The following is a 72,089-nucleotide window of genomic DNA, read 5'->3' as shown; positions in this document are numbered from 1 at the left end:
TCAGACTGAATATTTTAACAGTATGTCTTCATGACTTTATACCTTTGTCATAAAATTATGAAGGCACATATTTAGTTGAAAGCCTCATGGCATCCTAACAAGCAAACAGTTTTAAACCAGCTGTGTGGAAATTAAAACAGCTGAATTTGATTCTATCAAACTTGGCCCTTAGATGGGGAATGCTTTTCATGCCAGCATGTATGCCAGAGCTAAATCTCCTAGTTCTGCACTTCTCTATCTCAGAAATAGTTGAAAACTGGGCCCTTTGTTTGAAACTCTAGAGTCATCTTTGCTATTGAATAATGATGGTGTATTTCTTTCTGAATATCTGTGTAGGTATTCCACAGTTAACAAAAAATAGACGCAGTCTTTCAGCTTCTGAATGATTAATAATCTATATATTTCTAATATTTATTGATTCCACCATGTCTTGTGTTTCCTAACTGCTGTGGTTTTAGTTTTTTGTTGGCTTGCATATATTTTTTTGCATTATTATCTATGTCATTTAGCACACCAACCATTGTTTTATGTTATTTTCAAGCAAAATTAGGTTTTTAGTTTATCATTCCCAAAAACTCATCTCCCCCATATCTCTGCCTAATCTGGTGTCTTTATTTCATACTCTGTTCCCACACTCAAACCTACTTGTACGCACACACTTCAACGTGAAAAGCTAGGATTTGTATATGAGAAATATACAGTAATTTTTTTCTGAATTTGGATTACTTTGATTAGTATGATATTGTCCAGAACCATCTGTTTTCCTTCAATTATCATGATTTCACTTTCCTTATCATTTAATGTCTGTTATGTATACATTAATCTGTAGATATACACCTAGCAACCCTAGGTCCATTTCTTTGTTATTGTGAATAATACAACAATAAACATGGATAAGCAAGTATGTAATATTATGTAAAATTGAGTGTGTTGGATATATGCTCAGGAGCGATATAGCCAAATCAATAGGAAACTGAAATATACAGTTGCCTAGATATGCAAGTTTTACTTATACCATATAAGAAACCTGCACATTCATTTCCAGTGACTGTATAAGCTTATATTTCCAACAGAAGTGAACAGGAGTTCATCTTTTCCCGACATTCTTCAGTATTTCCTAGTGTTTATTTTCATGATGATGGGTATTCTGATTGAAGAGAAATGGAATCTCAAAGTTGTTTTAATTTGCATAGAAAATACACATTTAATAGGATAATTTTATCATCAAGAGATGAGCTAATTATCAATAGGCATGTCATTCATATAATACTACAATTCCTCAGTAGCATTCAAAGCAAGGACAAAACACAACCTCCAGGTAAAAAGGGACTGCTAGACCACAGCTCTGGCCAGGCCATGGTTTGGATCTGTAAACTTCTGATATTCGTAGAGAAGAGACCTAGCTAGTACATTATTCCAAAAATATTTTAACTTATTATTTTATTACAACATGCAATATGTATACAAGATAAAAATTAATATTTATAGACCTAACAATAATAAACACTAAAGCATTATCAATTTCTATGAAGTTCCATCAAGTTGGAAATTTATGTTTCCCTTTCTGACCAGAAAGAAATCTAATATATTGAATTATGTATTCACTATGTTAATGCTATTTCATATTTTACAATATGCAAATGTAGTCATTAAAATTTATTACTCTATACTTTATATCATATAATTTTGTAATGAGATTTATCCTTCATATTTCCTTCTATTATTACTATTTTAAATATATTTCTGTTTTAATTTTACACATCAGCCATGGGTTCCCCTGTCCTCAGCCCATCCCTCCCACACCCCCACCTTCCCCCATCACCTCTCCTCCATTCCCATCTCCTCCAGGGACAAAACTCCCCTGGGGATTCATTTAAACCTGGTGGATTCAGTACAGGCAGGTCCAGTCCCCTCCTTCCAGGATGAGCAAAGTGTCTCTGTGTAAGCCCAAGGTTCCAAACAGACAGCTCATGCACTAAGGATAGGTCCTGTTCCCACAGCCTTGATGCCTCCCAAACAGTTCAAGCTATTCAATTGTCTTACTTATCCAGAGGGCCTGATCCAGCTGGGAGCTCTCATGTGCTTCCAATCATTTGGCTATTTGTCCCTGTGCCTCTCCAATCTTGGTCTCAACAATTCATGCTCTTACAGTTCCTCCTCTTTCTCAACAATCAGACTCCTGGAGCTCAACCTGGGGCCTGGCTGAGCATTTCTGCATCCACTTCCATCAGTTATTGGATGAGAGTTCCAGCACGACAGTTAGGGTGTTTGGACATCTGTTCACCAGACTAGGTAAGATCAGGCGTTCTCTCGACCATTGCCAGCAGTCTACAGAGGATGTATCATTGTGGATTTCTGGGGACCTCTCCGTCACTCTGCCTATTCCTGTTCTCATGTGGTCTTCATTTATCATGGTCTGTTATTACTTGTTCTCCCTTTCTGTTCTTGATCCAGCTGGGATCTCCTGCTCCCCTAAGCTTTCTTTCCCTCAAACCTTGCCCTTCATTACTCCCACCGTGGTCCAGGTTGTTCATGTAGATCTCATCCATTTCTCTGTCATTGGGTGATCCCTGTGTTTTTCTTAGGGCCCATTTTCTACGTAGCCTCCCTGGAGTTGTGTAGCAGTCTAGTCATCTTTGTTTTACATCCAGTATCCTCCTATGAGTGAGTACATACTATGTTTTTCCTTCTGAGTCTTGGTTACCTCACTCAGGATGATTTTTTCTAGATCCATCCATTTGCCTGCAAACCTCATGATGTCATTGTTTTTCTCTGCTCAGTAGTACTCCATTGTGTATATGTACCCTATTTTCTTTATCCATTCTTCAGTTGAAGGGCATCTAGGTTGTTTTCAGGTTCTGACTATTACAAACAATGCTGATGTGAACATAGCTGAGCAAATGCCCTTGTGGTATGATTGAGCATTCCTTGGGTATATGCCCAAGAGTGGTATAGCTGGGTCTTGGGGGAGATGGATTCCCAATTTTCTAAGGAAGTGCCATATTGATTTCCAAAGTAGCTGTACAAGCTTGGATTCCCACCAGCAGTGGAGGAAAGTTCCCCTTGCTCCACATCCTCTCCAGCATAAGCTATCTTTTGTGTTTTTGATCTTAGCCATTCTGACAGGTGTAAGGTGGTACCTCAGAGTCATTTTGATTTGCATTTCCTGGGTAATTAGGGATGTTGAGCAATTCCTTAAATGTCTTTCAGCCATTTGAACTTCCTCTGTAGAGAATTCTATGTTTAGTTCTATAGCCCATTTCATAATTGGACTGTTGGGCATTTTGATGTCTAAATTCTTGAGTTCTTTATATATTCTGGATATTAGCCCTCTGTCAGATGTGGGGTTGGTGAAGACCTTTTCCCATTCTGTAGGCTGTAGTAGCTTTGTCTTGTTGACCGTGTCCTTTGCCCTTCAAAATCTTCTCAGTTTCAAAAGGTCCAATTGATTGATTGTTTCTCTCAGTGTCTGAGCAACTGGTGTTATATTTAGAAAGTGATCTGCAGTGCCAATGCATTCAAGACTACTTCCTACTTTCTCTTCTATCAGGTTCAGAGTAACTGGATTTATGTTGAAGTCTTTGAGCATCTTGGACTTAAGTTTTGTGCACAGTGACAGATATGGATCAATTTGCAGCCTTCTACACATTGACATCCAGTTATGCCAGCACCATTTGTTGAAGATGCTTTCTTTTTTCCATTGTACATTTTTGGCTTCTTTGTCAAAAATTATATGTTCATAGTTGTGCAGGTTAATGTCAGGGTCTTTAATTCAATACCATTGGTCCACATGTCGGTTTTAATGCCAGTACCAAGCTGTTTTTATTATGGTATCTCTATAGCAGAACTTGAGGTCGGGGATTGCGATGCCTCCAGAGGTTGTTTTATTGTACAGAATTCTTTTGGCTATCCTGGGTTTTTTGTTTTTCCATATGAAGTTGAGTATTATTCTTTCCAGATCTGTGAAGAATTGTGTTGGAAATTTGATGGGGATTGCATTGAATCTGTAGATTGCTTTTGGTAAGATCGCCATTTTTACTATGTTAATCCTGCCTATCCATGAGCATGGGAGATCTTTCCATTTTCTGGCATCTTCAATTTCTTTTTTCAGGGACTTAAAGTTCTTGTCATATAGGTCCTTCCCATGCTTATTTAGAGTAACCCCAAGGTATTTTATATCATTTGTGGCTATTGTAAAGGGTGATGTGTCTATGCTTTCCTTCTCAGACTGTTTGTCTATTGTATATAGGAGGGCTAATGATTTTTTTTTTTGAGTTGATCTTATATCCTGCTATGTTGCTGAAGGTCTTTATAAGCTGCATCAGTTCCTTGGTTGAATTTTTGGGGTCAGTCATGTATAATATCTTGTCATCTGCAAATAGGGAAAGCTTGCCTTCTTCCTTTCCAATTTGTATCCCCTAATCTCCTTATGTTGTCTTATAGCTCTGGCTAGAATTTCAAGTACTATATTGAATAAGTATGGGGAGAGAGGACAGCCTTGCCTTGTTCCTGATTTTAGTGGTATTGAGTTTCTCTCCATTTAATTTGATGTTGGCTGTTGGCTTGTTGTAGATTGCCTTTATTATGTTTAGGTATGTTCTCTGTATTCCTGATCTCTCCAAGACCTTTATCATGAAGGTGTGTTGGGTTTTGTCAAATGCCTTTTCTGAATCTAGTGAGATGATCATGTGTTTTTTTTTCCTTGAGTTTGTTTATATGGTATATTACATTGATGGACTTTTGTATGTTGAACCACCCTTGCATCCCTGTGAAGAAGCCTACTTGATCATGGTGGATAATTGTTTTGATGTGTTCTTGGAGTCTGTTTGCTAGTATTTTATTGAGTATTTTTGCATCAAAGTTCATGAGGGAGATCGGTCTGTAGTTCTCTTTCTTTGTTGCATCTTTGTTTGGTTTAGGAATCAGGGTAATTGTAGCCTCATAGAAGGAGTTTGGTAATATTCCTTCTGCTTCTATTGTGTGGAACAATTTAAAGAGTATTGGTATTAAGTCTTCTTTGAAGATCTGGTAGAATTCTGCAGTGAAACCATCTAGTCCTGGTCTTTTTTTGGTTGGGAGACTTTTAATGACTGATTCTATTTCCTTTCCCAGCCTTTTATTCCTAGAAGGTGTCTACCTTTGAATTTGAAGTGTGTTTCTTGTATGTAGCAGAAAGATGGGTCCTGTTTTTATATCCATTCTGTTAGTCTGTGTCTTTCTATAGGTGAAATAAGTCCATTGTTATTAAGAGATATTAATGACCAGTGATTATTCACTCCTGTTTTTATTTTTATTTTTTGGTGGTAGTGTGTGTGTACTTCTCTTCTTTCAGGTTTACTGCTGTGTTGTTAGCTATTGCCTGTGTTTTCATGGGTGTATCTGACATTCCTTAGGTGGGAATTTTCCTTCTAGTGCTTTCTGTAGGGCTGGGTTTGTGGATAAGTATTGTTTAAATCTGGTTTTGTCTTGGAAGTTCTTGTTCACTCCATCCATGATGATTGAAAGTTTTGCTGGGTATATTAGTCTAGGCTGTCATCCATGGTCTCTTAGTGTCTGCATTATATCTGACCAGGTCCTTCTTGCTTTCAAAGTCTCCATTGAGAAATCGGGTTTTATTCTGATGGGTTTGCCTTTATAAATCACTTGGCATTTTTCCTTTGATGACCTTAATATTCTTTCTTTATTGTGTATGTTTAGTTGTTTAATTATTATGTGGCGAGGGGACTTTTTTGTGGGGTCTAGTCTGTTTGGTATTCTATAGGCTTCTTGTATCTTCATAGGCATTTCCTTCTTTAAGTTGGGAAAGTTTTCTTCTATGATCTTGATAAATATATTTTCTGTGCCTTTGAGTTGGTATTCTTCTCCTTCCTCTATCCCTATTATTTGTAGGTTTGGTCTTTTCATGGTGTCCCAAATTTCTTGGACATTTTGGGTCATGACTTTCTTTGACTGATGAATCTATTTCTTCTATCATATCTTCAACACCAGAGATCCTCTCTTCCATCTCTTGCATTCTGTTGGTTATTCTTTCATCTGACGTCCTGTTCATTTACTCAGATTTTCTATTTCCAGCATTCCTTCTGCTAGCATTTTCTTCATTTTTTCTATTTCCCTCTTCAGGTCTTGGACTGTATCCCTCATCTGTCTCATTGCTTTTTCATGACTTTCTTTTAGGGATTTATTGTTTTCTTTTGCTTTAATTGTCCTTTCCTCTAGTTTTTTATAGCGTTCTTTCCATTTTTTGTTTGTCTGTTCCTCCACTTTATTTTTGATTTTTTTTTAATATAAGGCTCTAGTCTCCTCATGATGTTACTTATAAGGTTGTTTTCTTCTGCTTCTTCCATTCCATGATGTTCATGTCTAGCTGTTGGAGAAGTGCTAGGTTCTGGTGATGGTGTATTGCTCTTTGTTATATGTACTTCTGCCTTGATGTCTGCCCATCTCATTGTGGATTTGTTCTTGGTCTTATCAGTGTACTTGGTCCAGTCAGAGCTGACAGATTTAGGGAGCCTCTTTCTGGTCCAGATGGGAGCTCTGGTCCAGATGAGAGTGCTGGCCGGATAGGAGCTGGAGGCTAGACTCTGAGTCTCAGGAAGTCCCTGAGGTGTCCTTATCTTGTCCAGATGGGAGCTCCTCTTGTACAGATGGGAGTTCCGTGGCAGGATGGAATGCTGGACACTGGTCTCTAAGTCTCCAGAAGTGGCTGGGGTCTTTGGCATATGGTTGTGGGGTCGAGGCATTGAGCTCAGAGTGTCCACTGGAGGGTCTCTCTGGTCCAGATGGGATTTCCGGGGCAGATGGGAGCTCCAGCTGGTCTCTGAGTCTCAGGAAGTATCTGGGGTCTCTGGCAAATGGGTGTGGGGGCAGGGTGTGGAGATTGCAGGGTCTGCCTGCAGTCTTGGAAAAGTGGAGCTTTCTTTCAGGGCCCGATGAATGGCCAGAAACTGGGGCCAAGTTGGGCAGGTACTCCAGGGTTGCCTGGTGCCCAGGGGTCCCTTCTATTATTTTTTATTTTTGAGATTATAATATAATTATATCATTCCACTTTCCCTTTCTTTCCTCCAAAATCTACCATGTAGCCTTATTGATTCCTTCAAATTCATTGCCTCTTTTTCTTTAGTTGTTATTACATGCATGTAGATATATTCCTAAATACATATATACTAGCTCTATTCTATTTATCCTTGTATCTGCAATTTTTGTAGTTTAAGTTTACTTATTTTTTTTGTTTTATAGTATTCCATTACATGATATTATGGTTTAAATGTTTTTTTTTTCTATATTATAAATGCTTTACTTTACTATGTTGCATAATCTCCCCAATATTCCTAGACTTTCTAGGACTTTTATCATGAAGAGAATGTTGGATTTAGTCAAAGCTCTTTCTGCATCTAATGGTGTGATTATATATCTTCTGTTCTTGATATATGTGGTAGATTACATTTACATGTTGAACTATACCTGAGTCTCTGGGATGAAGCCAACTTCATCAGAATGGATAATCTTTATAATAATTCTTATATTCAGTTTGCAAATATTTTATTGAGAGCACACATGTTGATTGGAGATATTGTCCTTTAATTTTCTTTTCTTGTTGTTAGATTTTTGTCTTATTTAATATCATGTTAATACTGATTTTATAAAACTAATTAGGAAAAGTTCCTTCCTTTCCTGATTGTGGAATAATTTGAAGTGTATTAGAGTTATGTTTTTTCTTCAAGGTTTAATAGAATTCTGACCTGGAACTTTTTAAGTTGAACACATTTTTTCATAATTAAAAGAACAAACAAAATACTTGGTCATCAGCATAGTAATGTTGAGAGGTTTGACCTACAGAAATTTAAGCCATGAAGGTAAAGCCCTCATGGAGGAATGATATGATTTTTAAAAGGGCTTTACACAGGAAGTTTGTCATTTTTTCCTTCCACCTTCTGTTACATGAGAAAACAACATTGCTCACCCTGGGCATACACAACAAGGTACCATCTTAGAAGCAGATGGCACCTGTTAACAGACAACCAGACTTGCTGGCACCTTGATCACATATCCTCTGGTCTCCAGAGTTGCTAGAATATAAATTGATGTTTCTGTTTCAGCATATAATTATGTATCAGTTCATTCTTTTTGAGTGACTTTGGACTACATTTCCATGCCATTGTACCAATTAGCATCACATTATGATAGAAAGCAAAAAGTTCCAAAAGTGTCCTTTTGAGAAAGAAAATCAACCAGTTTTTATTATGTTATGTGGACCAATTGAATCAAATTGAAAACCATGACATTTATCCACATACCTACAAACATATAATTTCTGACAAAGAAGCCAAAACTGTGCAATGGAAAAAAGAAAGCATCTTCAAGAAATGGTGCTGGCATAACTGGAAATCAATGTGTAGAAGGCTGCAAATACACCCATATCTGTCACCGTGCACAAAACTTAAGTCCAAGAAGCTCAAAGACCTCAACATAAATCCAGTTACTCTGAACCTGATAGAAGAGAAAGTAGGAAGTAGTCTTGAATGCATTGGCATAGGAGATCACTTCATAAATATAACACCAGTAGTACAGACACTGAGAGATACAATCAATCAATGGGACCTTTTGAAACTGAGAAGCTTTTGAAAAGCAAAGGACATGGTCAACAAGACAAAACTACAGCCTACAGAATGGGAAAAGGTCTTCACCAACCCCACATCTGACAGAAGGCTGATATCCAGAATATATAAAGAACTTAAGAAATTAGACATCAAAATGCCCAACAGTCCAATTAAGAAATGGGTTATAGAACTAAACATAGAATTCTCAGCAGAGGAAGCTCAAATGGCTGAAAGACATTTAAGGAATTGCTCATTTTCCCTAATTATCCAGGAAATGCAAATCAAAATGACTCTGAGATACCACCTTACACCTGTCAGAATGGCTAAGATCAAAAACACAGAAGACAGCTTATGCTGGAGAGGATGTGGAGCAAGGGGGGAACTCTCCTCCACTGCTGGTGGGAATGCAAGCTTGTATAGTCACTTTGGAAATCAATATGGCATTTTCTTAGAAAATTGGGAATCCATCTCCCCCAAGACCCAGCTGTAGCATTCTTGGGCATATACCCAAGGAATGCTCAATCATACCACCAGGGCATTTGCTCAGCTATGTTCACATCAGCATTGTTTGTAATAGCCAGAACCTGAAAACATCCTAGATGCCCTTCAACTGAAGAATGGATAAAGAAAATAGGGTACATATACACAATGGAGTACTACTCAGCAGAGAAAAACAATGACATCATGAGGTTTGCAGGCAAATGGATGGACCTAGAAAAATCATCCTGAGTGAGGTAACCCAGACTCAGATGACAAACATGGTATGTACTCACTCATAGGAGGATACTAGATGTAAAACAAAGATGACTAGACTGCTACACAACTCCAGGGAGGCTACCTAGAAAATGGGCCCCTAAGAAAGTCACAGGGATCACCCAATGACAGAGAAATGGATAAGATCTACATGAATAACCTGGACATGCATGGGTGTACTGAAGGGCAAGGTTTGAGGGAAAGAAAGCTTAGGGGAGCAGGAGATCCCAACTGCATCAAGAACAGAGAGGGGCTGGGCAGTGGTGTCGCATGCCTTTAATCCAAGCACTTGGGAGGCAGAGCCAGGCAGATCTCTGAGTTCAAAGGCAGCCTGGGCTACAAAGTGAGATCCAGGCAAGGTTCAAAGCTACACAGAGAAACTATGTCTCAAAAAACAAACTAAGAAACAAAAAAAAAAAAAAAAAAAAAAAAAAAACAAAAACAAAACCCAAGAACTGAGAGGGAGAACAGGGAATAACAGACCATGATAAATGAAGACTACATGAGAATAGGAAGAAACAAAGTGCTAGAGAGGGCCCCAGAAATCCACAATGATACATCCTCTGTAGACTGCTGGCAATGGTCAAGATAAAGCCTTAACTGACCTAGTCTGGTGATCAGATGGCCAAACACCCTAACTGTTGTGCTAGAACTCTTATCCAATAACTGATGTAAGTGGATGCAGAAATGCTCAGCCAGGCCCCAGGTTGAGCTCCAGGAGTCCGATTGTCGAGAAAGAGGAGGACCAGGACCTGTCTTTAGTGCATGAGCTGGCTGTTTGGAACCTTGGGCTAATGCAGGGACACATGCTCAGCCTGGAAGGAGGGGACTGGACCTGCCTGTGTTGAATCCACCAGGTTTAAATGAATCCCCAAGGGAGTCTTTGCCATGGAGGAGATGGGAATGAGGGGTGGGCGGGGGGAAGGGCGTGGGGGCTGGAGAGGGGAGGACAGGGGAACCCATGGCCAATATGTAAAATTAAATTAAATTTTAAAAAAGTCATATGTTGAAACAGCCACCAGTGTATAGTGCTAAGAGTGGGAATGTTCAGGGAATGATTAATCATGAGAATACAGTCCTTATGAAGAAGATTAGGAGCATTCTGTAAATTCTGGGTGAAACTGACATTAGTCCCTTCTTTTGCCAATGTGTTCCTTTTGCAACTCAAGGCCATAATGTTCATCTCTTTCAGTGAATGTGACAAGAAGGCATCATCATGTAAGCAGGGATCAGGTCTTTATCAGGTACCAAACCTGAAAGAACCTTGATCATGGATTTTCAGCCATCAGACCTGTGAGAAATATAGTTCCATTGTTTATATTAATAAATTATTCAAAATTATTAAATCTGGTAGCAAATATTGCAATTTTTCATTAACAACTCTCATTTCCTAATTTAAGATTTTGTCAGGAAAAAATGCACAATGAAAACCTGCATATCATACATGTGAAGTGTTGGCATAACTATATATTAATAATACCAGTAAAAATGAAACCCTTTTGTCATTTCCACTGATCTAATTTTCCTCTCTAAATGAAAGATCTTTCCTAAATGTGTGTCAATCTTTCCTTTGTATGTATTCACATGTATTTATGTGTTCATATATAATATGCAATGTTTTCATTGATTTTAAAGTTTTACATATGACATCACATTCTAGTTTGCATTTAGTGATGTATTAGTTTATCTTTTGCAAAGTATTTATTAGTTGACAATTTCATATAACAAATTTTGGTCATATTCACTCCAACTCTTCCCAGAGCTATCCACTCTTTCTTTTATTATTATTATTATTTTTAATATATTTTACATACCAATCCCAGTTTCCCCTCCCTCCTCTTTTCCCATTCCCTCCCCTCTTTCCCTTCTATCCCCTCCCATCCACTCCTCAGAAGTGGTAAGACCTCCCATGGGAGTCAACAATGCATGGCATATCAAGTTGAGGCAGGACTAAGCTCCTCCCCACTACATCAAGGGTGAGAATGGCATCTCACCACAGGGAATAGGTTCCAAAAAGCTGGCTCATGTGTCATGGACAGATCCTGGTCCCACAGCTAGGGGCCCCACATGCAGAGGATCTAGTCCCATGCAGGTTCCCTAGCTCTCAGTCTAGAGTCCTTGAGCTCTCACTAGCTCGGATCAGCTGTTTCTGTGGCTTTTCCCATCATGATCTCAACCCCCCACCTTGCTGAGAATCATCCATCCTCCCTCTCTTCAACTGGACTCCAGCCCAGTGCTTGGCTGTGGATCTCTGCATCTTCTTCCATTAGTTACTGGATGAAAGTTCTATGATGACAATTAGGGTAGTCACCAATCTGATTACAGAAGGCCAGTTCAGGCACCCTCTCAACTCTTGCTAGGGTCATGCTTGTAGATTTGTGGGATTTTCCCTTGTGTGCATGCCTTTTAATCCCAGCACTTGGGATGCAGAAGCCGGTGGATCTCTCTGAGTTCGAGGCCAGCCAGCTCTACAGGTTGAGTTCCGGGACAGCCAGGACTGTTTCACAGAAAAACCCTTTTTCAAAAAATAAAAGAAAGCAAAATTATCCACTTTTTCTTAACCACCTTATATTGTGTGCTTTAAAAAATCATCAAACAGGTCTCCAGTAGTTTTCTTTGCTGTGTAGTGCGAGTTTTGCTGCAGTGATCTCAACAGAGAGCATGGCCAAGCTGGAAACCCACAATATGAATGCAGTGACCTATAATGATGTGCATGTCGACATCACTCAAGAAGAGTGGGCATTGATGGATCCTTCACAGAAGAATCTCTACAAAGATGTGATGCTGGAGACCTATATGAACCTCATTGCTATAGGCCTAAAAGAAGTCATACTACAGAGAAATCAAATGAATATACTGAGTGTGGTAAGGTCTTTTAATGTCATAGTCATCCTCAAAGGCATGAAAAAACACATACTGGGTGAAATCCTATGAATATAATCAATGTGGTAAAACCTTTACACAACACAGTCATCTTCACAGGCATGAAACTACACATATATTTAAAAAACCTTATGGATGTAATCAATGTGGCAAAGCCTTTACTCATTGGAAAATTCTACAATTAGATAGAAAAACACATTCTGGAGAGAAACTTTATGAATGCAATCAATGTGGTAAAGCCTTTACAAAGCCCAGTCATCTTCAAGTACATAAAAGAAGACATACTGGAGAGAAACCCTATGAATGTAATCATTGTGTTAAAGCCTTTGCTCAACACAATGCTCTTTGATTACATGAAAGAACACATACAGAAGAGAAACTCTATGAATGTAAACAATGTGGTAAAACATGTGCACATCCTGGTCATGTTCAAGTACATAAAAGCACACATACTGGAGTGAAACCCTATGAATGTAATCAGTGTGGTAATGTCTTTCCTCAAAACAGTACTCTTCAAATGCATGAAAGAACACATACTGGAGAGAAACCCTATGAATGTAATCATTGTGGTAAAGCCTTTGCTCAACACAATGCTCTTCGATAACATGAAAGAACACATACTGGAGAGAAACCCTATGAATTTAATCAGTGTGGTAAAACCTTTGCTCAAAACGGTACTCTTCAAATTCATGAAAGAACACATACAGGAGAGAAACCCTATGAATGTATACAATGTGGGAAAGCATTTGCACAGCCCAGTCATCTTCAAGCACATGAGAGCACATACTAGAGAGAAACCCTGTGTGCCCCGGCCAGCGGGAATTCAACGGAGGTGACTCACCTGTAGGAGCAAATGAAAGGAGCAGGGAACACAAGAGATGACTGCAAGATAGGATTCTGATCAAGTTGCAAATTTTATTTTCCTCTGCAAGGCTTATATAGCAAAGAAGGGTAGGTGGCAGGGAGGAGGAAAGGGGAAGGTACGTGGAAGGGGAAGGTATGTGGGTGACTTGGAGATCGTGCAACTGCAAGATGTCGGTTAAGGTCACTGGTAAGGGTCCATTCATTCTGTTGCTACACTACCTGTCCACGGAATGCTCTTTACGTTTGTTTGTCATGGCACCTGACTGTGGAATGTCTTCTTATCTTAGGTATCCTTTGTTTTGTCAACAGATGTTACTGCTCAGGGTAAGGGCAGTGGTCTTATAACTTGTTCTCTGGCCTAGCTTGTACTTTTCTATGGTTCATGTTTGGTTGTTGACATCTTGGTACTTGACACCTATGAATGTAAACAATGTGGTAAAGCCTTTGCTCATCACAATTCTCTTCAGTTGCATGAAAGAACACATACTGGAGAGACACCCTATGAATATATACAATGTGGGAAAGCGTTTGCACAGCCCAGTCATCTTCAAGTATTTAAGGGAACACATACTGGAGAGAAACCCTGTGAATATAATCAGTGTGTTACAGGCCTTTGTTCCTCTCATCTTGAAAGGCATAAACAAACACATACTGGATTGAAACTGTACAATTCTAATCAGTGTGGTAAAGGATTTGCACATCATAACGCTCTTCTACTTCATGAAATAACACATAATTGAGAAGAACGCTGTGTTTTTAAACAGTGTGGTAAAGCCTTTGCACAGCCCTATATAAAAACACATACTGGAGAGAACCCCTATGAATATAATCAATGTGGTATTACATAGTCAAAACACAAAGTAACCCTGTAAATGTAAGACTTTTAGAGTGTAATTGGTCTCTTAAATCCTTTCAGTATAACATTATGCTTTGAAGATCTGAAAGAAACTCATACCAAAGGAAATCTGAATATATATAAATTGTTATGATCTTGAGCCCGGCCACATTCAATTGCAAAAAATTATTTCGGAAAAAATCTAAAATGTGTCAATTATCTGTTCAATCATTATAATATCTCTTTATTTTGTTTACATATTTCAACTAATATAGACAAAAGGCCTATGAATTTCAATGATCAGTAACACTTTTAGATTTTATACTTCTGTTCAAATACATGAGATAATGAATTCTGTTCTAAAATTTCATAGATATGCCTTTTCTGTTGCTTTGATAATAGATCATATCTATGTGAACTTAGAAAAGGGTTTAATTTGGCCCTGGCTTCCACAGCGATACATGAACCTCTTAAAAGTGGCATAGAAACAAGTGTCAGATATGGCAGCTAAAACAGGCAGCTAAAAATTTACCTTCTTGTCCTGCAGAATAAAGCAAAAAATGTAAATTGGAAATGGTGTGCAGATGTAAATGCTCAAGCCAACATTCATGACTGATTTCTTCCTGCAGGGTACCATTTGCTAAATTTTCTCAAATGATATCACAGACTGAAAATGATAGATTACTCAGACTTCAAGACTACATGTTTGCTTTCTGTTACATGTACCAATTCATGATGGAGAAAATCTCTGTAATCATTTACATGCCTCAAAACCCATGTTGCCAGAATGATAACAGAAAAACATTCATGATTGAAAATTAGTTTAAAGATTTGTTTTTATTTTAATTATGCTGTGTGTGTGTGTGTGTGTGTGTGTGTGTGTGTGTGTGTCTTCCTCTGGGTATATGAATGTGCATTCTGGTTCCCAAGAAGGTTAAACCCTTGGAGTTTCTTGTTGCAAGAATTAGTGGTAGTCATCCAAAACCTGATCTTGTTCCAGGGAATGAACTTTGGTTAACTGTTCAGATATCACAATTGTTTTAGGTTTCAAAGAAAAAAAAACTTTGTTTTAAGTCTTTTCATTGTTCATTTGAAGTAAAAAAATTATTAACGGGTTTCACTAAAAACTGATGTGAAGATCCCATTGTGGCTTCTATTTGGCAGCATGTGAGAAAGATATTGAAGTGTGGGATATATGTGGCAAATTCAATTAGTAAAGTTTATCTTGTCATCCTTATAAAAAATCAATCAAACAAAAGCATTAAGTTCAGTTCATGTATGGCTTTTCACTGAAATGTGGTCAACACACCCAAGGCCACACACTTAGGCAAACCTCCCTCTCTTAGCAGTTATCAATTGCCATGAACTCCTCAGCTGGGGTGGGACATTGTGCCCTCTCCTTCTGTATGTATTGGGGTTTGGGCTGGCTTGAGCTTGCTCAGGTCCAGCACAACTTCTATAAATTCATATGCACAAATGCCCTACTGTGTCTGTGTTTTAGTTAGAGTTTTATTGCTGTGAAGAGACACCATGACCACAGCTACTCTTATAAAAAAAAACACAAACATTTAATTGGAACTTGCCTACAGGTTCAGAGGCTGTTGTCATCATGGCAGAAAGCATAACATCATGCAGGCAGGCATGGGCTAGAGAAGGAGCTGAGAGTTCCATATCTGAATCAGCAAGCAGCAGGAAGAAAGAGACCCACTGAGCCAGGCTTGAGTTTCTGAAACCTCAAAGCTCATCCCCAGTGGCACACTTCCTCCAACAAGGCCACAACTCCTAATAGTGCCATTCTCTATAGGTCTATGGGGGGCATTTTCATTCAAACCTCCCCAGTCTGAAAGCACTGGTTCCTTGTTATCTGCAGATCCTGGCTCTTATAGTCTTTCTACATTCTTTTCTGCAATGTTCCCTGAGCTTGAGAGGAGAGGAAATCTAATATACATGTGCCATTTAAAGCTTAATGTTCTTGAGTCTTTCATTTTCTGCACTTGACCAGCTGTGAATCTCTGTGTTAATTTCCATCTAGTTTAAAAATAAGCTTCTCTAATATATTCATATTTCAACATTTTTGTTTGTGTATTTGTCCATGTAGTATATCATAACTCTTGATCATTCCCTGTTTTTTCATTATATGGATAAACCATAATTTATTTTCAAACCCTGTTGCAGTTGAAGGACTTCTTGGTTTTGCCCTAATTTTCACTGTTGTAACACAATAAAAATACTAGGATGTACTTCTCTAGATGCATGTATGTGAACATTTTCAACAGAATACCCAGACATGGATAAGAGAGTTATAGGTTCTAAATATTGTCTACTTTGCTACCTATTGCCATATTACTCTCAAATTTGATTGACAACTCTCTAGAAGCATGAGAACATTCCTCATTCATTCTCCTTCTTGAATCTTAATTTCTTTATAACAATATAGACTACCAGAGGATTGATAAAGAAGTTTAGGAATTAAGGAAGCTCTGATAATAATATGACTCATAGAATGTAGTAGAAACTTAAAATAATGTATCAAAATGTTTCCATCAAGAGAATATTGTAGTTAGAGTTTTCCTGCCTGGCCCAGTCAGGACAAATCTCTCTTACCCGCCAATCCCACAGTCACTCAGACCCAACCAAGAAAGCACATAGAAACTTACATTGTTTAGAAACTGTATGGCTGTGGCAGGCTTCTTGTTATCTACTTTTTCTATCTTAAATTAACCCATTTCTGTTAGTCTATACTTTGCCACATGGCTTGTGGCTTACCGGTGTCTTTACATGTTGCTTTTCATGGCGGCAGCTGGCGGTGTCTCCCCAGCCTTCTACTTCCCAGAATTCTCTTCTCTCGTCCCACCTATACTTCCTGCCTGGCCACTGGCCAATCAGAACTTTATTTACACAGAGCGATATCCACAGCAGAATATCTCAACTACATTTATGCTTGGAAAGATTGTAAGTTTCAGTGTGAAAGATGGATTATGTGAAGTAAAGCCCTTATAAAATGTAGTAATTGCCACTCTAATTTTACTCACTTCTTTAAAACTAAGTCTCTCTCTTTCTCTCCTGCCTAAATTAGTTGATTTTCTCCCAGTGGCACTTCAAGGTCATGTAGCTCTGTTCTAAAGAGAGAGAACCGGCTTTGCATCCATTGTTTGGCAGTTTTCTAAAGAACAGCATACTGTGCAGAAGAGACATACAGCTTCTGTCAATCACACAAACCAATAAACACACCTTTACTGCTAATTACCATTTTCTTTTTTTGCTACTGTTTGCCAAATGGCATTGAAAGCTGAAGCACAGATGCTCATTAACATCATTCTTGATTTACTGATAATTCAGCACTGAAGGTTTAATAAGCTTAGGATACAACCCAAAGATCATTTGTCAATACATTTTGGGGAATATGTTTTTCTTGCCTCTTTAATGGAATAGTTTGTTCATTTTGTGATAATTGTACCAAGAATATGAATACTTTAAATTTACATTTAATATTTTCATGAGGAGTTCAAAATGTGTCTCACCCATTCTTGATGATTCATAGCACAGAGCCCTATGGTAGTAAGGAGGAACTGCAAGGTGATGCTTAAATTAATCTGATCTGTCTGTAATGGCATGTAGAGACTGAAATTCATTGATTTCCTTCTCTGAGGAATAACATAGTTGTTAAATATGATTTGGAATGTCTGTAGATATTTTCAGTGGAGAAATACTAAATGTACTATAAAGAATGCTCCTTAGGTTCATCTTCAATGGCTGGTATTTTGTGAAATTTTTACATTTATTCATTAGAGGCACTATCCCAGAGAAAAATAAAGTTTCATAATCATGAAGTGTCATTAGGAGAAACATGAACAAGGTATTTCAGACATAAATAGAAATCTGCCAGCTCAAACTACACCTTGTTATGTTCTCTGTGTTAGAGATTGGTGGTAGTTTCATATAGATCATGATATAAATATTCTGACATTTGAAATTACTCCAAAGAGGCAGATATTAAGTCTTTGTTTCCATTAAATGTCTCTCTCACACACATTACTCAACATATGGTTAATCCCCTGTGGATTAGTCAAACTGAGATGGTTTAAAAGATTTATCTAGGGCAAGGTATTCTAATGAATGCTAATAATTCCTAGTTGGTGGTGTTATCTAAGACTTAAAAATACTAAATATAAACTCAAATCATATAAGCACTTATGTGTATCAGGATAGGATGGTGGTAATATTAAGGGTGGACATCTTCCAACACATTATTTTCTAGTTAAATCCTGTGGCTATGCCTCTGATTTAGACAATAACTTTTAACAAATTTAGCTGAGGGAAATGGTAAACAATAGATAGCTTTACTCTGATCATCACTGGACATCCATGCAGAAATTTTTAAGAAAGCAAGGCTATGAGTTTCTTGGTGATAGTGATTGGATTGTCCTTCAATATTGTTTACACTTAACCTGAGGAAATAGGGAAGAGAAAGAATTGTTCGGACCCCTGAAAATTAATCTCTCAGAAGGTAGTACTAAGCAAATTTTGCTCAATAAAGAACCTTAAAACAGTATGAATCAATCTGAAAAGAAATATTCGGAGCCAGATTTGAATTTATCATTGCTCATACTGTGTAAGTTGATTCATCAAAACAAAACCAAATAAAACCTTTAAAACATCCAATATAGACTGAGTAGGTATTATATCACAATTTTTAAATTAAAACAAAGCTAAAATACAATTACATTTTCTCATTTCCTCCTTTTCTTTTCAGCCTCAACTCCTTACATATGACCCCTCAACCCCAAACTATTCCTCCCTTTTATTTTTCAAACATGATCATTTGGCATTGGAATTATGGAACTCACTCCCAGGGAAGACTATTTCTCCCACTTTCAACATTACTTGGCAGCCTGTAGTTCTTTGTCTAGGGTTGAGGCCTGGTAGTTGAACTTCTTCACGTCTTATTTAGGTAGCTATATTGTCTTGGTATCATGGTTGAAGCTTCCTTGTCTTACAGCAAAATTCACCCTGGTCCTCTGGCTCTTACAACCATTTCACCTCCTCTTTTGGGGTGTTCTCTGAGCCTTGGGTACAGAAGTAGCGTTGAAGATGTATAGAAGTTGATATTGGAAATGTAGTCACTTACCCAAGGTTAATGAGGTCATTGGTCTTAGAGGAGAACCATCAAAAGGCAGTTTTTTGAAAGATATATTTGTTGTGTACATGGGAGTTTTGTTTGCATGTGTGACTGTATATTATATAAGTGCATGAAGATACCCTGAAACTGTAGTTGCATGATGGTTGTAAGCCACTATTGGGTGCTGGGAACTGAACTTGGGTCCACTGCAAAAGCAGTAAGTGCTCTTTCTCATTGAGACGCCTCTCCAGTCTCCATCACAGGTATTTTTATCATTGCCTTATAAACATTATTTTATTTATTTAATCATATTAAGAACTGGTGGATTCAGTACAGACAGGTCCAGTCTCCTCCTTCCAGGCTGAGCAAAGTGTCCCTGTGTAAGCCCCAGGTTCCAAACAGCCAGCTCATGCACCAAGGACAGGTCCAGGTCCCACAGACTGGGTGCCTCCCAAACAGTTCAAGCTATTCAAATGTCTCACTTATCCAGAGGGCCTGATCCAGTTAGGGGCTCCACAGCTTTTGGTTCATAAGTCATGTGTTTCCTTTAGTTATTGAATCCCCAGGGTAGTCTTGGCCCTGGAGGAGATGGGAATGGAGGGGAGGGGCTGGAGGAAGGTGGGGATAGGGGCAGGAGGGGGAGGACAGGGGAACCCATGGCTGATGTGTAAAATTAAAACACAAATATAATAAATAAAAAAGGAGAAAAAAAAGAACTGTCAGGTATACACTAAAATTAATGACTTACTTAAACTCATATACCAGTAAATAATAGAACTGAAACTTGTGGTATTTTATTTGTGCTGAAATGTGTTGATATTTTGTTTGTGCTTTAATAAAGTTTGCCTAGAGATTGGAAGAAATAGTCAGCCATTTTAAGTAAACAAAGAAGTCAAGCACCACATGCCCTTAATCTGATCACTCAGCAGGCAAGATCTCTGTGTATTCAGGGCCACACTAGGGAACAGAGACAAGTGTGGTGACACAGGCCCTTAATCCCAGTACCAAACATAGAGTTCTGGAGGCCTGCACAGACAGGAACTGACAGAGCTGGCCAGGAAGAGGAAGTGATGTAGCTAGACAGAGAGCAAATCAGATGGTAGAACAGCAAGGTATATAAGCCTGGGTAGACAGGAAGTCACTCTCTTTGGAAGCTGCAGAGTTGGTGAGGTGAGGTTAGTTGTGATTTGTTCTATTCCTCTGATCTTTCTCTTAGGCTTTCACCCAAATTTCTGGCTCCGTGTTTTTTATTTATTGAGACCATTTAGAAATTCATCTACAGAAATTAGAACCCTGGTTTGCTAGACTTTAGAGCTATTTACATATTTGAAATCCTAGGAATAAAATTCTTGAGACAATGATAGTAAAACAACAGCTCAACTATAAAGGATAACCAGTACAAATGATACACAATTTCTAATGACAAATTTGAGAGGCTCCAATATTTTTCAAGTAGTAAAAGAACAAACATAGAATGGTTATAACTAGGGAAAAATATACTAGAAATGAAGAAATACAAATATTTCCAAATAATAGAAATTATTGTCAATAGTAGAAATATGGATAAACAAAATAGATGGCTTCTCCTTGAAGTCTCTAAATTGTATTTCATGGCTGAAGTGAAGCAAGGGTTATACTTGACCTATTTCTCTACATTGCTGAAGACTTAAAGGCTATTATACATGGAGGTAGGCAAGAGCATGCTAAGGAATAGTATGGTGTCTATATATCACTCAAAATTGTATGATATCACTGCCATACATAAAGATATATTTGAGCTGGGCAATAGTGGCACACCCCTTTAATCCTAGTACTTGGGAGGCCGAGGCAGTGCATCTCAGTGAGTTCAAAGCCAGCCTGGTCTACAAAATGAGTTCCAGAACAGCTAGGGCTATTACACAGAGAAACCCTGTCTCAAAAAAAATCAAATATCTGTGTGTATGTATATGTATATATTTATATGTATATATATTTAAAAGCTGTAGTCAAGATTTTATATATATATATATATATATATATATATATATATATATATATATATAAATGCACATATCCTGTAGTACCCAGTAAACATACTCCTGAACATTTATCCAATGAAGATGAATGTATATGTACACATAAAAACTTGAATACAGACATCTTTAGGGACTTGGTTGATAATAACTTAAATTGGACTGAATAAAATCTCTTCTGAAAAGGTTTTCTAGTTAGTTTTTGTTGTTTTGATTTTCAAAGGGAAAATCAACTTAAGAGATAAAGGCTTTATTTTGGACCAAGGTTTTAGAAGTTTCACTCCATGGTCTGGCTCCATTGCCCTGGCAGGAGGTAAAATGGTATGTGGAAATGGTATGATGGAGACGAGCACTTACCTAATGCTATCTCAGAAGCAGAGTGGGAGGTCAGGACAAGATATACCTCATAATGGCATGCCAAACTCCAGCACTTGGGAGGAGGCTGAGGCAGGTGGATCTCTGAGGTTGAGGCTAGCCTGGTTTAGGGCAAGTTCCAGAATAGGCAGGGATAGCTACACAGAGAAACACTGTCTCAAACCCCCATCCTCCCCCAAATTACAAAACCAGTGGATATCCATACCCCCAAACACATAAGGTGTTCTTGTGATAGTTGAAAAATTCTGTATCTGGACCTTGATGATACTTACGTGTGAAAAAAATTGAATAATGCCAGTATTAATTTTGGATTTGGCATTATAATATGCTCATCTAAAATGTAATTATTGTTAGAGCTACAAGAAGCATGGATGAGATTTCTGTCTGCTGTCTTTGCAACTTTTTGTAAATATGATTTTTAGTGGGAATATAATTAGTTTTTAATGGGGATATTTGCAAATGCCACACAAAAATTAAAATGAAATAAATAGATTTGAAAAGGCTGGAGAAGTAGCAAAGGCGATGTGTCAATTACTGCAGCCTTAAAACAAAGCCAGTATCACTTTGGACTTTAAAATTGTTCCTATGCAGCTTATTTTATTTTTGTTTAATCAAATAAACAGAGGGTCTTACTGTGAAAAAAATAAAATAAAAAATATAAAACATTTTCTGAAACATAGTTAATTAAACTTCTGTTTTAATTGAATACATGGAAATCTGTTACACCATAAAAAGGCCAAACCTAAATATAATAAGGATAGAAGAAGGAGAAGAATACCAACTCCAAGGCACAGAAAATGTATTCAACAAAACCATGGAAGAAAATTTTCCCAACTTAAAGAAGGAAATACTTATGAAGATACAAGAAGGTTATAGAACACTAAATAGACTAGACCCTCCCCCAAAAAAGTCCCCTCGCCACATAATAATTAAACCACTAAACACACAGAATAAAGAAACTATATTAAGAGCAGCAAAGGAAAAATGCCAAGTGACTTATAAAGGCAGATCCATCACAATAATACCCAACTTCTCAGTGGAGACACTGAAAGCCAGAAGGTCTTGTGAGATGTAATGCAGACACTAAGGGACTACAGAAACCAGCCTAGACTAATAATACCCAGCAAAACTTTCAATCACCATAGATGGAGTGAGCAATAAATTCCAAGACAAAACCAGATTTAAACAATACCTATCCACAAATCTGGCCCTACAGAAAGCACTAGAAGGAAAACTCCAACCTAAGGAAGTCAGATGCACCCATGAAAACACAGGCAATAGATAACACCACACCCAAAGAAGAGAAGTACACACACACACACACACACACACACACACACACACTACCACCAAAGATAACAGGAATTAACAATCACTGGTCACTAATATCCCTTAATATAAATGTCATCATAGAGCATTTCTCCAGTAACAGATGGAAGCAGATGCAGAGATCCACAGCCAAGCACCGAGCTGAACTCAAGGAGTCCAGTCTAAGAGAGAGAAGAGGAATTCTATGAGCAAGAGGCATCAAGATTGTGATGGGAAAACCAACAGAGACAACCAAACCAAACTAGTGGGAAGTCATGAAATTTAGACCAACACCTGTGGAGACTGCACGGGACTGGATTAGGCCCTTTGCATAAGGGAGAGAGTCGTAGAGTTTGATCTGCTTAAGGGGCCCTCTGGCAGTAGGATCAGAATCCATTTCTGGTGCATGAGCAGGCTTTTTGGAATCCACTACCTGTAAAGGGGCAACTCGCACAACCTTGAGGCTAGGGGAGGGGCTTGGACCTGCCTTTATTAAATGTACCTCCCCATGGGAAGCCTTACCTTCTTGTAGGAGGCAATGGGTGTGGGTAGGGAGGGGGAGGCTCGAGGGGCAGGTGGAGGGAAGTGGGGGACCTTTGGTATGTAAAATGAGTGAAAAAACTTTTCAAAAAAATCTTATATTTACTCTGAGTAGTCAATATAATGTCACCAGGTGGCAGTAGAGTATTATAACCACCAATGTAATAACTATATTAGACCTACAATACTCACCGGAAAAATTAAAACTCATCTGTAGTCCTCATGTGTTTAATATCATTGTATCACATTATATCACATCACTAATTGTAGTTGAAAGCATAGCTGGAGAATACAGAGTTAACTTACAATATATATGAGCATGGGAGTTGGCTTTGGTCACTTGTAAGGTAATTGATGCAATTTTATATGCTAACCCTGCAGAGTATGTATGCCTCACAGAAACCTCATACCTAAATAACATCATTGATTCTTATTTGCCACTAACACTTGTGTCTTCAGTGGAAAATTGAAATATAAAACATTACATATTTAAACATCATAGATTATGACTAAATTTGTATACAAGCAGCTGATTAAGCAGTAAGTTTTTCTTATGCTTCAAATATGTAAAATGCAATTCTATGTTAACAGCTAAATGATTTTTAACTGTGTGTTTTTAGAACAATTACTTAACAATGAATCAGTAAGTGTACCTAATTTTTAAAATGCACACAAAATAATAAATTGCATTAAATGTAACTAAGAAAAAATTATTCCATTAGCCAGATAATATTATTTTTTCATATCTAAAGTGTACTTTAAGACATATTTTTTCCCCTGGCACAACTTACATTTTTCTTCTTTTTCTATAAAGAATTTTTTTATTCATTTTACATACCAACCACAGATCCCCCTCTCTTCCCTCCTCCCGTCCCCAGCCTCCCTTCCCCCAAACTCCCCATTCCCTCCTCAGACAAGTCAATGTCTCCCATGTGGAGTCAGCAGAGCCTGATGTATTCAGTAGAGACAGGTCGCCAGATACTGACCCTATTGCCAGGGAGCCCTCAAACAGACTAAGCTACACTGTTAAGACATATTTCTAAATGATGGCAAGAAGTCATAGAATGTTGATAAAGAAAATGAGGCCTTTGTTTTCTAAATAAAATAAACACATATGTACATAGAGAAGATTTTAACATTGCAAGAAAGGACCTGATACCTAATTTTCAAAAAAGTTGAAAGAATTAGATAGTTCCCTAGGAAAATTAAAACTTAAATGAATGGAAGAGTTTCAAATGATTACTAATAGAAAGCCTTTGATATAATTCCAGTGCAGTCTGACTGAGAAGTGGTAAAGTCCCTCTTTTGTGGGAAGTTTCACAAAGAGACTCAAACTGAAGCTTCCTGTCAGTGATACCATAATACTAAAATATTCAAATTTAATTGTATGTTTTTATTACACACACACACACATACACACACACACATATCATAATGAAAAATGATAAAATGTCCTTTTAGAGCTTATTATCTATTTAACACTTTTCTGAGTTTTTTTCATATTTAGAATTATTAAATATGTACTGAGCCTGTAAGGTACTAGGAACAATTTCAGTATAGGAGACAAAGCAACACAAAAAGCAAATGAAATTTCTCTTATGAGCTTATGTTCTACTAGGGAAAATAGAGTTGATAAATAATATGTCAGAGGTTGAAAGAGGTGTGAGGAAAAATGAAGAAAACAAGGGGCTAGAGAGCAGTGGGGAGAGATATGAGGTACATTGGACAGTTAAGGAAAGAATATCTGATAAATGATAATTAAGGCTACAAGGAAGGGAGCTAGGGAGAGGGAGAGACAGAAACAGAGAGAGAGAGAGAGAGAGAGAGAGAGAGAGAGAGAGAGAGAGAGAGAGAGAGATGGGATTTTAGAAGAGGAAATGCATTTAGTAGAGGGAATAACAAATACCAGGGTCCTGAAGTGAGAGCTTGGATTTTTTTCCACGCCCCTCCTTCCCTCACTTCCTCCCTCCCTTGCCCTCTCTTACATTTTTGAGCAAGGTATGGAAAAGTACTTTTTATTCTTGCTTAAGAGAGTACCTTACCACAGACACTTTCTCACATTTGATAACCCTTCATCCATCCTTAGAGAGGGATGACAATTGTGAAGTGAAACTAGAAGGTCTGATGAAGTCACCACTGTGCTTGGGAGGCTCTGCTAATACCTTTGTGTTGTAGTGAGTCCCTGTCTGATAAAACTCTCCCTCAAAAGAAAGACACCATGGAAATCCAAGGTCTCAAAATCATGTCCATTTATATGAGTGATCCTACATTTGATGCTGGAAATTACAACCTATGATTTTCAGCCATTTCCTGAAAGAAGATGTGAGTTTGGACATTATTGGCTAGGTATCATTTTTCTCAAACACATCTGAGATTTTCAGAGACTAAGTAGTTAGTTGATCTGTGTCTTCTCTCTTTTCTCCTTGAGTCATCATGTGCACCCCTTCCATGTATCAGATGTCTCCAAATCACTTTAGTCACAATGTTTTCCCTCTACTTCAACTCATGTGGATATTTTCCACCATCTGGTTTTGAGATCATAAATGTGTATCTGGAGGCTAATATTTCCACATTCTAGTAAGAAATGGCAATTAAAAATATGTTTCTTTTATTACCCTGTGGTGACTGAAAGGAAACATAGGCAAATGGCACCACATTTTTTTCTCACTTCAAGGCAGCTGCCTATCAGTTTGATTCTCAGCTACTTGTGTATTTCTTATTTGGCTAATTCCATGCATAGGTTGTATTTTTATCACTAAGTTTAAGTCAAAATGCCAGTGTGAACTATTTACCTCTAATGCTGTCTTGCATTGGGTATATTATTAAGAGAAGCTATTCTTTATTAGGATACCAAGGAGAAAAGGTATGATTTATTCTCATCCGTTTCATAGATCTGACAAAATAAATGTTATATAGCCTGGTTTAGTGGGACTCACATCAAAGACTAAACAAGAGGATCATTGGAGTCCAGGACTTTGAGAGATATAGCAAGACCCTAGCTCAAATATTACTACACATATATTAATATGTATCTCATATATGTAAGATAAAATGGCATTCCCTCTCTGTATATGTATACCCATAACTATGGACATAATTTATATACTCTTAACAATAACTTCAACAATAATTACTACTCAAGGCAACTATTCAATACAAAAAATGTATTTCATTATGTGGGAACAGAGACTATATAATTCAAGTCACACTAAGTTCTTCAATAAATTAGCAAAATTGATATTTAGCCAAGCAACAGTAGAAAGTATATTGAGCTCTTATAAATTACTGAAAGTCAAGTTAATTTTACACCATGAACAACAAATATTTTTCACAATAAGTACAGGAAGGGCTATCTTTTGGTAGATGTTCTTATTCAGAGCCATCCTGAATTTACAGAATTTACTGAAGAAATGTATAAAAGAACCCTTTTCCTTTAAATCTAAAATTTAATGTTTTTATAATGCATGCCCAGCTGTGAGAAGAAACCTCCTAAAGTTTACCAGCCTGTCATTCCAAAGTTGGAATGAGCTTATTACATCATTTCTTAATATTTCAATATTAGAACTACTTAGGTATATAAAAAAAGAGTTTGGGTATCCCTAAAATAGAGTCTCCTGGAAGAAGAACATTTTGTCATTTTGTGTGTGTGTGTGTGTGTGTGTGTGTGTGTGTGTGTGTGTGAGAGAGAGAGAGAGAGAGAGAGAGAGAGAGAGAGAGAGAGAGAGAGAGAGAGAGAGAGAGATTCAGGGTTGGCTTAAAGTTACTTTCAAACAAGATAGAAAAAAATGTGGAACAAGTAGTTGAATATCCTGCTTTTGATTAAAGATGTCTGGGATGAATATTGTTCCATTCACTTGAGGATATGTACTAATTGAAGCCATGGGGAAGATTATAGAAAGAGGAAGCCAATGGAGTTTATGAACAAACCTTGATTAAGTCTGACATATAATAGCTGGGAAGAAGAAGATGAGCCTCGAGGGAAGAGAGATTGAAGAAAAAATGATTGTGTTGTGGAAGCTAAAGGAAAATAATGTTTCTAGTTTGGTTTTTCTGTGGAGTTTAGCAATGAATCTCACAGGCAAGAAGTCAAATAGTGAATTCAATGTCTATTTTATTTGATGACAGTAGTGATGTTATCTAGATCTGTATTACTGGGAGAATGGAACATAAAGCTGAAATGAAGTGGGTAAGTGGGGAAACAGAGACATAGAGACTATGCATATGGATAATATGGCAGGATTAGCCTGAGGGTTTTTTTTTTTTTTTTAGTTGGAGAGGATAATTCAGTCCTTGGGGATTGAACCAAACATATAGCCTTTGTGCTAAGAATACCACTTTCTTTTGAATGTTTCTTTCTGTCTTCTAATCACAGATCTCTCACCATTACCAATTTCTGCATGGCCATTTGTTCATAAACCTCACGGTCATCTAATTCTATAGTCATTATCATGGATTGAATTAATATATACTCAAGTGAATAACATATTTTATATTCATCTATAATCTAAAGTAGGACATTCAACTACTTGTTCAGCATCTTGTCTCAATTGTTTTCAATGTATTTAAAATTGAGAAAGGAATGCAGAAATTTAAGTATTAAGAGGGAAGCTTTAAAATTGTGACTTGAACCAAAATATAGTAAGGATACTGGGTTGATTATACTGGAAATAATTAGTTTCAGGATATTGAAATGATCAGTCATAGAATCTATTCTGGATAAGGAGACAAGTGACAAAATGAACAGCCAAATGAATGGGGGGAGATTGCAGAGACCAGCTGATGAAAATCTTCATGTTACTAAGGTAGCAGGAGGCAAATGGTTCAACTATCAAGCTGAATGAATTTGAGGCTGAAGTCAGAAGAAAACATGAATTGGGGGTGTACTAGGATTCTTAGAAATGATATGGAAGTGCTGATAATAATTCTGGAAATGATTGACCCATAAAGACAGGAAAAAATATTAGTGTTAGTCAGACTATTAGTGTTATTAAATGCATGGTCACACATTTTTTGAATCATGTAAGCGTAAGAATCAGCCAGTATTAAAACAGAGCTTCTAACACTAAAACAGAAAACTACAAACCTAGAGATGAGGATGTAGGTCAGTCAGTAATGTGCTATGTGTACTTGAAACCTTTGATTCGGTCCTCAGCACCACATATGCCCTTGTGTAGATAGAAATGTGCTTTAGTCTTGATAGCACAAGTCTATAATCTCAGGGAGAAGAAAAAAGAATATCTGAAGTTCCTGGTCATCTTCAGCTATATAAAAAATTGAGGCATACCTGGGGTAATTAGGCTTTGTCTCAAAAACTGAAAACTATAAACCCAATGGCTGTGTTCACAAACTGAAGGATCTTGGCACTGATAGAATCTTTTGGTGATATAGATGGCATTGACTAGAAAGGAAAAGTTCTGCAGTGGATTGATATAACAGACAATAAAAGGGGACTTTTTGTAAAGGTTTTTGGTTATTTTTTGAAAAATGTTTAAAGTCACAATTGAAAGCAGAATTGAGTACAAAGATAATGTACCTGTCTGCCATGTTTTATGGGGTGTGAGTAAGCAGCAGCAGCACTTTAGAGAGCTAAAATTATGATTTCAAATGAGAGCCATGATTCATTTGAGATACAAAAGTGTTTGTAATGCTCACACTTATTCTGAATATTCTCTCTAGGTTTGATAAATACAGCCCAAGAATATTTATAGAGTGCTTTGCAAACAGTTCTTAGAAGGGCAACTAGCTCCATCAGTTATGAGAAAAGAAGTATATATACCTTATCTTGACATTTTGGGTGATGAGCTGTGAAGATGGGGCTATGACTGGATGCCTGGCATTATAATTTTGACACTAGTAGCTTTTGACTTTCGATAGGTTTATATGAGAAACATTTGAGAAATACTGCATGTATTAGTCCTGAATATATTGTTTCTCATTATTGTTATCTGTAAGAATTCATTCGAAAATGAGAGAATGAACATCAATCTCTACATTATATGAAGATTTCTTTGGGAAATAATTCATGAACCAAGAGTCTGCCCTTATTATTTATTTATTTATTTATTTATTTATTTATTTATTTATTTGTTGTTTTAATTCTTTGGTTTATGGAGATAGGGCTTCTCTGTAATGTCCTGGCTGTCCTCCACATGAGCCCTGACACATAGCTGGAGTCCTTCCCTATCAAACATCCTGAAGATCTGTGAAACAGCATGTAACTTGACACCAAAGCTGAGATATGAATTTGATTCCTTGAACCCACATAGCAGAAGGAGAGAACTGACTCCCAGAAGTGCAAGTTGTCCTCTGACCTCTATACACTCACCACAACTTATATAATATATCCACATAGACTCATAAGTAACTAAATAAGTAAATATAATTAAAATGTACTTTAAAACTAATGTACCTCAGAAAGATTTTTCACTTCTTTCACCACATGTGGACAAAATGACAAGTGATCCCACACCCCTTTGTCCATGTGAGGAAGCATTGAGAACTCAACATTTATGAGCCAGAAATCAAGGCCTCCCCAAACACCAAATCTCACTTGATCTTGGACTTCTCAGAAATAAGAGTATTTAAGAAAAAATCTGTGATTCACAACCTATACCCAGTTTATGACATTACTTATCAGTCCAAACACACTACCACTAATAATAGTAGAACTCACCCCATAAATGGTAAAGGACATGGAAATCTCTCTTCCATTCAAAGTTTAATTTCTATTCTGTAATGCCTATGCAATCATAAGCATAGGGGAAGCCATATTTTTCTTCAGTATTTAGGAATCCAGTTCTGCCTAGTTCTCCCATCATAACTATGTAGTAAGACCCAATAGATGAAGACAGTATACTGTTGGGCTGCTTGATATAGAAAAATATTATACTAAAATATTGTACAATATCTTCCTTAATAATCCTAATAACCCTATTAGTGATCAAGAACATATGGCTAATGAGCTTATAGGCCCCAGGTAAGAACTTACTATTATTCTGCTGGATGGACTATTGGTTTAAATATTAAGGAAACTCCACATAGTTAAAAGAGAGGTTTATTTTGTGGGGTAACTTACAAATGAAGGGGTAGGTAACAGGGTCTGGGAAAGGTGAAGCCTAGTCCAAAAGTGTTCTCTGGAGAACTCTGCTTGGTCTACCTCCAGCGTCTAGGATCCAGGAACCAAAAGAGTCAGCTCATACAGATCTCGGGCCTTCAGGGTCCTCTCTTGGCCCCACCTTGCAGGTGTGACAGTTACCAAAACCTCAGTGGGGGTGGCACTTCCAGGTCAAAGCTGGAATGGCTACCCACTACAATGGACATCATATTAAACTGTCCTCTAATTTGAATCTCTGTGCCTATATATAGTAGTACAGCTCTCTGGCCATATTAGAGAAGATTTTGTGTAGTGCTGTGGATATCGCTCTGTCTAAATAAAATGCTTATTGGCCAGTAGCCAGGCGGGAAGTATAGGCGGGACAAGCAGGTGGATCTCTGTGAGTTCGAGGCCAGCCTGGTCTACCAAGTGAGTTCCAGGAAAGGCGCAAAGCTACACAGAGAAACCCTGTCTCAAAAAACAAAACAAAACAAAACAAAACAAAAAACAAAAAGAGAGAAGAGAATTCTGGGAGGTGGAAGGCTGGGGCTGGAGAGACTGGCCAGCTGCCTCCATGACAAGCAAGATGTAAGGTACAGGTAAGCCACGAGCCATGTGGAAAAGTATAGATTAATAGAAATGGGATGAATATAAGAGTAAGAGCTAGACAATGGCAGGCCTGAGCTAATGGCCAACCAGTTTAAGTAATATAAGTGTCTGTGTGTTCATTTTATAAGTGGGCTACCAGACTGCTGGGACTTAGTGGGACCTGGAGAAAAGCTCTCCAGCTACAGTGTAGTAGATGGCAGTTAATGCATAAACTCAGAATACAGAGAATAAGTATTGGTGTAGTGCTCAGCCACAAATGCGGTATGTGTAAGTAAATTATGTAAATCAGCCCCTATACCTGCCAAGGCTCAGGGACCACCCAGGAAGAGGGGAGTAGAAAGAATATAAGAGCCAGAGGTTGAGGAAGACTGAAGCAAAAACAGTGGCCGGACATGACAGGACTAATACAATTGTGAATGCATAGTAACTGTGGTTGTCTACAAAAAATCTGTACAAGGTCAAGCCAGTCAACATTCCAAATGAAGTGGAGAAGGGCTCAAAATCTCTCACCTTTAAATTAAGGGCTCTGGACAGTAAATAGTTTCTGGTAGAAAGCCAGTCAGTTTTCTTTCAGGGTGCGGCCTCTGGTATGTGGGCTGTGCTCTAATGGATGTTCCCATACCTGGGAGTATATGGGTAACACATAATGGAGCCAAGCAGGTCTTTAAAAATTAAGAGGATTTAAAGTTAAGAGGATAGGGAGGTAGGAATGGAGCTGGGAGCAGTTAAAGGGAGGAGTTGAGAAGTAAATCCAATCAAAACATATTGTATGACATTTTCAAAGTATTAATAAGATATTTTGAATAACTCTTATGGTCATGTGAATGAGACTGCAACCCCCATATGATTGTATATTGAAACTATTGGTCTCTAGTTGGTGGAACTATTTGAGAAGAATTAGGAGATATGGCCTTGTTGGAGGAAGTATGTCACTTAGGGTGGGCTTTGAAGTTTCAGAAGTCCAAGCTAAGCCCAGTTAGTGCTTGCTCTCTCTCTCCTCTCTCTCTCTCTCTCTCTCTCTCTCTCTCTCTGTGTGTGTGTGTGTGTGTGTGTGTGTGTGTGTGTGTGTGTGTGTGTGTGTGTGTGTCTCATGGCTGCTGGAACATGTAAGCTTTTAGCTGCTGTTCCAGCACCATGCCTAAATGTTTGCTGCTTTCTCCCTACCATGATGGTCATGGCACAACCTTCTGAGCTGTAAGAAAATCCTCCAATTAAATATTTTCTGTTATGGTGTTTCTTTACAGCAGTAGAAAAGTAACTAAGACAACCCTATTTAGTTGCAATATTTATCACCACTCACTTTAGAGATGAGAAAAATAAAGCTTGAGAAGAAAAGTAATTTTCTCTAGTTAGTACATCTAGCAAATTGTGACCATGACTCTAGTTCTGGAAAGTATAATTAATTACTATATTGAACTGCTTCACTGTCATTCTTGATTATGTTTATTCACTACTGAAATTCTCTTAAATTATTTTCAACATTTATATCTTCCTCCCTATAAACTGAATCTTACTTCATGTCTAGCATTTTTGTGTTTCTGCATTTTCTAATCAGTATTATTCTTCTTTCATTAGATGTGTTAGTCATTAAATTTATGTTAATTTTATGCCATAAGCTTATCTGCTGTTTTGTAAGTAAAAATTATGGAATATATTTTTATATCCTTTATTTACTTGTCCCTTTTTATCTCATTTATTTACTGTTTTCCTTTTTCTTAATATACATTATATTTTAAAAATATCTGCCATATGGAAGAAAAGAAAACACTGGAAATAGTCAGCATGTAGATGTGTATGCATGTGAAAGGCCAGATCCCACATTTAAAAAGAGTTCCTATGAGGAGAGAGGGATAAGAAAATATTAGATAGCAAGATAGCAAAGAGGAGAAAGACAGAAACACAGGAGAGCTTCAGGAGGACCTGGGTCAATACTCAACAGCCACTTCTGCCTGTTCAAAAGGGCTTTTTATAACAATGCCAAGGAGTAGGGCAAAAGAACTTCCCCTTGCTAGATCAAAGCATACTGCACAGCCAAGTGTAGACCCTTTCAAACACCTGGTAACCATGCCTGTGGTCAAATCATCTTCTTATGCAGCCATGCTGGGTAAAGCAAGCTCAGATTCTCATACCCTGACTAATTTGGGCCCCCACAAATTCTCCCTTATTAATATTTTAAAGGACCCCTAAAACCCCTCAGATAGACTGTGTCTGTCTTAGGTCATCTTGTTCTTTGCTAATCAGCCCTACATGTCATGAAGCTATGCTTTCTGTCAAGCATACTCTGTCTTAGGTTGGCAGCTAGCAAGAAGGACTTACCATTTCTGTCTACCAGCCCCTGGCAGGGGAAAGTACAGAGTTTAACTCAGCTCTGAATCATGTCCCTAATAAAAGCTTGCAAGTAGCTAGAACAACCACAGCAAACTCTATAGCTGCCACAACCTCCAGTAAAGGAGTAGAGGATGACCAAGATGGAATGTCCTTTCTGAATGGGTCTAAGATGCCTATAGCAGCCTCAGCTACACCAAGCCCTTTTTAAAATCAATAAAGTCTTGATGCAACAGCATCAAATAAATAAGTTAACTCCTAATGCAACCCCATCAAACCTAAAGAATCCATTAGCTTCGCCAAACCATGGGTTCATTAATATCAATAGGTTAACATACTTCTAGCATGAATGTTACTATACATATTTACAATTCTTGAGAATTTACATCCAAAAGCAAACTCTCAATAGAACTATTTACACTTTACAAACTTTAGCAAACATTCAAAGCAATTTCTTAATATACCTATTTATAATTCCTAACCTTTAGCAAACATACAAAAGCAATTTCTTAATAGAGCTATATAAGACATAGGGTATAGTAACACAAATTAACATTAATCCACTCAAGGGACAAGGAAATATTTTTCTAAAAATTAAATAGACTTAGGAATATTAACTCCCCCCTTTCTTTATAACCTATTAAGCTGCATCTCGAGCCTAGTTGGAATAAAAACAAACTTCTCCATTTAAACCATTCCATTTTTAACACAAAACAGTTCATGAGTCATCACATTTGGCAGTTAGCAAGAAGGACTTACCCATTTCTGACTACCAGCCTCTGGCAGGGGAAATTACAGAGCTTACACCAAACAATTCATAAGTCATCACAGTTGATAGAGTATATAGGTAAAACCAAAAGTGTTCCATTTCTGAGATTTGCAAAAGTTCAAAAAGTCAGTTCTAATACCAGTCCCAAAGTTCAACTCACAGTCCAAGATCAGGGCCTGGTTTACCAGCCACCCTGAAGTCTTCGTATAACAGTCCAAGTTGTAATAACTCTTAGACAAACAGTTCTAAATATGAGGAGTCCCATTACCAAAATTTGTTGCAGTTCCCCTAAATGCAACAACTCACCTCAGTTCAAACAAGCCTCTCTGAAAACTTTTGTTCTCAGCTCTTGGCTGCACTTTGCAATCCATAGCCTTTCCCTAAGCCAATTTTGCTTCAAGGCAAAAGCTATTAGCTCCACAATTAATGTCACAATAGCTGGCTGGTGCAAAATCCCCTTCGAAAGAGACATTCCTACAGCCACCAAATAGAAACTGCACCACTTTGGCTGCCAGCTTTCACAGGCCCAGTCTGTCTGTGCCTCCCATCTCTGGGCCTGCCTAACTAGAGACCCCAGCATCCAGAGGCCCTGAGGGCTTTCTTGTACCTCATGGTGCACAGCTGAATACCGCCCTGCTGCTATGAGCTATGATTTCTCAAGCAACCCTTCCAGGTCTGGGATGGAAGCCCAGCCTTGGCCAGTTGCAGCAGCTGCACCCCCAGCTCCATTACCTGCTCCACTGGGAGTACTCCTCTGAGAGTGCTGTCCTGTTTGCATGGCTGAATGCCACCAGCTACACAGCTCTGCTTCACTCTGCTGCTGTGGCTTTCTGAAGCTTCTAAAGCCACGTGGACTGCTAAGTTCACAGTGGCTGATAGGTCCTGGATGCTGCTTTGTATGTCCCAGGTCATGTATGTGCTCAGGGAAAAACTACTCTACCCTAAATTACTTTATATTAAATCTTCACTATATTCCTAGACCTAAAGCTTATTCTACCCTAATACACCTATGCCTACACTTCTCAAACTAAATTTCACCAAACTGTTTTTTTACAACTTTAGAGAGAGAGAAACAGAAAAACACAGACCTGGACAGAGACAAAAGAGGATACTTGCTGCAGCCTAACTTAAACTATTCTGCTTTATGTTTACAATTTTACTCCCAAAGTATAGAAATACCACCACCTAATCCTTAATCAATAACTGGACATGTCCAACTACTTCCATGGTTCCCCCTACTCTCTCTTATTTCTTCTGCACCTAAGTACCAAGTTCTGGCACCATCTGTGGAAGCCCAGCTCCCACCTATTCCAGAGTTCCTATGAGGAGGCGGGGTAAGAAAATATTAGATATATAGTGAAGAGGAGAAAAACAGAAACACAGGATAGCTTCTGGAGGACCTGGGTCAATACCCAATGGCCCCTTCTATCTCTTCAAAATGGATTTTTACAACTTCCTTCTTGCTACATCAGAGCACACCACACAGCCAAGTGTAGACCATTCCAAGCACCTGTTAACCACACCCATGGTCAAATCATTCCCTTATGTGGCCCTGCTGGGTAAAGCAAGCTCAGATCCTCAGACCCTGAGTAATTTGGGCCTCCACACATGTATGTGTATGTATATATTCATACTTATTTTTATAGTAATGAGTACTAAATCCAGGGCATTGCACATGTTAAACAAATGCTTTGCCACTGAACTATACAACCTTAGCTAGAAATTGTTTTGCAATTTTTTTTTTATTCCCTCATCTGTGTTTGGCACATCAATTTGTGTTGTCATTGTTGAGGGTTCATTTAGGCAACCATATTTTTGAGATGTCATGTGTGCAGCTTCCTGGACAGAGAGAACACTTTAGGCTTGAACTTTGGTTGTCTAATACCAGAAAGGCTACAACTCTATCAAGAAACTAGGCCTCAGATGCTTTTTTCCTATTGAGGACTGAGAGATTTGGAGCCTGGCTTTGTTAGTGCTTCTGGATATGTCATCAGAAGTCATTAGGTTTCTGTTTCATGTTTCACCTCAAGTCCCTGAGTTCCCTAGGAAATTTGCTTCCATATTTTAGCCTTTGAGGTTCTCCCACAACTGTTAACTACAGTGTTTCCAGAGTTTTAGTTGTGTTGCTGAGAAATATATTGAAAAAAAAGGAGTCAATGCCATTTTGTATCCAAACAGAAAGCTATGCATATTTTTTTTAATTTTAAATATTTGTTTTATTGTTTTCAAATTGGTCAGGCAATGTATTTCCAGAAACAAACATTATATCTCCTTAAACACTTAGCTAGCCATATAAAATTATCCAGCGTTTGTCCCAATATTCATATATTCTTAATACAGTTATTTCTTATAACATAATCTCAATTTTAACCAAATCAATCTTCTTATTAATTTCTCTCATACATTTATATCACAATACTTTTATTAAAGTTACAGCTGACTGGAATGTTCTATATTTCCTAATTTATATCAATTTGATTAAGAATAAAACTATAATTATCAGGGGCTAGATAGATGGCTCAGTGATTAAGAACACTAGCTGCTCTTCAAAGGAACCAGGTTCAATTCCCAGCACTCACTTGGTGACTCACAACCATTTGTAACTACAGGAGGTCTAACATCCTCTTCTGGCATCCAAAGGCACTAGGCATGAGCATGGTGCACAGATGTATATACAGACAAACACACACATAAAATTCAATTAATTTAAAATAAAGAACTATAATTATCAATCATTATGAAATTCCCCTTCATTAAAACAATCTTTGCTTAATTCTTAGCATCCCCATGAATCCTGTTACTCAATATTTCTTCTAAATATTTTCTCCTTCTTATTACCTGTTTGCTTTATGTGGCAACATCAGGAACATTAAGTACAAAGCATCTATTCAGAATAACAAGGCAGTAATTTTAATTATGTTGGCTCTCAAAAATTTATGCTTTATATTTATTTATATTTATAATGTATAAATATTCTATACATTTCCTTCATTTTACTCCATTTTTGAACACAACCAAAGGAGGCATAACAGCTAATAACCCAGAAAATGAGTGAAACATATCTATGAAAATTAATAAATCACAAAATAGGCAGAAAAGGGAAAAAAGGAGAGAAACAATGGAATGGAAAGATGACAGACATCCCTAATCATGCCAATTAAAATAGTGTATGTAAATAGCTAAATGCCTTAATTACATGGTGGGGTCTATCAGATTCAACAAAATGCAAAGGGCAACACATGCAGCCTGCAAAGAAATACTTTATAAAGATATGAATATGTTAAATCAAAAATGACAATGGGCATAGTAGGCTAGCACTAATATAAAACTGGAGTGGCTAAAACACTGCACAATATAGAATTTTAACTAAAGAATATCATCTGGTATAAGAGGTTTCTTTCATAACATGGAGATGTTAATACAACTGAAGGACATAACAGCACTATACATTTGTGTATCTAATAGCTATGCCCCCAATATGAGAAGCAAAAATGGAAAGAACCTTTCAACCATGTCAAGATGTCCTTGGATATAAAACTTTTCTTAATTGAATATAAAAGCAAAGTTTTAAAGTGATGTATTCCAGATTTCTGAAGGTAAAACAGAGGCTAAAACAGGATGCTAGTTTTATAACTACTTGTTTTCAACTTTCACATCTGAAGTAAGGAAGCAACAAAATTCTGTGCTGTAATTAGAAAAACTTAGGCAAGTCATTTAACACTTGAATCTCTGGTTTCTCCATTTTAGTATGACTACTGTGTACAGTCAATATGTCTTAAAGAATTATCATAAAGATTAAGTCATATAATGATATAGCTGATGACAGTGTATAAAATGTTCACATTACTATTATTGACATTAACTGATCTTTTATTTCTTTAACAATTTTGAATTCCACATGTTTTATTGGATTACAATTTAATATTCCTGGAATGTTTTATTTCACCAAGACATTGTGCTGAAGATTTCTTGTATGGTAGTAATGTGTAGTTCATGGCTGAACAGCATGAGAATCACTTTAAATAATTGCAAAAAAATTGAAGCTTAATTACTACAGAGTAAGTTTCCTAAATATATGACTGACTATGACACAAGCTAAGAAAATATCTTAGTCCAAACACACACATACAACATTACTTAATTGCAACAAAATTTCTTAAAGCATATGCATCCTTAGAATGGGATGCATTTTTTATTATATTTTATTCTAGTTAATTCATTTAAAGAAACAAATTGATTGTGATCTGCTATGGAATAATCCTTTTCTTCACTGTGAACATGTATTACTCTAATTGTTTAATAAAGAACTGACTGGCCAATGGCTAGAAAGGATTTTGTGGGCAGAGCAAGCACTAGGAAGAAGAAGGGCAGAGTTGGAGGAATCACAAGGAAATGTAGAAAGAAGGAGATGAACTTGCAATACTGAGAAAAGGTACCAAGCCACATGACAGAGCATAAATAAGAAACAGATTAATTTAAAATATAAGAGGTAGCTAGTAACAAACCTGAGCTAATGACTGAGCGTTTATAATTAATGTAAGTCTCTGTGTGGTTATTTGGGAGTGGCTGCCAGGACACAGAGAAACTCTGCCAATAATAATCCATACATTCTATTGATTTTCTGACCTGCAAGTAGGTTTACCAACGATGGTTCAAAAATGCTATATGAGATAATTTTCATGCAAAATTAAATTTCAAAATCATGGAAATGATGGGAAAAATCCCATCATATGCGACTTTGAAGTGATATTGGATAATGACATAAAATGACTCTTAATTCATTACTTATGCTTTATTATAGAGAAAATACAATTAAATAAATTGTGTTAGCTTAATAGGTACAAACCCCATTAAAGAAAATTTACAACATACAAATACTTTTGAACTTTTGCTTCAAATATCATATTCAGTCAAGGCTCAGATTTTCAATTATGAATGATTAAAATGTCCCATACTTTGAAAAACATCATTCTTGGGTACTTGAGAGATGGTTCAGCTATTAAGAGCACTTGTTGCTCTTCCCAAGGATCTAGGTTCAATTCTCAACACACACATGGTGGTCTACAACTGTCTGTACTTCTGGTTCCAGGGGATCCAATGCCCTCTTCCAGTCTCTGCAGGCACGAGGCATGCACATGGTACACAGGCACACATGCAGGCAAAATACCTATACACATAAAATAAGATAAATCTAATTGTTTAAAAACCCTTGCTTCTTCCTTCAGTTGCTTTTACCTGAGTATTTTACTACAACAAATAGGAAAAGAAACTGAGATGGAGGATGAGTCATATTTCTTCCAACATAATTCATTTTTGATTTTGTCTAAGGTTCAATGTTGTTTATTTTATTGCATTGTTATGAGAAACGTCCTCAAATATTGTAATATTTTTCTTACATTGTGAAGAATTTGAATTTAAAAAAGAAATGTAGTAATTAATTGAATGAAATAACTTATTTTCCTATTCAGATTTGTCAGCCAAAATGAAATGCCTAAAATGAAATTAGGAAATGATGCTTGTCTGTATGCCTTGTAGTCTGTATTTAAACAATCTAGCTGCATATCACCTTGGTGGTGAAAGTATCTCAGATTTATTCCATGTTTCTGATTTTTATTAAAAAATATCAGACCTTCACAGAGCCCCAGATCATTGCCACATGGCACAGGCTGGGCTGAAGGGCAGCCAGAGGCCCAGCCCACTGCCATGCAATGTGGTTTGGATGGACACCACTATGATGAACAAATATGTGGTCCATGTGCTGTTGAGAGAGCCAGAACTGAAGACACAATGACAGTGAGTGAGGAACAGGCTGATGTGAATGGGCTGCGTTGCCACCTGAGGCCACATGATGTCCAATTGTGGTGATAAGCTGGGCTTGTTCCTCACTGGTCATGATGTGGGTATGGGAGAGCTGGCCTTGCCCTTCTATGACCACTGCACTCAGGAGAGCTGGCTTCAACCCTCTCTGGCTGCGCTGTGCCCCCTCCCCACCACAGTGGGCTCCCACCCCTCAGTGGTTGTCATAAAGCAGTGTTGGCAGTGGCATGGGCACAGAAGAGCTGGCAGAACTATAACTTTAGGATTTCCATGACTTGGGGCAACAGCAGGATAGCAGAGAGGAGGCTTGATGAGGGTCCAGTATTGATAGTGTAGTAGAAGCCAGAGGCCTTGAACCAGATCAACCGACTCATTGCAATGAACATTTGCAAGCAAAGTTGTTTGGGCAGGGGCTTATCCTGCATGACACAACAGCTTCCAATTGCCACTGCAACCACACACACACACACACACACACACACACACACACACACACACACACACATACACATGGTGCAGCTGAAGATGAGACAGTTGGGACAGGAAAAAGTATGGGGACAAATAGCCAAACGAATGGAAGCACATGAATTATGAACCTTGGGCTTACACAGGGACACTTTGCTCAGCCTGGAAGGAGGGGACTGGACCTGCCTGTACTGAATCCACCAGGTTGAATTGAATCCCCCAAGGAATGGAGGGGAGGGGCTGGGGGAAGGTAGGGGTGGAGGTAGGAGGGGGGAGGACAGTGGAACCTATGGCTGATGTGTAAAATTAAAACACAAATATAATTTAAAAAGGAGAAGCAAAAAAATGAATTAAAATGTTAAAAGGGAAAAAAAGTGTCTGAGGTCAGGCAGTTGAATTTCAACCCAGGATAACTTAGTAAAAAGTTTTCCGAGTGTAATGTAATCCCCAGTGCACAAGGAAGCATAATTATATCAAAACTCAACTCAGAGTATGTGTCATTTCTTCCAAGAAGATGAGTTACAGAGATAGGCTACCTGTACTAGGTTAAGGGCCTAAGGAAGGCTCTGGCCTGGTCTCAGTCATACAGATAGCATAGAGGTCATTTGGGCTATTAGTCATCTCTGGTTCTGGTTGTGGGGCTTGGGGGAGCCTCTGGCTATACAGATAATGGCAGAGTCATTTAGACTAGTAGATAGTTCTGTTCCTGGTTGTAGAAGCTTGGGGAAGCATAGGCTGTAAGGGCCATTTTAGATTACTAGCCACTTCTGGGCCAAGTTGCAGTAGCTTGATATGGCCTCACCCAACAAATAATGCAGATTGCCAGGCTATGATTTGATTTAAACCCCCAGCTTTCTAGATGGAAAAACAGGTTATTTACATTTTTTCCCATTGGAAAGACAATCCTACATGCTTAACAGACCTGGTTTCTCTGGAGCTCTGTAGGCACAAGACCCTTTGTGCTATGCTCCCAACAAATACCTTGTGTAAGCACTTAAAAACATCTAGGGGTGAGGGGAGGTAGAGGGAGTAGGATAATGGGAGGGAGCGGGAACTGTGGTTGGTATGGAAAATGAAAAATAAATAAATAAATAAATAAATAAATAAACAAACAAACAAATCTAGGTGTCTGGATAGATGGCACAGTAGTTAAGAGCAATAGCTTTTTTTTTTTTTTTCAGAAGACCAGAGTTTGACTCCCAGATACCACATGTTGGCTCTCAGCCATCTTTAACTCTAGTTCCTTTATGGGCACCAGGCATACACATGGTACAAACAAAACACTCATACATATACAATAAATAAATCTTTTAAAGTACTTAGGAATAAATAAAACCTATCATGTAAAAGGCTTCTGCTATAACAAAGTTAAAATTGCAAAACTGAAATTGAAGAAGATACCAGAAAAAAAGAAAAAAACCGGACTTTCATGCTTCTGATCAACAGAATTATTGTCATGAAAATGGATGCATTAGCAGAAGCAATCTACAGAACCCATACAATACTATTAAAATTTTCAATGGCATAGAAATTATCTTCATGAAATTCATGTGGAAATATGCAAGTCATAATAGCCAAAGCAATCCTGAGTAAAAAAGAATAATGCTACAAGTATAATCATAGTTGATTTTAAGTTATCTTATAGATCCACAATAACAACCACAGCATAGTACTCACATGAAAACATACAGGTAGACCCATGAAATAGAAGACATAGTTATAAACTCAGACAATTTTCATCAATTTTAGAAAATGATAAAAAAAAACATAAATTCAAGCTGGTGGATTCAATATAGGTATGTCCAGTCCCCTCCTTCCAGGCTGAGCAAAGTGTCCCTGTGTAAGCCCAAGGTTCCAAACAGCCAGCTCATGCACTAAGGACAGGTCCAGGTCCCACTGCCTGGTGCCTCCCAAACAGTTCAAGCTATTGAATTGTCTCACTTATCCAGAGGGCCTGATCCTGATCTGACCTTGTCTGGTGATCAGATGGCCAAACACCCTAACTGTCCTGCTGGAACTCTCATCCAATAACTGATGGAAGTGGATGCAAAGATCCTTGGCCAGGCCCCAGGTGGAGCTCCAGGAGTCCAATTGTTGAGAAATGGAGGGACTGTAAGAGTGTGAATTGTTGAGACCAAGATTGGAAAAGCACAGGGACAAGTAGCCAAACTAATGGAAACACATCAATTATGAATCAAAAGCTGTGGAGTCCCCAACTGAAATAACTCTTAACCTCCTATGCTAACACATAATGTTTTGATATTATAGTATAAGTGCTTGTATACATATCTTCTCTACCTGATTTGCAGATATTTAGATTGTAAACCCTAAACTTTGAACAATTAAAAATGAATTAAAATATAAATAGAGGTGACGTGGGTCAGTTGTTAAGAATTCTGGCTGCTCTTACAGGGGACCCATGCTCAATTCTAAGAGTCCATGTTGGGCAGCTCACAACTGCCTATAATTCCAGCCTCAGTGGATTCAATGGCCTATTCTGGCCTTTATGGCTACTAGGCATGCATATGATGCACATATTTCCTCAGGCAAAACACTCATACACATAAAATTTAAAAATCATATATATATATATATGCATAATTTCCCCCTTCCCGCTCCTCCTTACATGTTCTCCACCCTGATTCCCCTCAAATTCATGGTCTCTTTTTCTTTAGTGATTATTGTTACATATATAACCAAATAAAGGTATTTGTTGAGTCTGTTCAGTGCTGCACGTGTGTATGTGTGTGTGTGTGTGTGTGTGTGTGTGTGTGTGTGTGTGTGTTCGTGTGTGTGTGTGTCCGTGTGTGTTTAGGGTTGACCATTTAGTATTATATAAATAGGAAAAGGAGAAACAAATGGAAATCGTGGTGTTAATGAGATCCTGCACATATTCGTATAATTTATATCTAAGGATGGAACCTTATTATTGTTTCTTATTGGAGAGCCAAGATTCTTATAATTCTTATAATGGTCTGAACAGAAGAAAAAGAAAAGCGACAATGCACTATAGGCCACTTTCCAAAGAAAAAAGACATTACAATTCATCCAGAAGAATGGCATACCTGCCACCCCAGTCCCTCACTTAGCCTTTTAGTCACACTAAATAAGGAACTTTGTACAAAGGAAATACTAGTGTAGATCAGAGGCCAAAGGCATATCTCCACTGAAGAATTGCTATTTAAGTGGAATATTGTAAAGGCTACACCTTCGAATACCAATATGCCTGCAGTATGCTGCAGTTTGTAAGAGTAGGTTACAGCTAAAGGAGTTACAGTGTGGAGGATTACTGAGGAGAAGCACACAGAGATCTCAAACTCAAGGAACCAAAAAACAAAGGCAATTGAGGAACTAATCATTTATAAACAAAACATTAAGCTCAATTCATGTCTAGACACATTAGCATAAATTATCACACTAAAGACTCAATGCATCATGTTTAATGTTCAAGCACAGTAACAACAACAAAATACAGAGCTTTCTAATAAAAGAAAAGGAAACACCTATTGTGAAGAAACAAATTAAGCAAGAGAATGAGAATCAGGTACAAAGTAGAGCTTGGAATGATTAGAGAATTTAAAGTAACAGTGATTAATACGTTATGAGACTTTCATGGAAAATGTAAACAGCAGTAAGGAGATGGGTGCTATAAGCAAAGAGAGAGACAAAATTCCTAAGGAAAAATGAAAATGAAAGTAGAAATCCAGTCACTATTGTGGAAGTTACTCTGCCGTCACCAGGGTTCAGGGATCTTCTGGAAGAGGGAGCAGGAAGACTGTAAAAATTAGAGGTAGTGGGTGCCTTTGAGGAATCAGTGTTCTCCAAACACAACAAGGCAGTAGCCCATATGAACTCACAGCAACTGTGTTAGCAAGCACAACATACACACAAGCTCCAGCACAGAGGAGGAGAAGGTAGGCACACACACTCAAAAGTTCACCAGTAACTAAGGAGGTGTGGCATTTGATAGCTTATGAGAGAGGAAGAGTCACTTTTCTTTAATAGCATGCCTCCCAGTAAATTCACTACATGCCAGGGCAGGCCCTACTCACAAGACTCGTAGAGTAACACAAACTGGAATCAATGGGGAAAAAAAGAAAGGATGAAATCTCAAAGTTGAATGTGTGGGATGGTACATAGATATTGGAGGAGTAGGGGAGGGAAAACATACTCAAAATAGATACAGAAAAGCTCAAATAATAATGTTTACAACAAAATAGAGTAAGTTGATACAAATATTAAGATGAAATGAAAAAAGAAAATACCATGAAATCTATAGAAAATACAAGAATTTTGAAACAATTTTTAAAAGATATTACTGGAATACCAGAAGAGAGAGAAAAAGAAAATACAGTAGTTAAAGTAATAGTTCCTGAGAAGTTTTCAAAATAAATGATTTACAGGAAATCGTGAATCCAGGAAGTGCACAGAACACCAAGGAGAAGAAGTAAAAAAAAAAACCAAAACAATATATTCTATTCAAATAAAATAAATTCCATTCAAGCTCCAGTAAAACTCTTTGAATAAAGTCACAGGCAGGGCTTCATGAAGAGAAAGAGAAATGAAGTACTTCCCATCTAGAACCATGCAAGTTTTGGTGAGATGAATCAACCAGTAAAGCATTTGCTGCACAGGCTTGAGAACCAAAGTTCAGATCCCCAGCACCTCCATAAATGTTGACAGGGCATGGTGGCCTGCCTATAATTCTAGAGCATGCCAGACTAAATAATAGGTGAACTCTTGGGTTCAACTGAGTGAAGCTGCCTCAACGAATAAGTGAAATGTGATCGAGGAAAGTATCGACTTGACCTCAACTTTGGACATCCACACACACAACCAGACATGTACGCTACCATACATACATATAAGCCCACACATATGAAAATATGTATACACTCAAACACATCACACACAGATACACATGCAAAACAATAAAACAAAAACCAAATAAACAAGAAGAGAATAACATTTGAAATGTAAAGAAAATACCAGACTAAAATTACATGAATTGGTTAGTTGAATCTATAGATCATGATGAAAAATAAAGCTTTCTCAATAAACTGTTTAATAGATAATATTAATTGAAAAAACAATGCCTTTAATTTTTGGAATCCCCAAGTTGCAATATAACTGTATATTTCCTACAACACAACTACTAAGGGTCAGGTAGAAACCAGATGTAAGGGAAACACGCACGAATCTATAAGAATGACCCTAGCTAAGACTCCTAGTAATAGTGGATATGTAGCCTGAACTATCCATCCCCTGTGGTCAGATTGGTGACTACCCCAATTGTCATCAGATAGCCTTCATCCTTTAACTGATAGAAACAGACACAGAGACCCATAGCTAAACACTAGGCTGAGATGGGGCAGGTCTGGCCCTTTCTGAACAAAAACAGAGAAGTGGACAGAGGAGAGGTGGGGGAGGGGAAACTGTTGTCAGGGTGTAAAATAAACAAACGAATAAATAAATATAAAAAGAAGAACAAGCACAAGGGATCTTGAGGTTGGGCTCATTGGTTAAAATACTGGCTGCTCTTCCAGAGGACCTGGGATCAATTGTCAGCACTCAAATGATAGCTCATAATATCTGTGACTCCAGTTCAGTTCCAGGGATCCCAACACCCTCTTCTGATCTCCAAAGGCACCAGGCACTTACGCAGAATATATGCATGCATGCAGGCAAAACACCCATACACATGAAAAATAGAGAACACACAGGGACTCCAAGTGAAAGATAAATACCATATACCATATACAAAGTAGAGAAAAATGTACCATGCTGACAGTAATGAAGAGGATGCTTGAATAAATATGTTAATATCAGATAAATTAGAACAGGTAAAAATACTACTAATAAAGAAGGATGCTACACAATCATAAAAGGGTGAATTCATTAAAAATACCCCCAGCATTGTTAGTGTTTATACACATGAATACAATGAGGCAAAATCGATTTAACTAAAAGGAGAAGTAACAAAATTTAGTATTCACATGGAGACACTAGTATTTTCAACAACTGACATATTAAACAGGAAACACTTATACACCTAAAATATTATTAAAGGAGGTAGAGTGATTTATTTTAAGTCAAACCGAAATATAAGAAAAGACAAAAATAGACACAATTCAATAAAATCAGATACAAGAAACTTTAATTTAATGAAGATTAAAGAAACCAAAATAGTTCATTAAAAATATAGATAAAAATCAATGAATTTCTAAACAATCTAATTGATGGCGAAAGAAGATGTGAATTTCTCATACACGGAATGAAAGAGGGGCTGGGTATGGTGGTTCACTCTTGCACTCCCAACACTTGGAAGGTTGAGGCAGGAGGATTACAATCACAGGAAATATTAGTCTTGATGATGGTTTTTAATGATAATATACTCAATGCCTACACAACAAAGAAATAGTTCATTAGTTAGACCTTGTCAAAATTCAAACTATTTGCTCTGCAAAAGAATGAAACTCAAGACACACTCCAGAACAAATTTTACAAATCAATTCTCATAAAGTACTTTTACTCAAAATATATAAAAAACCCTGCAAAGTCAATTATCAGCAAACAATTCTACCAAATAACAACCAAAAAAATATTAGCAGAAGAGAACAGATAAATCTCCTGTGCAGAATTCCACATCATTTCTAAGAATTCAATCAATTCCTACTCATAAAATGTTAAAAGTGTGGCCTGATGACAGAGTGATTCACAGAATACACAGTGAAGTCGGAAAGTAGAGAGGGTTTTGAGGGCAGCTGCTATTTAGATGAATAAAACCCCCATTGATAGCTGATCAAAAAGGTTGCATTAAAATGTTAAATTGCTTTTCATCAGTGACCCTAAGGTCTTGAATATTTGATTGCAACTATGAGGCAGCTTGGATTTTTATTAGACTACCTGGTATGCAAGCAATATTCAGGGAAATGTTGTCCAATATCAATAAGTAATCTTAAAAATAAAGACTACAAAGAGCAAGGTTAAGTTAAATAAAAAGGCTGGCAGCAGAGTGAGCTTACTGCCATCATTAAAGAAGCCAAAGTTATTGAGTAATTAATTAAAAAGAGCCCAATGGGAACCAAAATTGATTCAATAGCTGACAGCAAAGCAACTCCAGTTTCCAGGCCAGGGAACTCTTAGCTCTTTTCACCCCAGTGCCTGTGAGTTTATGGCAGTCATCCACCCTGCAAGATCATAGGAGATTTACAAGAATTTTCTTAGCATGGAACTACTATCTATATGGAAATTACATCTTCTTTATAACAGAAGGAGAGATTTACCAAGTCTGAACCGAACATATTTCTCACACATTTGTCTGCGTTCAGGTTCACCATATTGGAGATCATGTAGCTGTACCTGTTGAAAGAGGTCTGGAGTCTACGGGGAATTTTACATACACTATCTTGTCTTTTGCAAAAAGTCTGACTTTACTTTTTTCTTTTACAATTTAGAAAACCCTTTTTCATTATCTGTTTATTTTTATATATTTATTTTGAGGCATGATCTCACTGAGTAGACAGGCTGGCCTTGAACTCACAGAGATCTGTGCCTCTTAATTATTTTTTTTGCTAGTCATCCTGATATTCAGTGGTCCAGAAATTATGAGAATATATATCCTTGTTTTATTTTATGCTGTGAGCTGTGAAAGTGCAATGTTGAAAAATATTGGTTTTATAACTCACTTGTGACTTTTATAAAAAGGTCCTATACATGGCAAATGCGTTTTCTGCATCTAATGAATAGATAATATGATTTTAAGTTTTCATTTTCTTTTTTTATTATCTTAAGGTCTGTGCATGTGCACATGTGAGTACAGGTGCCTCTAGAAGACAGAAGTGTCTGATCCTTGGAACTAGAGTCTCTAGGTTGTGAGCCATCCCACATAGGTGCTAAGAGCCAAATTTGGGTTCTCTGTAAGAGAAGTAGAAAATTTGAGCTACTGGGGTGTCTCTCCAAGACCAGTTTTCATGTTCTTACTGTGATATTTCACAATGATTACCTTATATTAAACAAAGTTTTTCTTTCATAAACAAGTCCTATTTGACCATGGTTTATAATCTTTTCATGAGCTGTTGAAATTGGTATGCTGGCGCTTTGGTGAAGAGATTTTTGCAATCATATGTATTCAGTCTGCAGTTTCATTTCTTGTAGTATCTTTTTCTAGCTTTGATATCAGAGTGATTCTGGACCCAGAAAATGAATAGCAATTGTTTCATCATTGCTTATTGAACTTAAAAAGGCTGGTATTATATTTTCTGCCAGGCCCCACGTGCAGCAGTAGATAGCCAACACAGACACACACACACACACACACACACACTTCAAAGGGGTTTTTGTAGATTTTTTTGTCTCATTTTGAGCATTTTTTGTCTGATTGATCTTGTTGTTTGTCTATTTTAAATTACATTTTTGTTGGAGTATGTTTCTTATATTTTTTGTTTGTTTTTAAAGAGAGAGAAAAAATGTATGATAATTTTTTTCAATAAAAAATGGAATGGTTAGTATGAATTCTTCTTTAAATATTTTATAGAATTCAGCCAAGAAGTCACACAGTCCTGGGGGCTTCTTTGTTGGGAGGATATTAATTACATATTTAATCTCTTAATATTTTATCACTCAATTAAGTGACTTAGTCTTGAAAAGTTATTTGTGTCAACAAATGTATTAATATGTTCTAGGTTATACAATATGTTGGTCTTTAACTGTTCATAGTAGCTTCTTATGAGTCTTCTTTTAATTTCTGGAACATAACATAAGTTATGCTGTCTCATTTTTGTTTCTTAGGAATGTTGTTTACATTTACCTAGATATTTGTCAATTTTGATTATTTGAGAAACCATTGATTAGTTTTTTGTGTTTAAAACAAATATCCATTTTTAAATATTTAAAAGATTTTCTTTCCCTTTACATACGAACTCCTGTTCCTCCTCCCTCTTATTCTCCATCTCCCTCCACCTACCCCTAACCTACCCCCATCTCCTCCTCATAGAGAGTAAGGCCTCCCTTGAGTGGTCAACATAGGCTGTTATACCATGTTGGGGCTAGACCTATCCCCTCCCTCCTGTATTGAGTAAGGCATTATACCACAGGGAATGGGGTCTAAAAAGCCAGTTTGTGTACCAGTGGTAAAACAGAATCATATAACATTTTCCCTCCCTTTCCTCCCTCCATCCTTTTTGATGCCCCTCACTCTCAAACTGATAGCCTTTTTTGTTTGATTATTATTGCACAAATATATAAATTCAAGGTGCTGAGTCCATTTTGTTTTTTGTGTGTACATAGTTTCAGTGTTATCCACTCTGCATTGGACAGCCAATAAGAGGCTCATCCCTGGGAACGGTTAATTCCCCTCTGAGAAGTCATTAGTTGTCATTGTCTAGGGATGGAACTCTGAAATTTTCTCCTTTCATGTCAACATACTCATTGGCATTGCCACCATTCTGGTCTTGTTTATGTAGCCATTTCTAGGAGAGAGTGTTTTACATCAAATTTCTTGATATTCTGGCCCTTACAATCTTTCTACTCTGGTTTTTACAATGTACCTTGAGCCATAGATGCAGGGGCTATGATGTGAATGTATCGATTGGGACTGAGCTCTTCATGATTCACTAATTTCTGCTTTGTATCCAGTTGTAGTTTTCTGTAATATTATCTTTTTGCTGCAACAAGAATCTTCTTTAATGAAGTATGGTGCTTACTCTTACCTGTGAGTATAAAAATAAGATTTAGAACACCGTAAGGAGTTATGCTAGCATAGCAAAATGGAGATAGTTGATTCTTTTCTAAGGCCTTTAGCCTCAATGGACTGGGGTAGCTGGCATAATTTCCCTCCTGTTGAGTAAGTCTTAAGTCAAATTAGAGAGCTGCTGGTTACTACCTTGTCAAATGTTAATGGACTAAACATTGTTGATCTAATTATTGCCTCTATATATTATATATAGTTATTGTACATAGTTTTTCTTATATCATAATCTTTTATTTTTAGACAAAAAGGGCAATATGGTGATATTTTGTATATGCTCTAACAAATAAAGCTTGCCTGAAGATCAGAGGGCAAAGCTAGCCACTAGTTAGTCATAGAGGCCAGGCAATGGTGGTACACACCATTAATCCCAGAACTTGGGAGGCAGAGGCAGATGGATCCCTGTGAGTTAAAGGCCACCATCTGCTACACAAGATTGATCTAGTCTAAAACAGATACAGAGCCAAGCAGTGGTGGCACTCACCTTTGATTCCAGCACTTGGGATCTCACACCTTTAATCCTAGCACTAGGGAGGTTGAGACAGGAAGTGATATGGCTGGGCAGATAGAGGAATATAAGGAGCTGAGGTTCTTTTCAGCTGAGGAGGTAGTGAGGTGAGAGGGTGAGAGATGATTGTGGCTTGTTCCTTTGTCTCTCTGATCTTTCAGCATTTACCCCAATATCTGGCTCCAGGTTTTTATAAAGACCAATTAGGTTGCTTGTTACACCCACCGACATGTTAGTGCCACTTATTGCACCTTTACAGATACTGCCACGCTGCTTATTGTAGTGGTTCATATGTGTTGCAGCTGAGTTGGACCATCCCTCCCTTGGTGAGTTGCACAATATTTTCTGATACCATGAATGGTAGACCACAGGAAAGAGGCTTCCAGGTCAAATCCAGCTCGGATCATCTGACTCATATGTTGTAATCTTGTGGTGTGTTCTACAGTACAGGGCCTATCCTCAACCCCTGATAGCCAATGGGTATATGGATAGTATATAATGTTTGAAGAGTCATTTAGACTACACTAACCAACCATTCAAAAAGAGCTTTCTCATACCTGGGACTGGGGTTTATGTTATTCTACTGACCTTGTGGGGAGCATTGTGATACCAAGTGGTTTAACTCCCTTTAATACATACACATTTATGCTTTTGTTGATCTTTTTATTGATGTCTTTCCTTGTTCACTTATGATTTGATTTTTCATTATTTATTTCCTTCAGTAACTCTGAGTTTACTTTGTTCTTTTTTTTTTCTTTCTAGTTCTCCAGGTGTAAAGTTGTTTATTTGATTTTCTCTTGTTTAGTATAAACATTTATTATTATATATTTCTTCGTGACATTGATATATTGGGCTTTCATTTTTGGTTTTGTCAAGGTATATTTATGCTCCATTTTCACCTACTTTTGAACCCAGACATTGTTCAAAAGTATATAATTTACAAAATCAGCGGCCGTTGAAGAGGATTCAGGAAGCAGGCGTCTTTTACATTATTTATGAGAATGTTAGTCCCATCATTATGGATGATCTTAAAACAAAACCCCTAAAACTAAATAAAGAAAATACCAAATTTTCTAACTGTATTGTTGCTCTTTCAAATTCAGCCTATGAAGAAGATTGAAAGGAGATATTTACTGTTAATTTCTTCTCTCCACTCTTCTGCAATGATCCACGAGCCCTGGATTTGTTATAGATGTCTAATTTAGTGTCCCGCTGTCTCTTTTTCTTTCTCCTTTGAAGTTGTGAGCTTCTGTATTAATGGCTATCTACTAAAAAAAAAAAAAAAAAAAAAACAAAAACGTTTTCTGATGAGGACCACCCATAGCTAAGGAGCTATCAGCTATTGGCAGTTGATGACTGCTGGGAGAGGCGAGTAAGTTTTCTCAAGTGATAAAAGCCTCTGATAGGATGCTTCATCCTCCACTTAATGACTCCATATACATGCACACATTGAAAGCACTAAATAGACCCAGTGTGTCTAAAAATGAGTACATTGGTTCTGGAAAGTCAGCTCAGCCACTAAAACGACATACCACTCTTTCAGAGGACTCAGGATCAGTTCCTAGCACTCCTAACAGGAGGGTCATAACTGCCTGTTAAAACATCTTCAGGGGTTCTTATACACTCCCCCAGTCTCCATATGGGGCTATGGGGGTGGTGTTAGTAGGAACACATAAAGTTGTGTTGGTTGATATATGAACCACTTCCTTCCAGGGAGAAGCTGGCAGTGTGGTCTTACTGTTAGAACAAGATAGAAAAGAAAAGCATCTGAAATGACTTCTTCCTATTTCAGCCCCTGGATGTTTGTTTACTTCTCTGCTCCATCAGATGTCAGCCACAGCTTTGTGTAGGCCTGGACCTTTTTACGATAGCTATAAAAGAGTGCATGCAGGCAAACCATTTCCAGGGAGAAATTGAAGGACTGGTGCTCCTGCCTTTTTGCTAGGAAGTGATCCTGGAAAGAGGCTTTTGTAAACTGCCACTTTGTTGTTGCTCCTGAGGACTCAAATACCAAACTGAACATTTCAAGTACTGGGTGATTTTGGGAATCAGTCCTTTGGTTGGGAGCTACAAGTAGTTGGAGCAATATTTCTTTGGTTCGAATTTTTCAGTGTGTCTTTCTTATTATAATATAATCAAGTACCAAGTACTCCCAGTTGGCTACCTTAGGTCTAAAGGTATTTTGGTACATGCCCACCTGTTCAATCTGGTGTGTCTGTGGATACATGATTATTGGAAGGACCTTCTTAATCTACTAACCTAATCTGCTCTGCATTCATTACTATTCTTTATTAAAATGTTTGAGTTTAGAAATTAAGTGGATAATTACCAAGATAGTGCAAACCCCTCTATCTGTTTCAGCAAAATTATTAGCATGGCCAAACTTAATGAGATATTTCTTTAAGATTGGTCCTTGGCAGAATTATATTTTACACAATTAAATTGAATAAATACAGTTATTAACATGCTACTTTGAACACAAATTAGTATGATTTAGATATATAGATCTAAAATTAATTCTAATAATTCAAGCATGTTGCTTTTAATAACTTACACAGGTTAATTGAAATGTCTTCAAAATCTTGGCTAGGCCTGGTGGTACAGGACTCCAGGCCCAGGTACTTTAGAGACTGATGTAGAAGGATCACAAATTCAAAACCTGCCTAGACAACTCAGTGAGTCCTGGTTTGAAAATCAAAAAGTAAAATGAAGGCTGGGCTTGCAGCTCTTAAGTAGAGCACTTGCCTAGCATTTGTGAGGTCCCATGTACAATCCCCTACATTGTAAAAGAAGGTTATCCAGAGGCAAAGTATTGGTTATGACATTTTGTTTACTATAGGATGCCATTGGAACACTGTTGATAGCTGGAAGGGAAATGGAAATGAACAGGACAGGAGAACATTCAGAGGCCTGCTCATTAGTAGTTTGATTAGAAAGGCTTTAGACATTGAATTTGATAAAGCTTCAGAAGGATCAGTTATCTAAACTCCACACATGTGTTTATGAAGTCCCAAATGGGAATGTTTGGCTCAGGAAATGGATAAAGTATAAAATATTGTAAACAAGTTATCATGTTCTAATTCTCTGTAGTGATAGATTAGCCAATGAAAAAGGCAATAGAGATTCACATCTTTCAATGCACAGAGACAATTGTTTTCTTTTATGATTCCTAAATCCTTAGAAGATTGCTTTGCTTAGGAATATGCTTTGACGTACAGTGATAACCAGTTTCAAATCATGGTAGAAGCAATTTAATTTAATATTTTTCATAAATATGCTGGGGTTATTTACATTTGTATTTTGCTCAAGCTCAAGATAAACCTCCAAATTTCTAGGAAAAACATAATGATGTGATGACAGTAGCAACAAGATAATTACATATACTGTTCATTGCTGAACCACTCAGCCATCAAGAATAGCGTGTTAAACATCTCACAAAACAAAAATGAGGGAGGTGCCTACAGGTAAATTACTGTAATTTCAAGTTGTCTTGGCATCCATTTTGGATACGCATGTAACTTTCTTTTTTTATTATTATTATATTTGTCTTTTAATTTTATACGTCAGCCATGGGGTCCCCTGTCCCCCCCCCTCCCGCACCCACCCCCACCTTTCCCCCATCCCCTCCCCTCCATTCCCATCTCCTCGAGGGCCAAGACTCCCGTGGGGATTCATTTCAACCTGGTGGATTCAGTACAGGCAGGTCCAGTGCCCTCCTTCCAGGATGAGCAAAGTGTCCCTGTGTAAGCCCAAGGTTCCAAACAGCCAGCTCATTCACTAAGGACAGGTCCTGGTCCCACAGCCTGGATGCCTCCCAAACAGTTCAAGCTATGCAATTGTCTCACTTATCAAGAGGGCCTGATCCAGCTGGGGGCTCCACAGCTTTTGGTTCATAGTTCATGTGCTTCCATTCGTTTGGCTATTTGTCCCTGTGCTTTTCCAATCTTGGTCTCAACAATTCACACGCTTATGGTGCCTCCTCTTTCTCGACAATTGGACTCCTAGAGCTCCACCTGGGGCCTGGCTGAGGATCTCTGCTTCCACTTCCATCAGTTATTGGATGAGAGTTCCAGCACGACTGTTAGGGTGTTTGGTCATTAGATCACCAGACTAGGTCAGATCAGGCTTTCTCTCGACCACTGCCAGCAGTCTACAGAGGATGTATCACTGTGGATTTCTGGGGACCTCTCCAGCACTCTGCCTCTTCCTGTTCTCATGTGGTCTTCATTTATCATGGTCTGTTATTCCTTGTTCTCCCTTTCTGTTCTTGATCCAGCTGGGATATCCTGCTCCCCTAAGCTCCCTTTCTCTCAAACCTTGCCCTTCATTACTCCCACTGTGTTCCAGGTTGTTCATGTAGATCTCATCCATTTCTCTGTCATTGGGCGATCCCTGTGTCTTTCCTAGGGTCCCGTTTTCTAGGTAGCCTCCCTGGAGTTGTGTAGCAGTCTAGCCATCTTTGTTTTACATCTAGTATCCTCCTATGAGTGAGTACATACCGTGTTTGTCTGAGTATACTGAATCTGAGTATCCTACCTACTTTTATTTGACTTAATGTTTCTCAGTGTGTCATTTTGAATTTTTATGTTGCAAAAATCTAACAATGCTTTCTTTTACATGTTTTTTTTTACTGAAGATCTTTTCTAATATAACATTAACCAAAACAAAAAAGGAGAGAAGTGGGTAGAGAAGGAGGAGGGACTAGAAGACAACTTAAGAAGCCAGAACCATTACACCATCACTGAGGTGTAAACTAAGACCAGGAATGACAATACAAGAATTTTTCGTTTAAAATGGAAGAGGCATAAATGAGAGACATGGAAGAATAAGACTTGAAGTTGGGGTGAGTAGAGAAATAACCTAGGAATCTGCAATTGTATTAATCTTATTTACTACAAAGTCTAGCAGTTTAGCATCAGCTAGTAACTCAGAGTGGCAAAGAAGCTCCAGAGGCACCAGTGAAATTGTAGTCACGTTCAACATTCTTACCCTGATAAGGCCTCTGCTCCTGTTCCTTTCACCGTACTTGATGAAGAATTAATTTCTACTGTGACATTTTCATACATCCATATACTATGCTCTGGTCACACTCACCATCCCACAAGCTCATATCTTCCTCTGATCTCACCAAACCCACTGCTCCTTGCTATTTGTTCAACATGCTCACCAGTTTCATGAGTTTGATGACAGAGCCTTTTAAAACTCTTATGTTTAAGGACATACCATTTTTGAATACCTAATTGAACTTAGTTTGTTTTTAGATGTGTTTTATGTCCTTGCTCACACAGGAGATTTTCTTTTTTATTGTGTCCTTATCTGTTTTGGGTATAATGGTGATACTGATTCTATAGCATGAATTGTGGAGTTGCTTAAAGAATATTACTATTTCTTCTTCTTTAAGTAATGACTCTGTCTGTCTGTGCCTGCGTTGTTGTTATTATTATTATTATTATTATTATTATTATTATTGTCACTTTAGCCTCACTGTCACAGATTTGTCTACATTCTTCATATTCTTTTGTTTTAATTTTGGCATATATATATATATATATATATATATATGACTTGATCTTTCTTTTAGATTTTCCAACTAGTGGAATATAAGTCTTTGAAATATACCCCAAAAGTCCTCCAAATTTCATTGCTATCACTAATAAACTCACAATTTTCATGTCAACTTTAGAAATCGTACATTCTATCTCTTTTAGTTAGTTGCCTGAATATTATTTGAATATTATCTATTAATCTTTCCCTTGAAGCGCCTTTTTGTTTTTTTTTTATTCATTGATTTTTTGTAATGTTGCTCTTGTTTGCAATTCATTTGTTTTTGCCTTGATCTCTATTACCACTCTCTAATAATTTTCAGTTTGGTTTGTTCATGTTTTTCTAAGACTTTGACATAAATCAAGTTAATTATTTGGTATCTAATTTATTTGTGTGCACACATTTTGTGTGTGTGTGTGTGTGTGTGTGTGTGTGTATGTGTGTGTGTGTGTGAGAGAGAGAGAGAGGGGGGGGTGGAGCATGTGGTACATGTGACAAGGCATGCATGTGGGGTCAGAGTATAAAATATATAATTCAATGCCTTCCTAGAGGTCAAGTTTCTGTTGCTTCTGATGCTATTATGTTTGCTTTGTTTACATAAGTGATTTGGTACTTTTCTCTTACAGCCTTTGATATTGTTTAATTACAAACACTTTGTCTCAACTGTTATGGTATAGGGAGGTTTGTTTCTGGTCATGCCTCTTTGGTATTCTAAATGACTCTTGTGTCTAAAAGATTTTCCCTAGATTTGGAAAAATGTCATGATCTTATTAAATAGAGTTTCAGTGTCTTTCCATCTATGTTTGTAATGGTCATTATGTTCATTTGATTATTTTGCAGTGCTGGAGATAGAACTCAAGGCCTCTCTCAAGTTAGGCACTCTATCACTGAGTCACATCCTCAACCCCGTTATTTAAATTGTAGTGGGATAAGTGATATAGTACAAACTTAAGACAATGCAATTATATATTTTTATATTTACCTATTAGAAATACCTGCATATGTATCACCATAATCAAGCTAGTCACATAATCATTAGCTTCAAAAGATTTCTCATTTGCTTTTTGAGCTCCCTTCTCCCATTCTTAACCCTCTTCTCCCCTTTGATGGCAATCTGCTTTCCGTTTTTCAAATTCTTTTCAGTTGTACAAATTTCACATGAATAAAATAGAACAGTGTAGTCTTATTTGTGTCTAACTTTTTTCCTTTCAGTATATTTGTTTTATCCATGTTATAACTATCCATAGATCATTTATTTTTATTGCTAGCATGTGTATTTTATTCTAATATATTACAGATTATTGTTTTCCTATTGATCGACATATTCTTAATTTATAGCTTATGGAAATTTTGAATGTAATTTTCATGTAAGCTGTATTGCAAGGAAATATACATTTGTTTGTTTTGGGTAAATATTTCGGAGTGGAGTTACCAAATTATAAGGTAGACAGGTTTTGCTTCCAAAACCTACCAAACTGTTTTCTAAAGTTGTAAATTTTTACATTCCATCTACTAGTGTATGGGAATTCTTCATATCCTCTGGAAAACTCAGAATGGACAGAATTTTAAACTTTAACTATTCTAACAAATGTAATGTGTAATCTCATTGTGTTTTTAAACTGTAATTTCCTAGTGACTGATACAAGCTACTGTTCAGGTTATTGGCCAACTGTACAGATTCTTTGGTAGCTTTTTTTTTAATAAGACCAATGCTAATATTGCATGTACATACTAAATAAATTTGGTATATTTTAGGATTTTATAACTCATATAAAATGAAAAGCAGATATATTTCTACAAAATCAAGCATAGAACCTTATGGTGGCAAATATTCCAAAGTGGATGAAGAACTTGATTTTCCTGAATTTGATAATTACATATTATACCTATTCATGTAATTTCACATGACAATGTTATCTGCAATGAATTTTCTACATGGGCTCTGTGCATGAGATAAATGAACCTGTGACATGTCTTTATTTTTTTTTTAAGTGGGTAGCTTGTTTCCTCCTTACTGAGTTTTACTATGATATTCTGGATACAGGTCTTCTGTAAGATATATGGTTCGTAAAAATTTTATCCTAAGCTGCAAGCTTGTGTTTTCATTTTCTTAGAAGGAGTGCAAAGCTGAGATTTTTTTTTTTTTACATAGCTGAACTCGTCATTTTATTTCTTTACGGATTATGCCTTTGGATCTGTACCTAACTTTTTTTTTTTTTTACCTTAGTCCAAAGTCTCAGAACTTCTCTCTTTGGCTTTGTCTTCTGGAGGTTTTATAGTTTCAAATTTTAAATAGAACTGTGGTCTATTATGAGGTTTTGTTATTATAAAATGTAATATATGGAAACAATGAACAATTTATTAAAATACTATCACATTTCCTGATAATTAGCTTTGACAAACTTTCTAAATGTGGGAATTCATTCTCACCATGTTTTTCATTTGCAAATTCCACTGAATTTTCTCCACAAACAGATATGGCATCTGTGAACAAACTTCTTTTTTTTAATTGGATGCTTATTTCTTTTTCATATCTAGCTACACTGCCAAGGACTTCTGGTACAATGTTGAACAGAAGTGAGAGTGAATTTGAGCATGGTGGTCTGTTAGAGAGCGAGAGGCAGGGGAAGTGTGAATTTGAATCCAGGGTAAGCTTCTTTACTCAGTTCACTAGCTTGCAGCTCACAAGTGGCAAAGGGCAGCGTGTATCTCTCCATCTGTGAACAAGTATATCTAGTCTAATCCTGCCACCGAGTAACCAGAACTGAGTTGCAGGGGTATTTCAAAGTCTGCTGTAGAATGAAGGTCAGATGTTCTTCCTGTTAAGTTATGGACTTGCATGATTCTATGGTAGAAAGCTGCTTCAAGATATGTCAGCAAAATTGATCCTGGAAATCCACCATAAATTTGTATTACAGACCATTTCAGAGTCCACAGCTGAGACTGAATTTAACATGCTTGTGACCAGATGCAAAAGTCATTGTCCTTCTCCCATGTCCATTGGTGGATGGTGATGACAGCAGAAATACAAATAAATTTGGCTGTAGACAATTATTTAGTGGGTTGAATCCATTTGGGGGTTTAGAGTGAGGACTGCCTTAGAGAGTGTGCCTTCTCAAAATGGCTTTCCTAAATCTTGGGCCTTGCCAGTATTTCACCATGTCCTACCTGAAACAGAATGTCCACAGATGCTATTTTTTTCTGGAGATTCCTGAAAAATGACTGCTGCTGAGAAGATAAAAATGGGAGCAACACATATTGTGTCATCATCAGGCTTTTATTAGGTGTGATGATGGGTGAGATGTTTTATGTTGCCATTTCTCATTTTGATAAAGCTTTCTTCTATTCCTGTTCTTTCAGATTTTTTAAAATTATCATAAATAAGTGCTAGATTTTGTAAAAATATTCATCTATGTAAATTGAAATGACCTAATGGTTTCTCATTTTTAGTTTGTTAATGTGGTATATTCAATTGATTTCCCTCATACACTATTAACTATACATTACTGAAACAGACTCCACATTGTCATCATCTATTGTCTTTTTATACATTTCCTGATCCTGTAAATTTGTTTATATCATTCAGCTTTACATTTTCATTAATTGTGTATGTTGTCCTTCAGTGTTTTTCTTTTGAAGTCAGTATCTGATGTAAGTGATTTCATTTTAATGTATTTATACATATATGCCATTATATTGTGCTTTTGTCTAATTCTTCATACTATACTAAATTAATAGAAAGTATTCTTCTTTTTCCATGTGCATAAGTCATTTTATTTCTTTTTTAAATGCTGAACTTGTCTCAGTCTTGAATTTTCTTTGTGGAAACATAGTTCAAATTTAACTTCAATACCTTTATACAAACAGGACTGTTCAGGGGTAGATTTCTTTTTCACTGAACTTAAGTAATTCATGGCTTCAAGGAATGTGCCCAATTCAACTAAGTAGCTGAATTCCTATGAATAAATTTGTTCATAATATTTACTTCTTGACATTGGAAAAGTGTGCTTTTCATTTCCTGTCCTGCTAGAAATTGATGACTATGATTAATCATCTCAAAGGGTTTAGTTCCTACTGTTTTTCTGACATTGCTTTTATTGAATCCTCCTTTAAATTCTATTGTCTTTCTTGAATGCAATTTGCTTTCCCCTTTACAGATTATTTTAGTGTGGAAAATTGGTGCAGTGGTTTCTTATTTCCTAAAGTAGGAATGGAATGCTGTTCATCTCTTAATATTACTGACTTGGTGGACTGCCACAAAGTTTCCAGGTGATTTTAAATTCTGTCATTGCTTTAGAGAAATTTGATTATGACATAATACAGAAATTTCTTCATATATCTTAGATATGAGGTTCACTTCCACAAACCTGAGAAAATAGTTGATTATTTTTATCTTCAAACATATTTTTCAGGTTTTTAAAACTGAAAATAAAAGATTTTTCATACAATATATTCAGATTATGATTTTCCCTCCTCCAGCTCCTCCCAGGTCCTCCCCCACCTCACCACTCACCCAAATTCATAGTCTTTCTTCTTCAAACATATTTTATCACTACTGTTTTTAGTGAGTTTAATGATGCAGATGCTAAGTAACTTGAAATAGTCCCACATTATATGCATCCCTTTTTAAAAAAAGTGTATTGTTATTTTCTCTGTGTTTAATATTGTATGATTTATGACATTGTATCTGTTATATAATCTTTTCTTAAAATTTATTTATTTATTATATATACAGTGTTATGCTTGCATGTATACCTTCACTCTAGAAGAGAGGACCAGATCTAATTGTAAATGGTTGTGAGCAACCATGTGGGTGGTGGGAATTAAACTTATGACCTCTGGAAGAGCAGCCAGTGCTCTTTAACCTCTGAGCCATCTCTCCAGCCCCATTACATAATCTTGTCTACTGTGGTGTTAAATTTATTATCAATCATTTTAAGTACATTTTTGCATGTGATATTTTAGTTTTTTATTGCTGTTTATGTGAGTCTCAAGTTTAGTATATGGTCTAAGTTTCATATGCCTACCTAATATTTTATCAACTGATTTTCACATCTGTGTCAGTCTAGGTCAGTCATTTTATGAACATGTCTGATTTATTTGCAAAATTTTCATCTTTGGACATCAGACATGAGGATTTTTATTTCTGTTGGATGTCATTTACTTTATTTTATATTTTTGAAGCCTGGTAAATATTCGTGATCTTTTCTTAGGATACAGTTTAAATACTTGGAATCGGTTTCTTACTTTGGAGTATTTCATTTATGAATCAATCTACCTCAAGAGCCAGTGATGCCACTCTTGGGCATATACCCAAGGGATGATCAAGCACAAGGACACAGGCTCATAGCAGCATTATTCATAATAGCCAGAAACTGGAAACAGCCTAGATGCCCCTCAACCAAAGAATGGATTAAGAAAATGTGGTACATATACACAATGGAATATTACTCAGTTGTAAAAAACCAATAACACCATGAAATTTGCAAGCAAATAGATGGAATTAGAAAATATTGTCCTGAGTGAGGTAACACAGACTCAGAAAGACAAACATGGTATGTACTCACTCATAAATACAACCCACAGCTCCAGAGAAGCTAGGAAACAAGGAGGACCCTAAGACCTTGGAAAGGGGAAACAGAGGAGATCCAGATGAGTAAATTAGGGATGAGGGGCGATAGAGGGGAGGGCATGGGGGATGAGAACGTGAGGGAATGGGAGGGTCAAGCTGGGGGAGGGACAGAGTGGGAGAGCAATGAAAGAGATATCTTGAAAGAGAGAGACATTATGGGGCCAGGGAGAAACCTAGTGCTAGGGAAATTCCCAGGAATCCACAAGGATGACCCCAGATTAGACTACTGGCAATAGTGGAGAGGGTGCCTTAACTGACTTACCCTGGTAATCAGACCAGTGAATGCCTTAACTATCATCTTAGAACCTTCATCCAGTAACTGATGGAAGCAGATCCACAACCATGCACCAGGCTGAGCTCCAAGAGTCCAGTCAAAGAGAGGGAAGAGGGATTACATGAGCAAGGGGAGTCAGGATCATGATGGGGTAATCTACAGAGACAACTGACCCAAGCTTGTAGCAACTCACAAACTTTAGACTAACAGCTGTGGATCCTGCATGGGACTGGACTAGACCCTCTGAATGTGGGAGAAAGTTGTATAGCTTGGTCTGTTTGAAGGGCCCCTGGCCGTGTGATCAGAATCTATCCCTGGTGCATGAGCTGGCTTTCTGGATACTTTTCCCTATGACCTGATACCTTGCTCACCCCTGATAAAGTGGGGAGGGGCTTGGTCCTGCCTCAATTGAATGTACCAGGCTTAGCTGTCCCCCCATGGGAGTACTTACCCTGATGGAGAAGGGGATGAGGGGTGGGAGAGGAAGGCAGGGGTGGGAGGTAGGGTGAGAGGAGGGATGAGAGGGGAATCTGTAGTTGGTATGTAAAATGAATTTTAAAAAAAATTCTCTCACCAAGTTTAGGATTTGAAGAATGAAATTGGCATCAGTAAGATGCTGTAAAAGTACAAAGGAGTCAACCTAAAGAATTGGAAAAGGGAAAAGTGAATGCATGATATATGTAAATATATGTATATATGACTATAAATGGTGACAAATAGGAGAATCAACAATCAAAATCTGGTTCTCCAAAATAGTCAGTAAAATAGAGAATCTCTGTTAAGATTTAGCCTGGCTGATACAAGTTATATTTGTTATTTTAACAGTATTTGCAACATTCTATCCCCAGAGCATAGTAGAGATCCTGGAACATAACTTTTTATCAATGAATAGTTAGGACATTTTATACTCATGATGACAAACTACCACCAAAAAAGGCATCAGGACCATGTATAAGCAAAATATTATTCATGTGAGATCCACAGCCTGCATTTGATGGTGGGTTTGGCAGTATAATCTTATGGTGAAATTCCATCTACCTTGTACTCTTACACTTGGAATATAGGTCTAAAGAGATGGTTCAGTGGTTAAGAGCATTTGCTGCTCTCTATTAGGAGGACCAGAGTTCAGATTCCAGTACCATGTTGTGTGAGCCATAAATGCCTGACACTAACTAGAGCTCCAAGTGATCCAATGCCCTGTTATGGTTTCTGCAAGTAACTGCACATATATGTATGCACAGGTATACCTGCACTCAAGCATGCACATTCACACGCATTAAAAATAAAAATAAAATTAACAATAGAAAGCCTTGAGAAATTACTTTGTCTCTTGTGCTCAGACTGAATCTGCAATTTACATTTTTGTACATGTATACCATGTACTTTGCTAATATTCAGCCATTATCCTTGCCTGTTCCCTTCCGTCCCCCACTGGTCCTCTAATTCCCTCCAAATTGTTCTTATCTACCTTTTATGCATAGTAATAGATACAAATGATATAAAGCTGTAGATATAAACTGTATTTTTTCTAAGAGAGAAAATATGGAATATTTATCTTTTGATTCTAACTTATTTTGTTAAACATGGTGGTCTCCATTTCCAAACATTTTCATACAAGTGACATAATTTTATTTTCATGTCCTTTATGTGTACCTATAGAGTAGCAAAAATAATCTAGCACAAAGTCTATTTTATAATAAAATGGCATATATCTCACATATGTACACTAATGTACATCCCACAGAGGTGCTGGTCTACAGAGATCAAAAGATAATATCTAAAAAGTTATGGCAATACAGCACACTGTAGAGTGTCTAGTTGACTCACAGGTGTGAGTTATGCTGTCATATATTGGTATCCTGAGAAAAGATCCAAATTTAAAAACTGAATTACAATTTCTTCTTGATACGTAAAGAGTAAAACAATAAAATTTAACCACTGTGAATCACACACACACACACATGCACGCACGCACGCACGCACGCACACACACACACACATATTTGGGTGAAAATTCCAGAGTTTTTGAAAGAATGGCAATGGAAGTGCTTGCTGAAATGGTGACAAGAAAACAAAGTATGGGGGCTGGAGATGGCTCTGCAGTTATGAGCCCTTCCTGCTTTTGCAGGGACCAGGGTTCAGTTCTCAGAACCCACATGGTGACTCACAGCTGTTTCTAAATCTAGATCCAGTTTCCTGCACACACATCGTGTACATACATACACTCAGGCATAAGAGCTGGTAATGGGAACTTAACTAACAAAATGCATGATATACATGTATGTTTTTATGACATTTTTATTATTCATATGTGTGCATAAAATACTTTTAAGAAACAATGAACAAAAAAAGAGTAGTCTTTTTAATTGTTTTAATGATACACAATTTTCTACTTAAAACATAACTCAGAGTCATCAGACAGACTGGGAAAAAGAGAAATGCATGATGAACAAAGCTATGCCATTTAAAATCTTCCTTGAAAATGCCTCTAATTCTCTTAAAACTCTCACCATAACAACCAGATCTCCAATTGTCTGTTTTCTGTGAAGTTGTGTGTAGGCAGCTGGCAACACATTGATAGATGTTATTCAGCAAGCTGCGAACATGGCCCATGTTCTTAAAGACTTTGGACATAAAGGAAGAAGACAAACCCATGAAATTCTCAAGAATAATTCCAAATTATACTGTTATTGAGGGCATGAACATATACATCAAAGTAAAACTGGTCTAGAATTTAAGATGTGGTCTGCATTGCTGGATAGCAGAGTCAAAGAGGAGTCACACATAAAGACCTAAGTTTTCGCTTAGGTCTTTATGAGATTTATGGGTAGGTGATGGTGATGATGTATCAATGAAGGGAAGCATGGGAATATTGGGAAGAGAATACATGCTGTTGGAAAAGATTGAAAGAATTTCTTTCCTTCAGTTTTACACAGACACATTCTTATAGTACAGTGACCTGGAAAAATATGACCCAGGATCCAGGTCAATTTATTACTAATTTAACATGGACTTTTTTAGAAGTTGCCTCCAAAACCAATTGTTATAACTAGGTTTTCTTTTAACCCTGGTATTTGAAGAAATGTACAGAATATTTGCCATTTCGATCACCACTCTCCTGTTTTGTCCCCTTTCGCTTCCATATAAAGCATGACATTAATAGAGAATACAGGTTGATTTGAGAAGAGCAGTTATTAAGGCAAAATATTCCTTCTCTGACTGCAATAACTTATAGACTTCAGAATATTTTAACCCCCCCTGAGACAAGGCTAAAAGCAGGTTTGTGTAAAAATTCACATAAACACTCTCTCACCTCCCATTTAGCTTTTCAGCTTGAACCCAGGATGGAAGCAATTGCTGAAACACACATAAAATGTAATGCAAAACCTTCCCAGAGATGTAGCAAACTACATACTAAAGTATTTGCAGCTGAAGATATGTTCAATATTCTGTATGTGCTGTGTAATTTTCAAAACCCACAATTGGCCTCCCATAGTGAACTCCTCCTTGTTGACTACTGTATCCACCTGCCAAAAGAGACAAAACTTCAGTGTGACAGTCAGTACTCTCTCATTTTACCCCTATCACTTTTTTTCTGTTTTTTTTTTTTTTAATATTTATTTGTTTTTATGTGTATGAGTTTTGCCTGCATGTATGTCTATGCCCTACATTTGTGCACTGCCCGCATAGACCAGAAGAGGGTGTGTCATTCTCTGGAACTGGATTTATAGATGGCTGCAAGCTGTAATGTGGTTGCTGGAATTGTACCCAGGTCCTCTGGAAGAGCAGCCAGTGCTTTTAACTGCTGAGCCATCTCTCCAGCTCCTGTTCCCGACACTCTTAAAATGTTAATATTATGATTATACCTTTTTCTCTTTATCTAGTATTTTTCTCCCTTCCCCTTCCCTCCCTCCCTTCCTTCCTTCTATCTCTCCAATCCTACTGCCCTTCCCCTGTATTTCTCAGAATGTCCCATTTTTCTTATGTAAGCGAACTTCATTTTGTTTTTCTTTAAATTATGTACTGAAGTAAAATTTAACCCCACACCTATTGACAATTTTTTCATAGGAATCTACATTCAGAGTGTTGGATATTTTTCCCGTCATCTTGAACTCAAAGGAAAGGGATCAAAGGTGTGTTCAGGTTGCATAATAAAAAGAATAATGAAAATTCATGTCAACATGTCAAAGTAAAACTCATGAAAGTGAGACTGCAAAGTACATTGTTTATTAATATACCGCTTGAATGAAAATGTGAAATCTGTCAGCTCCAGCAGCAGAAAATGAAAATTGTGATTTAGTATTCTAAAGAATGCACTCTCCTTTGAGTCAATTATTTCTTACATTTTGTACTGGAAACACAGGAGTTACACTTTTAACAAGTAATTTCACCCTATTCTGTGTATTTGAAACCCATCCCTCTTATCACATTTCAAAAACTTTGCTACACAAGTGGGTTACCAGTGAATATCTCTTAAACACTAATTCTCATCCTTTCACACAGACTCAATCAATATAGACTTTACTCTTCACATTTAAAACTACCTAGAAATGATATGTAAATGATATAATCTTTGTTTTAAAAAAAACAATGGCATTCTTTGGGATAGAAGTCGAGGCATTTATTTTCTTATTCATCATCACCTGATTTCAATCAAAAGTAAGGATGAGGGAAACTCACATCCTTTAACTTATGATATCCTATTATTTTCTCAATTATCAATCATTTTCAAGAATTGTGAGTCACAGAATATGCTAAAAACGACCAACAAAAAATAACAAGAAATTCCCAGAAGGATTTCTAGGTGCTTGCTTTCAGGGTACTTGGTTGTTCACCACATAAATTCATTGACATATTTTGGTTGTTTTGTAAGTATCTGTCGATCCTTTATGTTTTAAAAAATTCTTCTTGCACTTTGTGGTTATAGGCTATAAGTGAAAAAGCAGAAAATGAGAGAGAGATATACCCCATAGTTGTGCTTGTTTTCTATTTTACTTATTCTATGTGTGTGGTCCTCTAAACTGCTGAGTTTTTTCCACCCTCTGTACATTGAAACTATGTCAGTCAGTATGTTGAGTTTCTGTATACTATGTGCTCAGAGGCATACTTTTAAAAGTGTTTTCCAGATAGACTCTGCCAACATTCAGTTATCTCAATCAATATTACAAAAGCTGTTTTGGTCTTTTGATTCCTCTCTTTGAACACCTGAAAAAATCTGAAACATGCAGTTACTATCACTATAGTTCACAGTTACAAGACACATTTATATTTTAAGTCATTCATTAAAGATGTAATTATTAAACCTGTACTCTTGCACAACTTTAGTATTAAATTCTTGATCTAAAATGTAGCTTTTACTGACAAGGCAGTCACATGCACAAAAATGATTTTTAACCCACTATTTTCAGACATACAGTAGTAGAGTCCCCAGAGTTAAAAGCTGCAATATATGAATAAATAAGTTCTTTCTTGCTCTTCCTTATAAGTAAGACTTTTTTTCACTTACAAGAAACAAATAAGACAATTTCATTTGTGAAAGACATAGAGATACAATTTTACACCTAGATGAAGCAATTACTTAGTAGAAATTGGAGAAAATACTTCTTTCATTCTTATTTCTTTTACCCATTTCAGATACTCATTGTTCTCAGTGGTGCTGACTGAATATCCCTTAATTTGTATTACATCCTTAAATTCATCTTTTATATTAAGTACAGAGGGACATGCTTAAAATTTAAGTTGTATGACTTCATTCTCTCTAAACAAATAAATAAACAAACAAGCTATACACTGGTAATCATATTCATTCAGGTTTCAATCTGAAGCAAAATCTTTATCCCTTTATTCAAGAGTTTCACAGCACAAATTTGAAATTTCTACTCTTCAGACTTTGCCCACTCTGCCCTTGGAGTTTACCAAGAAGCTATACATACATTGATGATCAACTTATTCATGCACAAAATCTCCATCTGAAATGTATTTCCATGAAATGAAATCTGTTTTTATCCACTGCACACTACTTAAACTCTGTATTTATTAGGTCTACCTTGGCCCCAGATCTTTGCTGGAACTCTTATTACAACATTTAAAATATTCTTATAGGTGCAGGTGGAGGGACATCTACTATCATCTTCAGTGGACTGTTACAGTTTGTGCCTTTATTTAAAATTATCTAATTTGTTAGCTCATAAAATTCCCTCAAATATATTTGGCTTCTGTACTTCTGTAAAATTATTAGATTATCAAGTTAGTTCCCTTGATTGTTTCAGATTTTAGTAGTTTTGAATGTTTTGCCTTTTAAATACTCTAAAAGAATAATTCAATATTGAGGTAATTTCTAAATATTTTAAGTTTTTATATGAGTATGATGATTCAGCATATAGATGCTTTATACAGTACTCTACATTTATACTGTTAGTTAAATATAATCTAGCTTTAAGAGAATACCTCTAATGTATGTATAATATATAAAATTTGACATGAATAAATTACACTGAAATATGTATTGTTAAGACTGAGTTTACAGTTTGTATTTCTACAACAGCCTGCAGCATTCAATTTGCCAATGAATTTACAGGAAGAAATGTTACTTTTAATAATTGAAATATTTGCAAAATTTTGAAAAGGCATAACAATAAACTTTAAATTTGTGCCATCCATTCTTGCAAGCCAAAATTTTACCATTTTCCTAGGTTGGTTTTCTGTTGCTGTGATACAACATCATAACCAAAACCAACTTGGGTATGAAAGGTTTTCCTTGGCTTACACATGCCAATCACACTCTACTAATGGGGAAAGTTGGGGCAGGAACTGAGACACCTCCAGGCAAGAACTGAAGCTAAGGCCATGGAGGAGAACTAATTAATAAATATCTTCACCTAATCAGGCTCATGGGACAACTCTGAAGGTGAGAACAAAGGGCTGAAAAACTCGCTACTGCTGACAACTGTCCATATGTCTCACGGCCACTGAAGACCACAACAACCTCTGTACTAGAAAAAACTTTCTGGAGTCCCTAGCGGTCTCTGTAATTGAAGTCCCAGTGTGTAGCGATGCCATGATTTAAGGGCACAGCAACTTTATGGTTCAAGATGATAGTTGGTAGGCTCTGCAACACAGAAACTGCCCAAGAGGCTGAGGTTCCCTGAACCTCAACTCATTTTACATTTATCTTGAGCTTCTAAGCCCAAGCTATAAGACAATATTTCTATATCATATCTGGCAGGCACTTGGATATGGCAGGTGCAAAACAGTCAGGGGACTGCTGTAGCAGCTGGAAGTAGAGAGTGCCCACTGGAGAAAGGAAGACCACTCCAAGAACTTGGCACTGAAGTTGCTCTCATCACTGCCAACATTGTGGTTAGCAAAACTACTACATACTGAGTCAGGCAGCAGGCAGATGAGCTAATTATAGAGGGATTCTTCATGAACACAGCTCTTACATCCACTGGCCACTACCTGGTTCAGGCCTTGATATCAAATCCTGTACCATTGCTTTCAGAGACAAAGGTCCCCAGGAGGTAGATAGATGTAGTTAGAGTTTTCCTGCCTGGCCCAGTCAGGACAAATCTCTCTCATCCGCCAGTCCCACAGTCATTCAGACCTAACTAAGAAAGCACATAGAGACTTACATTTGTTTAGAAATTGTATGGCCGTGGCAGGCTTCTTGTTATCTACTTTTTTATCTTAAATTAACCCATTTTTGTTTATCTATACTTTGTCACATGGCTTGTGGCTTACCAGTGTCTTTACATGTTGCTTCTCATGGCTGCGGCTGGCGGTGTCCCTCTCCAGTCTTCTACTTCCCAGAATTCTCTTTTCTTTTGTCCCGCCTATACTTCCTGCCTGGCCACTGGCCAATCAGAATTTTATTTACACAGAGCCATATCCACAGCACTTCCCCTTTTCTTTTTTTTTTTTAAGGAAGGTTTTAACTTTTATATAGTACAATTACATATAACAAAACAATTATCTAGCAAGAATTATAGTTACAATATTAAAGAAGATATCCTATCTATCTTATATTTGTGAGTCTAAGGTTTTATATCTAACTTATCTTGTATCATAACTGAGGAAATTATAACTATCTAGTCTTCAACCACATCAAAGACCTCAGAAGGATATAATATTACCTGAGAACCGGGAGAAGGATGCAAGCATTTTTCGGGAGTCTTGTAAGAGTAGACAGAGACAGCTGGCAGCCTGGACAGTCACCTAAGGTTTCTCCATAGTGTTGGGGCATCATCTTTAGCCTACAGGCTTAGCGTGTCTGACAGACTCTTTTGTGAACTAAGATGTATATAAGGTCAATAGTTTGACCTCACATTTGGTGAGAGCAGTCCATGTACCAGAAACACCTGAATTTCATTAGTGTCATGTCATGATTCAGGATCTTAAATTCTGGAAATTATTGATGTCTTTTTAATTCAGCTGTCCATTTTTTTTGGCTGTGTATATGTGGCTTTATCTTGGCATCCTGTTCTTCTCCACATCTCTCTATTAAACGCCAGTCTACTATTGAGAGAGGTGAGCTTAGTTATTCTTCAAGAATAACTATTTCATCTGCTGTACCATTGCATATCAGAAGCCATTGGCCCACTCCCTGTTCAGCTGCCTTCGAAGAAAAGGGCACGGTACCTTTTACAGATTGCAAAGGTCATTCATTTCAGGGATGGTGCCATATTGTCCTGGCTTTAGAAGATGCCTTTTGTTAAAGCCACAACCACACTTGTTTTGGCAAGAATTGGTAGTCCTTGGTTTTATGTCTTGTCTGTCCTGTTTGTCAGTAGTTGATTCGAGGATACTTTGTTGTCCAGTGGCTGACTTTTGTCACAATGAAAGTTAGCTCCATATGTAGTTTTTTTAATGCCCATATTTTTTCTGAAGTAGATTGGTACTGCCAGGAGCCATCATATCTCATAGTCATAGCAAAAAAGAAAAATTCTTAAGTTATTAAAACATTTTAAATGCCATATTTTGTAGATCTCTGAAGGGTTTGAAGATTACCTGTCTGTCTGAAATATCTCTGTGTATACCTAGAAGACTTAACTAACATGGCTATGAGTATGATTATCATAGATGACCAGTTATTAATCTATTTTTAATTATCCATTACAACTTAAATGAGCTATACAAACATAATACCTTAAACATGATTAGAAATATACACACAGTATAACAAAATTAACTTTAAGTTTGTATGAATAGACTAAAATCTATACCAATGTAAAACATTTTAAACAAGTTGTTGCTCTTTAGAAGTAAGTTCCTTAATCTATCCTTTCATCCTATTATATCTGTATCATATCCCCTTTTCTTCTTTAGAAAGAGATCATATTTATAATCAACCTGCTTTAAAGAAAAATATTGATTTTTCTCTGTCCCACACCAGAGGGCTCTTTTGATTTGGGACATAAGAATCTCTTAACCCTTTCTTTTAGCAATATGTCTGGGTTTAGAGAGGGAGTGAGCCAATTCCATCTCCAAAGCCAACTTGATAATTTTGGGAATGTGGGCGTAGTTTCTCTTACTACTTCCTGCTAGAGGGGGGCGCTGTATCTTATGGGGACATAAAGAAAATTTTAGGATTATGAAGTAGTCCATGAGGGTAAACCTCTGAGCCAGTTGCCTTGAAACCATTGTGGATGTTGGATCATCTGGGCCATTGTGTCATCGGAGACCTTTTAGGTGGTCTTGGCTGATCAAACCTGATGTATCTTAATCTGGAACAAATCCATAGCCTCTGGCTTTCTGTGGAAATAAAAGCAGAGACTCTTTTTTAAAGCAACATATCCTTATATCCAAATTTTGAAGTCAAGGTACCATTAAAATTTACATACTTGTTTAACTCAACAGCTTTTACGAACAAATCTTTTTCTGTAGTTAAAAATCCCAAAGACAACATAAACCAGATTCTCTGTGTAATATCTATCTTTGTAAGACTGAAACGCTGCGGTGGCTGCTGGCTCCGCCCACCTCAGCTTTCCAACATGGCGGTGATAGTTTACCATCAGCTCTGG

This window comes from Onychomys torridus, chromosome X, assembly GCF_903995425.1.
Source record: "Onychomys torridus chromosome X, mOncTor1.1, whole genome shotgun sequence".
Taxonomy (NCBI): domain Eukaryota; kingdom Metazoa; phylum Chordata; class Mammalia; order Rodentia; family Cricetidae; genus Onychomys; species Onychomys torridus.
Note: the sequence above shows the minus strand (reverse complement) of the source record.